A 68,956-nucleotide genomic window follows, 5' to 3' on the forward strand; every position below is an offset into this window, starting at 1 on the left:
CATCGCGCTTCAGGTGAAGTCTCCTCAGTGGCAGTGTGTTCCCAAGTGAAGGGAAGACTTGAGAAGAAGGGCGTACTAGAAGCTTGTTGGATACTCCGAGTAAAGGGCACGCAAAGACGCTGCGGCTTCCAAAACGTGAACGCGACCTTCAAGGGAGGATTCCCAAAGGGCAGTTTGCTCCCGGCTGTGGAAAGAAGTTGGAACCTGGGGCGCACCCTAGGCAAGTTGCACACTGCGAGTTAAGTGCAGGCCCAGACCCTTAGGCTTCCACAACGTAAACTCGACCTGAAGTGAAGTTTCCTATATGGCAGCGTGTTCCCTGCTGAGGAAAGAAGTTAGAACAAGGCCGCACTGGAGGCAAGTTGGACACTGTCAGGGCAGGGCACCCCAGGTCCCATTTTGCTTCCAAAACGTATCATCGCTCCTAAGGTGACGTCTCCTGGGGGGGGGGGCGTGAGATCCCAGGGGAGGAAAGACCTTAGAACAGGGGCGGACTAGAGGCCTGTTGGGTACACCGAGTTGAGTTCCAGGGAAGCCCCTTAGGCTCCCCAAACCTACAAACGCAGCGAAGACGAACACTAATAGAGGGCAGTGTTTTCCCAGTTGCGGAAAGGTGTTAGAACAAAGGCGGACTCTAAGGCAGGTTGGAGACTCTGAGTGAAGTGCTCGCCAATGCGCCTCTACGCCAAGTTGCAAGCTCTGAGTAAAGTGCAGGCTAAGGCCCTTCTGCTTCCAAAACGTAGAAACGCTCTGAAGGCCAAGAGGCCTATGCGGCCGTGTGTTCCCATTGCTGGAAAGAACTTAGAACCAAGGCCGACTAGAAGGCAGTTGGAGCTTCTGAGTTAAGTTGCCCGTCCAGTCCCTTGGGTTGCAAAGCGTGTCATCGCGCTTCAGGTGAAGTCTCCTCAGTGGCAGTGTGTTCCCAAGTGAAGGGAAGACTTGAGAAGAAGGGCATACTAGAAGCATGTTGGATACTCCGAGTAAAGGGCACGCAAAGACGCTGCGGCTTCCAAAACGTGAACGAGACCTTCAAGGGAGGATTCCCAAAGGGCAGTTTGCTCCCGGCTATGGAAAGAAGTTGGAACCTGGGGCGCACCCTAGGCAAGTTGCACACTGCGAGTTAAGTGCAGGCCCAGACCCTTAGGCTTCCACAACGTAAACTCGACCTGAAGTCAAGTTTCCTATGGGGCAGCGTGTTCCCTGCTGTGGAAAGAAGTTAGAACAAGGCCGCACTGGAGGCAAGTTGGACACTCTCAGGGCAGGGCACCCCAGGTCCCCTTTTGCTTCCAAAACGTATCATCGCTCCTAAGGTGACGTCTCCTGGGGGGGGGGCGTGAGATCCCAGGGGAGGAAAGACCTTAGAACAGGGGCGGACTAGAGGCCTGTTGGGTACACCGAGTTGAGTTCCAGGGAAGCCCCTTAGGCTCCCCAAACCTACAAACGCAGTGAAGACGAACACTACTAGAGGGCAGTGTTTTCCCAGTTGCGGAAAGGTGTTAGAACAAAGGCGGACTCTAAGGCAGGTTGGAGACTCTGAGTGAAGTGCTCGCCTATGCGCCTCTACGCCAAGTTGCAAGCTCTGAGTAAAGTGCAGGCTAAGGCCCTTCTGCTTCCAAAACGTAGAAACGCTCTGAAGGCCAAGAGGCCTATGCGGCCGTGTGTTCCCATTGCAGGAAATAACTTAGAACCAAGGCCGACTAGAAGGCAGTTGGAGCTTCTGAGTTAAGTTGCCCGTCCAGTCCCTTGGGCTGCAAAGCGTGTCATCGCGCTTCAGGTGAAGTCTCCTCAGTGGCAGTGTGTTCCCAAGCGAAGGGAAGACTTGAGAAGAAGGGCGTACTAGAAGCTTGTTGGATACTCCGAGTTAAGGGCACGCAAAGACGCTGCGGCTTCCAAAACGTGAACGCGACCTTCAAATTGAGGATTCCCAAGGGACAGTTTGCTCCCGGCTGTGGAAAGAAGTTGGAACCTGGGGCGCAGCCTAGGCAAGTTGCACACTGCGAGTTAAGTGCAGGACCAGACCCTTAGGCTTCCACAACATAAACTCGACCTGAAGTGAAGTTTCCTATGTGGCAGCGTGTTCCCTGCTGCGGAAAGAAGTTAGAGCAAGGCCGCACTGGAGACAAGTGGGACACTCTCAGGGCAGGGCACCCCAGGTCCCATTTTGCTTCCAAAACGTATCATCGCTCCTCAGGAGACGTCTCCTGGGGGGGGGGGCCCGTGAGATCCCAGGGGAGGAAAGACCTTAAGAACAGGGACGGGCTAGAAGCCTGTTGGCTACACCGAGTTGAGTTCCAGGGAAGGCCCTTAGGCTTCCCAAACCTACAAACGCAGCGAAGGCGAACACTACTAGAGGGCAGTGTTCTCCCAGTTGCGGAAAGGTGTTAGAACAAAGGCGGACGCCAAGGCAGGTTGGAGACTCTGAGGGAAGTGCTCGCCAATGCGCCTCTGTGTCCAAAACGCCGAGCGCCGCGTACGACGCAACCGCCTTCTGGCCGTGTTCTCGCAGTTGAGGAAAGAAGTGAGAACAAGGGCGGCCTGAAGCCGACTTGGACTCTCTGTGTGAAGTGCACGCCAAGTCCATTAGGCTTCCAAAAGGTAGCCTCGCTCTTCAGGTGAAGCCTCAAAAGCGGCAGCGTGTTCGCAGCTCAGGCAAGAACTTAGAACCAAGGCGGACTCTACGCCAAGTTGCAAGCTCTACGTAAAGTGCAGGCTAAGGCCCTGCTGCTTCCAACACGTAGAAACGCTCCGAAGGCCAAGAGGCCTATGCGGCCGTGTGTTCCCATTGCAGGAAAGAACTTAGAACCAAGGCCGACTAGAAGGCAGTTGGAGCTTCTGAGTTAAGTTGCCCGTCCAGTCCCTTGGGCTGCAAAGCGTGTCATCGCGCTTCAGGTGAAGTCTCCTCAGTGGCAGTGTGTTCCCAAGTGAAGGGAAGACTTGAGAAGAAGGGCGTACTAGAAGCTTGTTGGATACTCCGAGTAAAGGGCACGCAAAGACGCTGCGGCTTCCAAAACGTGAACGCGACCTTCAAGGGAGGAATCCCAAAGGGCAGTTTGCTCCCGGCTGTGGAAAGAAGTTGGAACCTGGGGCGCACCCTAGGCAAGTTGCACACTGCGAGTTAAGTGCAGGCCCAGACCCTTAGGCTTCCACAACGTAAACTCGACCTGAAGTCAAGTTTCCTATGGGGCAGCGTGCTCCCTGCTGCGGAAAGAAGTTAGAACAAGGCCGCACTGGAGGCAAGTTGGACACTCTCAGGGCAGGGCACCCCAGGTCCCCTTTTGCTTCCAAAACGTATCATCGCTCCTAAGGTTACGTCTCCTGGGGGGGGGGGCGTGAGATCCCAGGGGAGGAAAGACCTTAGAACAGGGGCGGACTAGAGGCCTGTTGGGTACACCGAGTTGAGTTCCAGGGAAGCCCCTTAGGCTCCCCAAACCTACAAACGCAGCGAAGACGAACACTAATAGAGGGCAGTGTTTTCCCAGTTGCGGAAAGGTGTTAGAACAAAGGCGGACTCTAAGGCAGGTTGGAGACTCTGAGTGAAGTGCTCGCCAATGCGCCTCTACGCCAAGTTGCAAGCTCTGAGTAAAGTGCAGGCTAAGGCCCTTCTGCTTCCAAAACGTAGAAACGCTCTGAAGGCCAAGAGGCCTATGCGGCCGTGTGTTCCCATTGCTGGAAAGAACTTAGAACCAAGGCCGACTAGAAGGCAGTTGGAGCTTCTGAGTTAAGTTGCCCGTCCAGTCCCTTGGGTTGCAAAGCGTGTCATCGCGCTTCAGGTGAAGTCTCCTCAGTGGCAGTGTGTTCCCAAGTGAAGGGAAGACTTGAGAAGAAGGGCATACTAGAAGCATGTTGGATACTCCGAGTAAAGGGCACGCAAAGACGCTGCGGCTTCCAAAACGTGAACGAGACCTTCAAGGGAGGATTCCCAAAGGGCAGTTTGCTCCCGGCTATGGAAAGAAGTTGGAACCTGGGGCGCACCCTAGGCAAGTTGCACACTGCGAGTTAAGTGCAGGCCCAGACCCTTAGGCTTCCACAACGTAAACTCGACCTGAAGTCAATTTTCCTATGGGGCAGCGTGTTCCCTGCTGCGGAAAGAAGTTAGAGCAAGGCCGCACTGGAGGCAAGTTGGACACTCTCAGGGAAGGGCACCCCAGGTCCCATTTTGCTTCCAAAACGTATCATCGCTCCTAAGGTGACGTCTCCTGGGGGGGGGGCGTGAGATCCCAGGGGAGGAAAGACCTTAGAACAGGGGCGGACTAGAGGCCTGTTGGCTACACCGAGTTGAGTTCCAGGGAAGGCCCTTAGGCTCCCCAAACCTACAAACGCAGCGAAGACGAACACTACAAGAGGGCAGTGTTTTCCCAGTTGCGGAAAGGTGTTAGAACAAAGGGGGACTCTAAGGCAGGTTGGAGACTCTGAGTGAAGTGCTCGCCAATGCGCCTCTACGCCAAGTTGCAAGCTCTGAGTAAAGTGCAGGCTAAGGCCCTTCTGCTTCCAAAACGTAGAAACGCTCTGAAGGCCAAGAGGCCTATGCGGCCGTGTGTTCCCATTGCAGGAAAGAACTTAGAACCAAGGCCGACTAGAAGGCAGTTGGAGCTTCTGAGTTAAGTTGCCCGTCCAGTCCCTTGGGCTGCAAAGCGTGTCATCGCGCTTCAGGTGAAGTCTCCTCAGTGGCAGTGTGTTCCCAAGTGAAGGGAAGACTTGAGAAGAAGGGCGTACTAGAAGCTTGTTGGATACTCCGAGTTAAGGGCGCGCAAAGACGCTGCGGCTTCCAAAACGTGAACGCGACCTTCAATGGATGATTCCCAAAGGGCAGTTTGCTCCCGGCTGTGGAAAGAAGTTGGAACCTGGGGCGCACCCTAGGCAAGTTGCACACTGCGAGTTAAGTGCAGGCCTAGACCCTTAGGCTTTCACAACGTAAACTCGACCTGAAGTCAAGTTTCCTATGGGGCAGCGTGTTCCCTGCTGTGGAAAGAAGTTAGAACAATGCCGCACTGAAGGCAAGTTGGACACTCTCAGGGAAGGGCACCCCAGGTCCACTTTTGCTTCCAAAACGTATCATCGCTCCTAAGGTGACGTCTCCTGGGGGGTGGGGCGAGAGATCCCAGGGGAGGAAAGACCTTAGAACAGGGGCGGACTAGAGGCCTGTTGGCTACACCGAGTTGAGTTCCAGGGAAGCCCCTTAGTCTCCCCAAACCTACAAACGCAGCGAAGACGAACACTACAAGAGGGCAGTGTTTACCCAGTTGCGGAAAGGTGTTAGAACAAAGGCGGACTCTAAGGCAGGTTGGAGACTCTGAGTGAAGTGCTCGCCAATGCGCCTCTTCGCCAAGTTGCAAGCTCTGAGTAAAGTGCAGGCTAAGGCCCTTCTGCTTCCAAAACGTAGAAACGCTCTGAAGGCCAAGAGGCCTATGCGGCCGTGTGTTCCCATTGCAGGAAAGAACTTAGAAACAAGGCCGACTAGAAGGCAGTTGGAGCTTCTGAGTTAAGTTGCCTGTCCAGTCCCTTGGGCTGCAAAGCGTGTCATCGCGCTTCAGGTGAAGTCTCCTCAGTGGCAGTGTGTTCCCAAGTGAAGGGAAGACTTGAGAAGAAGTGCGTACTAGAAGCTTGTTGGATACTCTGAGTAAAGGGCACGCAAAGACGCTGCGGCTTCCAAAACGTGAACGCGACCTTCAAGGGAGGATTCCCAAAGGGCAGTTTGCTCCCGGCTGTGGAAAGAAGTTGGAACCTGGGGCGCACCCTAGGCAAGTTGCACACTGCGAGATAAGTGCAGGCCCAGACCCTTAGGCTTCCACAACGTAAACTCGACCTGAAGTCAAGTTTCCTATGGGGCAGCGTGCTCCCTGCTGCGGAAAGAAGTTAGAACAAGGCCGCACTGGAGGCAAGTTGGACACTCTCAGGGCAGGGCACCCCAGGTCCCCTTTTGCTTCCAAAACGTATCATCGCTCCTAAGGTGACGTCTCCTGGGGGGGGGGGCGTGAGATCCCAGGGGAGGAAAGACCTTAGAACAGGGGCGGACTAGAGGCCTGTTGGCTACACCGAGTTGCGTTCCAGGGAAGCCCCTTAGGCTCCCGAAACCTACAAACGCAGCGAAGACGAACACTACTAGAGGGCAGTGTTTTCCCAGTTGCGGAAAGGTGTTAGAACAAAGGCGGACTCTAAGGCAGGTTGGAGACTCTGAGTGAAGTGCTCGCCAATGCGCCTCTACGCCAAGTTGCAAGCTCTGAGTAAAGTGCAGGCTAAGGCCCTTCTGCTTCCAAAACGTAGAAACGCTCTGAAGGCCAAGAGGCCTATGCGGCCGTGTGTTCCCATTGCAGGAAAGAACTTAGAACCAAGGCCGACTAGAAGGCAGTTGGAGCTTCTGAGTTAAGTTGCCCGTCCAGTCCCTTGGGCTGCAAAGCGTGTCATCGCGCTTCAGGTGAAGTCTCCTCAGTGGCAGTGTGTTCCCAAGTGAAGGGAAGACTTGAGAAGAAGGGCGTACTAGAAGCTTGCTGGATACTCCGAGTAAAGGGCACGCAAAGACGCTGCGGCTTCCAAAACGTGAACGCGACCTTCAAGGGAGGATTCCCAAAGGGCAGTTTGCTCCCGGCTGTGGAAAGAAGTTGGAACCTGGGGCGCACCCTAGGCAAGTTGCACACTGCGAGTTAAGTGCAGGCCCAGACCCTTAGGCTTCCACAACGTAAACTAGACCTGAAGTCAAGTATCCTATGGGGCAGCGTGTTGCCTGCTGCGGAAAGAAGTTAGAACAAGGCCGCACTGGAGGCAAGTTGGACACTCTCAGGGCAGGGCACCCCAGGACCCCTTTTGCTTCCAAAAGGTATCATCGCTCCTAAGGTGACGTCTCCTGGGGGGGGCGTGAGATTCCAGGGGAGGAAAGACCTTAGAACATGGGAGGACTAGAGGCCTGTTGGCTACACCGAGTTGAATTCCAGGGAAGCCCCTTAGGCTCCCCAAACCTACAAACGCAGCGAGGACGAACACTACAAGAGGGCAGTGTTTTCCCAGTTGCGGAAAGGTGTTAGAACAAAGGCGGACTCTAACGCAGGTTGGAGACTCTGAGTGAAGTGCTCGCCAATGCGCCTCTACGCCAAGTTGCAAGCTCTGAGTAAAGTGCAGGCTAAGGCCCTTCTGCTTCCAAAACGTAGAAACGCTCTGAAGGCCAAGAGGCCTATGCGGCCGTGTGTTCCCATTGCAGGAAAGAACTTAGAACCAAGGCCGACTAGAAGGCAGTTGGAGCTTCTGAGTTAGTTGCCAGTCCAGTCCCTTGGGCTGCAAAGCGTGTCATCGCGCTTCAGGTGAAGTCTCCTCAGTGGCAGTGTGTTCCCAAGTGAAGGGAAGACTTGAGAAGAAGGGCGTACTAGAAGCTTGTTGGATACTCCGAGTAAAGGGCACGCAAAGACGCTGCGGCTTCCAAAACGTGAACGCGACCTTCAAGGGAGGATTCCCAAAGGGCAGTTTGCTCCCGGCTGTGGAAAGAAGTTGGAACCTGGGGCGCAACCTAGGCAAGTTGCACACTGCGAGTTAAGTGCAGGCCCAGACCCTTAGGCTTCTACAACGTAAACTCGACCTGAAGTCAAGTTTCCTATGGGGCAGGGTGTTCCCTGCTGTGGAAAGAAGTTAGAACAAGGCCACACAGGAGGCAATTTGGACACTCTCAGGGCAGGGCACCCCAGGTCCCCTTTTGCTTCCAAAACGTATCATCGCTCCTAAGGTGACGTCTCCTGGGGGGGGGGCGTGAGATCCCAGGGGAGGAAAGACCTTAGAACAGGGGCGGACTAGAGGACTGTTGGGTACTCCGAGTTGAGTTCCAGGGAAGCCCCTTAGGCTCCCCAAACCTACAAACGCAGCGAGGACGAACACTACAAGAGGGCAGTGTTTTCCCAGTTGCGGAAAGGTGTTAGAACAAAGGCGGACTCTAAGGCAGGTTGGAGACTCTGAGTGAAGTGCTCGCCAATGCGCCTCTACGCCAAGTTGCAAGCTCTGAGTAAAGTGCAGGCTAAGGCCCTTCTGCTTCCAAAACGTAGAAACGCTCTGAAGGCCAAGAGGCCTATGCGGCCGTGTGTTCCCATTGCAGGAAGGAAAGAACTTAGAACCAAGGCCGACTAGAAGGCAGATGGAGCTTCTGAGTTAAGTTGCCCGTCCAGTCCCTTGGGCTGCAAAGCGTGTCATCGCGCTTCAGGTGAAGTCTCCTCAGGGGCAGTGTGTTCCCAAGCGAAGGGAAGACTTGAGAAGAAGGGCGTACTAGAAGCTTGTTGGATACTCCGAGTAAAGGGCACGCAAAGACGCTGCGGCTTCCAAAACGTGAACGCGACCTTCAAGGGAGGATTCCCAAAGGGCAGTTTGCTCCCGGCTGTGGAAAGAAGTTGGAACCTGGGGCGCAACCTAGGCAAGTTGCACACTGCGAGTTAAGTGCAGGCCCAGACCCTTAGGCTTCTACAACGTAAACTCGACCTGAAGTCAAGTTTCCTATGGGGCAGCGTGTTCCCTGCTGTGGAAAGAAGTTAGAACAAGGCCACACAGGAGGCAAGTTGGACACTCTCAGGGCAGGGCACCCCAGGTCCCCTTTTGCTTCCAAAACGTATTATCGCTCCTAAGGTGACGTCTCCTGGGGGGGGGGCGTGAGATCCCAGGGGAGGAAAGACCTTAGAACAGGGGCGGACTAGAGGCCTGTTGGGTACTCCGAGTTGAGTTCCAGGGAAGCCCCTTAGGCTCCCCAAACCTACAAACGCAGCGAGGACGGACACTACAAGAGGGCAGTGTTTTCCCAGTTGCGGAAAGGTGTTAGAACAAAGGCGGACTCTAAGGCAGGTTGGAGACTCTGAGTGAAGTGCTCGCCAATGCGCCTCTACGCCAAGTTGCAAGCTCTGAGTAAAGTGCAGGCTAAGGCCCTTCTGCTTCCAAAACGTAGAAACGCTCTGAAGGCCAAGAGGCCTATGCGGCCGTGTGTTCCCATTGCAGGAAGGAAAGAACTTAGAACCAAGGCCGACTAGAAGGCAGATGGAGCTTCTGAGTTAAGTTGCCCGTCCAGTCCCTTGGGCTGCAAAGCGTGTCATCGCGCTTCAGGTGAAGTCTCCTCAGGGGCAGTGTGTTCCCAAGCGAAGGGAAGACTTGAGAAGAAGGGCGTACTAGAAGCTTGTTGGATACTCCGAGTTAAGGGCACGCAAAGACGCTGCGGCTTCCAAAACGTGAACGCGAACTTCAAAGGGAGGATTCCCAAGGGGCAGTTTGCTCCCGGCTGTGGAAAGCAGTTGGAACCTGGGGCGCACCGTAGGCAAGTTGCACACTGCGAGTTAAGTGCAGGCCCAGACCCTTAGGCTTCCACAACGTAAACTCGACCTGAAGTCAAGTTTCCTATGGGGCAGCGTGTTCCCTGCTGTGGAAAGAAGTTAGAACAAGGCCGCACTGGAGGCAAGTTGGACACTCTCAGGGCAGGGCACCCCAGGTCCACTTTTGCTTCCAAAACGTATCATCGCTCCTCAGGTGACGTCTCCTGGGGGGGTGGCGTGAGATCCCAGGGGAGGAAAGACCTTAGAACAGGGGCGGACTAGAGGCCTGTTGGCTACACCGAGTTGAATTCCAGGGAAGCCCCTTAGGCTCCCCAAACCTACAAACGCAGCGAGGACGAACACTACAAGAGGGCAGTGTTTTCCCAGTTGCGGAAAGGTGTTAGAACAAAGGCGGACTCTAAGGCAGGTTGGAGACTCTGAGTGAAGTGCTCGCCAATGCGCCTCTACGCCAAGTTGCAAGCTCTGAGTAAAGTGCAGGCTAAGGCCCTTCTGCTTCCAAAACGTAGAAACGCTCTGAAGGCCAAGAGGCCTATGCGGCCGTGTGTTCCCATTGCAGGAAAGAACTTAGAACCAAGGCCGACTAGAAGGCAGTTGGAGCTTCTGAGTTAAGTTGCCCGTCCAGTCCCTTGGGCTGCAAAGCGTGTCATCGCGCTTCAGGTGAAGTCTCCTCAGTGGCAGTGTGTTCCCAAGTGAAGGGAAGACTTGAGAAGAAGGGCGTACTAGAACCTTGTTGGATACTCCGAGTTCAGGGCACGCAAAGACGCTGCGGCTTCCAAAACGTGAACGCGACCTTTAAGGGAGGATTCCCAAAGGGCAGTTTGCTCCCGGCTGTGGAACGAAGTTGGAACCTGGGGCGCACCCTAGGGAAGTTGCACACTGCGAGTTAAGTGCAGGCCCAGACCCTTAGGCTTCCACAACGTAAACTCGACCTGAAGTCAAGTTTCCTATGGGGCAGCATGTTCCCTGCTGTGGAAAGAAGTTAGAACAGGCCACACAGGAGGCAAGTTGGACACTCTCAGGGCAGGGCACCCCAGGTCCCCTTTTGCTTCCAAAAGGTATCATCGCTCCTAAGGTGACGTCTCCTGGGGGTGGCGTGAGATCCCAGGGGAGGAAAGACCTTAGAACAGGGGCGGACTAGAGGCCTGTTGGGTACTCCGAGTTGAGTTCCAGGGAAGCCCCTTAGGCTCCCCAAACCTACAAACGCAGCGAAGACGAACACTACTAGAGGGCAGTGTTTTCCCAGTTGCGGAAAGGTGTTAGAACAAAGGCGGACTCTAAGGCAGGTTGGAGACTCTGAGTGAAGTGCTCGCCAATGCGCCTCTACGCCAAGTTGCAAGCTCTGAGTAAAGTGCAGGCTAAGGCGTTTCTGCTTCCAAAACGTAGAAACGCTCTGAAGGCCAAGAGGCCTATGCGGCCGTGTGTTCCCATTGCAGGAAAGAACTTAGAACCAAGGCCGACTAGAAGGCAGTTGGAGCTTCTGAGTTAAGTTGCCCGTCCAGTCCCTTGGGCTGCAAAGCGTGTCATCGCGCTTCAGGTGAAGTCTCCTCAGTGGCAGTGTGTTCCCAAGCGAAGGGAAGACTTGAGAAGAAGGGCGTACTAGAAGCTTGTTGGATACTCCGAGTAAAGGGCACGCAAAGACGCTGCAGCTTCCAAAACGTGAACGCGACCTTCAAGGGAGGATTCCCAAAGGGCAGTTTGCTCCCGGCTGTGGAAAGAAGTTGGAACCTGGGGCGCAACCTAGGCAAGTTGCACACTGCGAGTTAAGTGCAGGCCCAGACCCTTAGGCTTCTACAACGTAAACTCGACCTGAAGTCAAGTTTCCTATGGGGCAGCGTGTTCCCTGCTGTGGAAAGAAGTTAGAACAAGGCCACACAGGAGGCAAGTTGGACACTCTCAGGGCAGGGCACCCCAGGTCCCCTTTTGCTTCCAAAACGTATCATCGCTCCTAAGGTGACGTCTCCTGGGGGGGGGCGTGAGATCCCAGGGGAGGAAAGACCTTAGAACAGGGGCGGACTAGAGGCCTGTTGGGTACTCCGAGTTGAGTTCCAGGGAAGCCCCTTAGGCTCCCCAAACCTACAAACGCAGCGAGGACGGACACTACAAGAGGGCAGTGTTTTCCCAGTTGCGGAAAGGTGTTAGAACAAAGGCGGACTCTAAGGCAGGTTGGAGACTCTGAGTGAAGTGCTCGCCAATGCGCTTCTACGCCAAGTTGCAAGCTCTGAGTAAAGTGCAGGCTAAGGCCCTTCTGCTTCCAAAACGTAGAAACGCTCTGAAGGCCAAGAGGCCTATGCGGCCGTGTGTTCCCATTGCAGGAAGGAAAGAACTTAGAACCAAGGCCGACTAGAAGGCAGATGGAGCTTCTGAGTTAAGTTGCCCGTCCAGTCCCTTGGGCTGCAAAGCGTGTCATCGCGCTTCAGGTGAAGTCTCCTCAGGGGCAGTGTGTTCCCAAGCGAAGGGAAGACTTGAGAAGAAGGGCGTACTAGAAGCTTGTTGGATACTCCGAGTTAAGGGCACGCAAAGACGCTGCGGCTTCCAAAACGTGAACGCGAACTTCAAAGGGAGGATTCCCAAGGGGCAGTTTGCTCCCCGCTGTGGAAAGCAGTTGGAACCTGGGGCGCACCGTAGGCAAGTTGCACACTGCGAGTTAAGTGCAGGCCCAGACCCTTAGGCTTCCACAACGTAAACTCGACCTGAAGTCAAGTTTCCTATGGGGCAGCGTGTTCCCTGCTGTGGAAAGAAGTTAGAACAAGGCCGCACTGGAGGCAAGTTGGACACTCTCAGGGCAGGGCACCCCAGGTCCCCTTTTGCTTCCAAAACGTATCATCGCTCCTAAGGTGACGTCTCCTGGGGGGGGGGCGTGAGATCCCAGGGGAGGAAAGACCTTAGAACAGGGGCGGACTAGAGGCCTGTTGGGTACACCGAGTTGAGTTCCAGGGAAGCCCCTTAGGCTCCCCAAACCTACAAACGCAGTGAAGACGAACACTACTAGAGGGCAGTGTTTTCCCAGTTGCGGAAAGGTGTTAGAACAAAGGCGGACTCTAAGGCAGGTTGGAGACTCTGAGTGAAGTGCTCGCCAATGCGCCTCTACGCCAAGTTGCAAGCTCTGAGTAAAGTGCAGGCTAAGGCCCTTCTGCTTCCAAAACGTAGAAACGCTCTGAAGGCCAAGAGGCCTATGCGGCCGTGTGTTCCCATTGCAGGAAAGAACTTAGAACCAAGGCCGACTAGAAGGCAGTTGGAGCTTCTGAGTTAGTTGCCAGTCCAGTCCCTTGGGCTGCAAAGCGTGTCATCGCGCTTCAGGTGAAGTCTCCTCAGTGGCAGTGTGTTCCCAAGTGAAGGGAAGACTTGAGAAGAAGGGCGTACTAGAACCTTGTTGGATACTCCGAGTAAAGGGCACGCAAAGACGCTGCGGCTTCCAAAACGTGAAGGCGACCTTCAAGGGAGGATTCCCAAAGGGCAGTTTGCTCCCGGCTGTGGAAAGAAGTTGGAACCTGGGGCGCAACCTAGGCAAGTTGCACACTGCGAGTTAAGTGCAGGCCCAGACCCTTAGGCTTCCACAACGTAAACTAGACCTGAAGTCAAGTATCCTATGGGGCAGCGTGTTGCCTGCTGCGGAAAGAAGTTAGAACAAGGCCGCACTGGAGGCAAGTTGGACACTCTCAGGGCAGGGCACCCCAGGACCCCTTTTGCTTCCAAAAGGTATCATCGCTCCTAAGGTGACGTCTCCTGGGGGGGGCGTGAGATCCCAGGGGAGGAAAGACCTTAGAACAGGGGAGGACTAGAGGCCTGTTGGGTAAACCGAGTTGAATTCCAGGGAAGCCCCTTAGGCTCCCCAAACCTACAAACGCAGCGAGGACGAACACTACAAGAGGGCAGTGTTTTCCCAGTTGCGGAAAGGTGTTAGAACAAAGGCGGACTCTAAAGCAGGTTGGAGACTCTGAGTGAAGTGCTCGCCAATGCGCCTCTACGCCAAGTTGCAAGCTCTGAGTAAAGTGCAGGCTAAGGCCCTTCTGCTTCCAAAACGTAGAAACGCTCTGAAGGCCAAGAGGCCTATGCGGCCGTGTGTTCCCATTGCAGGAAAGAACTTAGAACCAAGGCCGACTAGAAGGCAGTTGGAGCTTCTGAGTTAGTTGCCAGTCCAGTCCCTTGGGCTGCAAAGCGTGCCTTCGCGCTTCAGGTGAAGTCTCCTCAGGGGCAGTGTGTTCCCAAGCGAAGGGAAGACTTGAGAAGAAGGGCGTACTAGAAGCTTGTTGGATACTCCGAGTTAAGGGCACGCAAAGACGCTGCGGCTTCCAAAACGTGAACGCGACCTTCAAAGGGAGGATTCCCAAGGGGCAGTTTGCTCCCGGCTGTGGAAAGCAGTTGGAACCTGGGGCGCACCCTAGGCAAGTTGCACACTGCGAGTTAAGTGCAGGCCCAGACCCTTAGGCTTCCACAACGTAAACTCGACCTGAAGTCAAGTTTCCTATGGGGCAGCGTGTTCCCTGCTGTGGAAAGAAGTTAGAACAAGGCCGCACTGGAGGCAAGTTGGACACTCTCAGGGCAGGGCACCCCGGGTCCACTTTTGCTTCCAAAACGTATCATCGCTCCTCAGGTGACGTCTCCTGGGGGGGTGGCGTGAGATCCCAGGGGAGGAAAGACCTTAAAACAGGGGCGGACTAGAGGCCTGTTGGCTACACCGAGTTGAATTCCAGGGAAGCCCCTTAGGCTCCCCAAACCTACAAACGCAGCGAGGACGGACACTACAAGAGGGCAGTGTTTTCCCAGTTGCGGAAAGGTGTTAGAACAAAGGCGGACTCTAAGGCAGGTTGGAGACTCTGAGTGAAGTGCTCGCCAATGCGCCTCTACACCAAGTTGCAAGCTCTGAGTAAAGTGCAGGCTAAGGCCCTTCTGCTTCCAAAACGTAGAAACGCTCTGAAGGCCAAGAGGCCTATGCGGCCGTGTGTTCCCATTGCAGGAAAGAACTTAGAACCAAGGCCGACTAGAAGGCAGTTGGAGCTTCTGAGTTAAGTTGCCCGTCCAGTCCCTTGGGCTGCAAAGCGTGTCATCGCGCTTCAGGTGAAGTCTCCTCAGTGGCAGTGTGTTCCCAAGTGAAGGGAAGACTTGAGAAGAAGGGCGGACTAGAAGCTCGTTGGATACTCCGAGTTCAGGGCACGCAAAGACGCTGCGGCTTCCAAAACGTGAACGCGACCTTCAAGGGAGGATTCCCAAAGGGCAGTTTGCTCCCGGCTGTGGAACGAAGTTGGAACCTGGGGCGCACCCTAGGCAAGTTGCACACTGCGAGTTAAGTGCAGGCCCAGACCCTTAGGCTTCCACAACGTAAACTCGACCTGAAGTCAAGTTTCCTATGGGGCAGCGTGTTCCCTGCTGTGGAAAGAAGTTAGAACAAGGCCGCACTGGAGGCAAGTTGGACACTCTCAGGGCAGGGCACCCCAGGTCCACTTTTGCTTCCAAAACGTATCATCGCTCCTCAGGTGACGTCTCCTGGGGGGGTGGCGTGAGATCCCAGGGGAGGAAAGACCTTAGAACAGGGGCGGACTAGAGGCCTGTTGGCTACTCTGAGATGAATTCCAGGGAAGCCCCTTAGGCTCCCCAAACCTACAAACGCAGCGAGGACGAACACTACAAGAGGGCAGTGTTTTCCCAGTTGCGGAAAGGTGTTAGAACAAAGGGGGACTCTAAGGCAGGTTGGAGACTCTGAGTGAAGTGCTCGCCAATGCGCCTCTACGCCAAGTTGCAAGCTCTGAGTAAAGTGCAGGCTAAGGCCCTTCTGCTTCCAAAACGTAGAAACGCTCTGAAGGCCAAGAGGCCTATGCGGCCGTGTGTTCCCATTGTTGGAAAGAACTTAGAACCAAGGCCGACTAGAACGCAGTTGGAGCTTCTGAGTTAAGTTGCCCGTCCAGTCCCTTGGGCTGCAAAGCGTGTCATCGCGCTTCAGGTGAAGTCTCCTCAGTGGCAGTGTGTTCCCAAGTGAAGGGAAGACTTGAGAAGAAGGGCGTACTAGAAGCTTGCTGGATACTCCGAGTAAAGGGCACGCAAAGACGCTGCGGCTTCCAAAACGTGAACGCGACCTTCAAGGGAGGATTCCCAAAGGGCAGTTTGCTCCCGGCTGTGGAAAGAAGTTGGAACCTGGGGCGCACCCTAGGCAAGTTGCACACTGCGAGTTAAGTGCAGGCCCAGACCCTTAGGCTTCCACAACGTAAACTCGACCTGAAGTCAAGTATCCTATGGGGCAGCGTGTTGCCTGCTGCGGAAAGAAGTTAGAACAAGGCCGCACTGGAGGCAAGTTGGACACTCTCAGGGCAGGGCACCCCAGGACCCCTTTTGCTTCCAAAAGGTATCATCGCTCCTAAGGTGACGTCTCCTGGGGGGGGCGTGAGATCCCAGGGGAGGAAAGACCTTAGAACAGGGGAGGACTAGAGGCCTGTTGGCTACACCGAGTTGAATTCCAGGGAAGCCCCTTAGGCTCCCCAAACCTACAAACGCAGCGAGGACGAACACTACAAGAGGGCAGTGTTTTCCCAGTTGCGGAAAGGTGTTAGAACAAAGGCGGACTCTAACGCCGGTTGGAGACTCTGAGTGAAGTGCTCGCCAATGCGCCTCTACGCCAAGTTGCAAGCTCTGAGTAAAGTGCAGGCTAAGGCCCTTCTGCTTCCAAAATGTAGAAACGCTCTGAAGGCCAAGAGGCCTATGCGGCCGTGTGTTCCCATTGCAGGAAAGAACTTAGAACCAAGGCCGACTAGAAGGCAGTTGGAGCTTCTGAGTTAGTTGCCAGTCCAGTCCCTTGGGCTGCAAAGCGTGTCATCGCGCTTCAGGTGAAGTCTCCTCAGTGGCAGTGTGTTCCCAAGTGAAGGGAAGACTTGAGAAGAAGGGCGTACTAGAAGCTTGTTGGATACTCCGAGTAAAGGGCACGCAAAGACGCTGCGGCTTCCAAAACGTGAACGCGACCTTCAAGGGAGGATTCCCAAAGGGCAGTTTGCTCCCGGCTGTGGAAAGAAGTTGGAACCTGGGGCGCAACCTAGGCAAGTTGCACACTGCGAGTTAAGTGCAGGCCCAGACCCTTAGGCTTCTACAACGTAAACTCGACCTGAAGTCAAGTTTCCTATGGGGCAGGGTGTTCCCTGCTGTGGAAAGAAGTTAGAACAAGGCCACACAGGAGGCAATTTGGACACTCTCAGGGCAGGGCACCCCAGGTCCCCTTTTGCTTCCAAAACGTATCATCGCTCCTAAGGTGACGTCTCCTGGGGGGGGGCGTGAGATCCCAGGGGAGGAAAGACCTTAGAACAGGGGCGGACTAGAGGCCTGTTGGGTACTCCGAGTTGAGTTCCAGGGAAGCCCCTTAGGCTCCCCAAACCTACAAACGCAGCGAGGACGAACACTACAAGAGGGCAGTGTTTTCCCAGTTGCGGAAAGGTGTTAGAACAAAGGCGGACTCTAAGGCAGGTTGGAGACTCTGAGTGAAGTGCTCGCCAATGCGCCTCTACGCCAAGTTGCAAGCTCTGAGTAAAGTGCAGGCTAAGGCCCTTCTGCTTCCAAAACGTAGAAACGCTCTGAAGGCCAAGAGGCCTATGCGGCCGTGTGTTCCCATTGCAGGAAGGAAAGAACTTAGAACCAAGGCCGACTAGAAGGCAGATGGAGCTTCTGAGTTAAGTTGCCCGTCCAGTCCCTTGGGCTGCAAAGCGTGTCATCGCGCTTCAGGTGAAGTCTCCTCAGGGGCAGTGTGTTCCCAAGCGAAGGGAAGACTTGAGAAGAAGGGCGTACTAGAAGCTTGTTGGATACTCCGAGTTAAGGGCACGCAAAGACGCTGCGGCTTCCAAAACGTGAACGCGACCTTCAAAGGGAGGATTCCCAAAGGGCAGTTTGCTCCCGGCTGTGGAAAGCAGTTGGAACCTGGGGCGCACCGTAGGCAAGTTGCACACTGCGAGTTAAGTGCAGGCCCAGACCCTTAGGCTTCCACAACGTAAACTCGACCTGAAGTCAAGTTTCCTATGGGGCAGCGTGTTCCCTGCTGTGGAAAGAAGTTAGAACAAGGCCGCACTGGAGGCAAGTTGGACACTCTCAGGGCAGGGCACCCCAGGTCCACTTTTGCTTCCAAAACGTATCATCGCTCCTCAGGTGACGTCTCCTGGGGGGGTGGCGTGAGATCCCAGGGGAGGAAAGACCTTAGAAAAGGGGCGGACTAGAGGCCTGTTGGCTACACCGAGTTGAATTCCAGGGAAGCCCCTTAGGCTCCCCAAACCTACAAACGCAGCGAGGACGAACACTACAAGAGGGCAGTGTTTTCCCAGTTGCGGAAAGGTGTTAGAACAAAGGCGGACTCTAAGGCAGGTTGGAGACTCTGAGTGAAGTGCTCGCCAATGCGCCTCTACGCCAAGTTGCAAGCTCTGAGTAAAGTGCAGGCTAAGGCCCTTCTGCTTCCAAAACGTAGAAACGCTCTGAAGGCCAAGAGGCCTATGCGGCCGTGTGTTCCCATTGCAGGAAAGAACTTAGAACCAAGGCCGACTAGAAGGCAGTTGGAGCTTCTGAGTTAAGTTGCCCGTCCAGTCCCTTGGGCTGCAAAGCGTGTCATCGCGCTTCAGGTGAAGTCTCCTCAGTGGCAGTGTGTTCCCAAGTGAAGGGAAGACTTGAGAAGAAGGGCGTACTAGAACCTTGTTGGATACTCCGAGTTCAGGGCACGCAAAGACGCTGCGGCTTCCAAAACGTGAACGCGACCTTCAAGGGAGGATTCCCAAAGGGCAGTTTGCTCCCGGCTGTGGAACGAAGTTGGAACCTGGGGCGCACCCTAGGGAAGTTGCACACTGCGAGTTAAGTGCAGGCCCAGACCCTTAGGCTTCCACAACGTAAACTCGACCTGAAGACAAGATTCCTATGGGGCAGCATGTTCCCTGCTGTGGAAAGAAGTTAGAACAAGGCCACACAGGAGGCAAGTTGGACACTCTCAGGGCAGGGCACCCCAGGTCCCCTTTTGCTTCCAAAAGGTATCATCGCTCCTAAGGTGACGTCTCCTGGGGGTGGCGTGAGATCCCAGGGGAGGAAAGACCTTAGAACAGGGGCGGACTAGAGGCCTGTTGGGTACACCGAGTTGAGTTCCAGGGAAGCCCCTTAGGCTCCCCAAACCTACAAACGCAGCGAAGACGAACACTACTAGAGGGCAGTGTTTTCCCAGTTGCGGAAAGGTGTTAGAACAAAGGCGGACTCTAAGGCAGGTTGGAGACTCTGAGTGAAGTGCTCGCCAATGCGCCTCTACGCCAAGTTGCAAGCTCTGAGTAAAGTGCAGGCTAAGGCGTTTCTGCTTCCAAAACGTAGAAACGCTCTGAAGGCCAAGAGGCCTATGCGGCCGTGTGTTCCCATTGCAGGAAAGAACTTAGAACCAAGGCCGACTAGAAGGCAGTTGGAGCTTCTGAGTTAAGTTGCCCGTCCAGTCCCTTGGGCTGCAAAGCGTGTCATCGCGCTTCAGGTGAAGTCTCCTCAGTGGCAGTGTGTTCCCAAGCGAAGGGAAGACTTGAGAAGAAGGGCGTACTAGAAGCTTGTTGGATACTCCGAGTAAAGGGCACGCAAAGACGCTGCAGCTTCCAAAACGTGAACGCGACCTTCAAGGGAGGATTCCCAAAGGGCAGTTTGCTCCCGGCTGTGGAAAGAAGTTGGAACATGGGGCGCACCCTAGGCAAGTTGCACACTGCGAGTTAAGTGCAGGCCCAGACCCTTAGGCTTCCACAACGTAAACTCGACCTGAAGTCAAGTTTCCTATGGGGCAGCGTGTTCCCTGCTGTGGAAAGAAGTTAGAACAAGGCCGCACTGGAGGCAAGTTGGACACTCTCAGGGCAGGGCACCCCAGGTCCCCTTTTGCTTCCAAAACGTATCATCGCTCCTAAGGTGACGTCTCCTGGGGGGGGGCGTGAGATCCCAGGGGAGGAAAGACCTTAGAACAGGGGCGGACTAGAGGCCTGTTGGGTACACCGAGTTGAGTTCCAGGGAAGCCCCTTAGGCTCCCCAAACCTACAAACGCAGTGAAGACGAACACTACTAGAGGGCAGTGTTTTCCCAGTTGCGGAAAGGTGTTAGAACAAAGGCGGACTCTAAGGCAGGTTGGAGACTCTGAGTGAAGTGCTCGCCAATGCGCCTCTACGCCAAGTTGCAAGCTCTGAGTAAAGTGCAGGCTAAGGCCCTTCTGCTTCCAAAACGTAGAAACGCTCTGAAGGCCAAGAGGCCTATGCGGCCGTGTGTTCCCATTGCAGGAAAGAACTTAGAACCAAGGCCGACTAGAAGGCAGTTGGAGCTTCTGAGTTAGTTGCCAGTCCAGTCCCTTGGGCTGCAAAGCGTGTCATCGCGCTTCAGGTGAAGTCTCCTCAGTGGCAGTGTGTTCCCAAGTGAAGGGAAGACTTGAGAAGAAGGGCGTACTAGAACCTTGTTGGATACTCCGAGTAAAGGGCACGCAAAGACGCTGCGGCTTCCAAAACGTGAACGCGACCTTCAAGGGAGGATTCCCAAAGGGCAGTTTGCTCCCGGCTGTGGAAAGAAGTTGGAACCTGGGGCGCAACCTAGGCAAGTTGCACACTGCGAGTTAAGTGCAGGCCCAGACCCTTAGGCTTCCACAACGTAAACTAGACCTGAAGTCAAGTATCCTATGGGGCAGCGTGTTGCCTGCTGCGGAAAGAAGTTAGAACAAGGCCGCACTGGAGGCAAGTTGGACACTCTCAGGGCAGGGCACCCCAGGACCCCTTTTGCTTCCAAAAGGTATCATCGCTCCTAAGGTGACGTCTCCTGGGGGGGGCGTGAGATCCCAGGGGAGGAAAGACCTTAGAACAGGGGAGGACTAGAGGCCTGTTGGCTACACCGAGTTGAATTCCAGGGAAGCCCCTTAGGCTCCCCAAACCTACAAACGCAGCGAGGACGAACACTACAAGAGGGCAGTGTTTTCCCAGTTGCGGAAAGGTGTTAGAACAAAGGCGGACTCTAAAGCAGGTTGGAGACTCTGAGTGAAGTGCTCGCCAATGCGCCTCTACGCCAAGTTGCAAGCTCTGAGTAAAGTGCAGGCTAAGGCCCTTCTGCTTCCAAAACGTAGAAACGCTCTGAAGGCCAAGAGGCCTATGCGGCCGTGTGTTCCCATTGCAGGAAAGAACTTAGAACCAAGGCCGACTAGAAGGCAGTTGGAGCTTCTGAGTTAGTTGCCAGTCCAGTCCCTTGGGCTGCAAAGCGTGTCATCGCGCTTCAGGTGAAGTCTCCTCAGTGGCAGTGTGTTCCCAAGTGAAGGGAAGACTTGAGAAGAAGGGCGTACTAGAAGCTTGCTGGATACTCCGAGTAAAGGGCACGCAAAGACGCTGCGGCTTCCAAAACGTGAACGCGACCTTCAAGGGAGGATTCCCAAAGGGCAGTTTGCTCCCGGCTGTGGAAAGAAGTTGGAACCTGGGGCGCACCCTAGGCAAGTTGCACACTGCGAGTTAAGTGCAGGCCCAGACCCTTAGGCTTCCACAACGTAAACTCGACCTGAAGTCAAGTATCCTATGGGGCAGCGTGTTGCCTGCTGCGGAAAGAAGTTAGAACAAGGCCGCACTGGAGGCAAGTTGGACACTCTCAGGGCAGGGCACCCCAGGACCCCTTTTGCTTCCAAAAGGTATCATCGCTCCTAAGGTGACGTCTCCTGGGGGGGGCGTGAGATCCCAGGGGAGGAAAGACCTTAGAACAGGGGAGGACTAGAGGCCTGTTGGCTACACCGAGTTGAATTCCAGGGAAGCCCCTTAGGCTCCCCAAACCTACAAACGCAGCGAGGACGAACACTACAAGAGGGCAGTGTTTTCCCAGTTGCGGAAAGGTGTTAGAACAAAGGCGGACTCTAACGCAGGTTGGAGACTCTGAGTGAAGTGCTCGCCAATGCGCCTCTACGCCAAGTTGCAAGCTCTGAGTAAAGTGCAGGCTAAGGCCCTTCTGCTTCCAAAACGTAGAAACGCTCTGAAGGCCAAGAGGCCTATGCGGCCGTGTGTTCCCATTGCAGGAAAGAACTTAGAACCAAGGCCGACTAGAAGGCAGTTGGAGCTTCTGAGTTAGTTGCCAGTCCAGTCCCTTGGGCTGCAAAGCGTGTCATCGCGCTTCAGGTGAAGTCTCCTCAGTGGCAGTGTGTTCCCAAGTGAAGGGAAGACTTGAGAAGAAGGGCGTACTAGAAGCTTGTTGGATACTCCGAGTAAAGGGCACGCAAAGACGCTGCGGCTTCCAAAACGTGAACGCGACCTTCAAGGGAGGATTCCCAAAGGGCAGTTTGCTCCCGGCTGTGGAAAGAAGTTGGAACCTGGGGCGCAACCTAGGCAAGTTGCACACTGCGAGTTAAGTGCAGGCCCAGACCCTTAGGCTTCTACAACGTAAACTCGACCTGAAGTCAAGTTTCCTATGGGGCAGGGTGTTCCCTGCTGTGGAAAGAAGTTAGAACAAGGCCACACAGGAGGCAATTTGGACACTCTCAGGGCAGGGCACCCCAGGTCCCCTTTTGCTTCCAAAACGTATCATCGCTCCTAAGGTGACGTCTCCTGGGGGGGGGGCGTGAGATCCCAGGGGAGGAAAGACCTTAGAACAGGGGCGGACTAGAGGCCTGTTGGGTACTCCGAGTTGAGTTCCAGGGAAGCCCCTTAGGCTCCCCAAACCTACAAACGCAGCGAGGACGAACACTACAAGAGGGCAGTGTTTTCCCAGTTGCGGGAAGGTGTTAGAACAAAGGCGGACTCTAAGGCAGGTTGGAGACTCTGAGTGAAGTGCTCGCCAATGCGCCTCTACGCCAAGTTGCAAGCTCTGAGTAAAGTGCAGGCTAAGGCCCTTCTGCTTCCAAAACGTAGAAACGCTCTGAAGGCCAAGAGGCCTATGCGGCCGTGTGTTCCCATTGCAGGAAGGAAAGAACTTAGAACCAAGGCCGACTAGAAGGCAGATGGAGCTTCTGAGATAAGTTGCCCGTCCAGTCCCTTGGGCTGCAAAGCGTGTCATCGCGCTTCAGGTGAAGTCTCCTCAGGGGCAGTGTGTTCCCAAGCGAAGGGAAGACTTGAGAAGAAGGGCGTACTAGAAGCTTGTTGGATACTCCGAGTTAAGGGCACGCAAAGACGCTGCGGCTTCCAAAACGTGAACGCGACCTTCAAAGGGAGGATTCCCAAGGGGCAGTTTGCTCCCGGCTGTGGAAAGCAGTTGGAACCTGGGGCGCACCCTAGGCAAGTTGCACACTGCGAGTTAAGTGCAGGCCCAGACCCTTAGGCTTCCACAAGGTAAACTCGACCTGAAGTCAAGTTTCCTATGGGGCAGCGTGTTCCCTGCTGTGGAAAGAAGTTAGAACAAGGCCGCACTGGAGGCAAGTTGGACACTCTCAGGGCAGGGCACCCCAGGTCCACTTTTGCTTCCAAAACGTATCATCGCTCCTCAGGTGACGTCTCCTGGGGGGGTGGCGTGAGATCCCAGGGGAGGAAAGACCTTAGAACAGGGGCGGACTAGAGGCCTGTTGGCTACACCGAGTTGAATTCCAGGGAAGCCCCTTAGGCTCCCCAAACCTACAAACGCAGCGAGGACGAACACTACAAGAGGGCAGTGTTTTCCCAGTTGCGGAAAGGTGTTAGAACAAAGGCAGACTCTAAGGCAGGTTGGAGACTCTGAGTGAAGTGCTCGCCAATGCGCCTCTACGCCAAGTTGCAAGCTCTGAGTAAAGTGCAGGCTAAGGCCCTTCTGCTTCCAAAACGTAGAAACGCTCTGAAGGCCAAGAGGCCTATGCGGCCGTGTGTTCCCATTGCAGGAAAGAACTTAGAACCAAGGCCGACTAGAAGGCAGTTGGAGCTTCTGAGTTAAGTTGCCCGTCCAGTCCCTTGGGCTGCAAAGCGTGTCATCGCGCTTCAGGTGAAGTCTCCTCAGTGGCAGTGTGTTCCCAAGCGAAGGGAAGACTTGAGAAGAAGGGCGTACTAGAAGCTTGTTGGATACTCCGAGTAAAGGGCACGCAAAGACGCTGCAGCTTCCAAAACGTGAACGCGACCTTCAAGGGAGGATTCCCAAAGGGCAGTTTGCTCCCGGCTGTGGAAAGAAGTTGGAACATGGGGCGCACCCTAGGCAAGTTGCACACTGCGAGTTAAGTGCAGGCCCAGACCCTTAGGCTTCCACAACGTAAACTCGACCTGAAGTCAAGTTTCCTATGGGGCAGCGTGTTCCCTGCTGCGGAAAGAAGTTAGAACAAGGCCGCACTGGAGGCAAGTTGGACACTCTCAGGGCAGGGCACCCCAGGTCCCCTTTTGCTTCCAAAACGTATCATCGCTCCTAAGGTGACGTCTCCTGGGGGGGGGGGCGTGAGATCCCAGGGGAGGAAAGACCTTAGAACAGGGGCGGACTAGAGGCCTGTTGGGTACACCGAGTTGAGTTCCAGGGAAGCCCCTTAGGCTCCCCAAACCTACAAACGCAGTGAAGATGAACACTACTAGAGGGCAGTGTTTTCCCAGTTGCGGAAAGGTGTTAGAACAAAGGCGGACTCTAAGGCAGGTTGGAGACTCTGAGTGAAGTGCTCGCCAATGCGCCTCTACGCCAAGTTGCAAGCTCTGAGTAAAGTGCAGGCTAAGGCCCTTCTGCTTCCAAAACGTAGAAACGCTCTGAAGGCCAAGAGGCCTATGCGGCCGTGTGTTCCCATTGCAGGAAAGAACTTAGAACCAAGGCCGACTAGAAGGCAGTTGGAGCTTCTGAGTTAAGTTGCCCGTCCAGTCCCTTGGGCTGCAAAGCGTGTCATCGCGCTTCAGGTGAAGTCTCCTCAGTGGCAGTGTGTTCCCAAGCGAAGGGAAGACTTGAGAAGAAGGGCGTACTAGAAGCTTGTTGGATACTCCGAGTAAAGGGCACGCAAAGACGCTGCAGCTTCCAAAACGTGAACGCGACCTTCAAGGGAGGATTCCCAAAGGGCAGTTTGCTCCCGGCTGTGGAAAGAAGTTGGAACATGGGGCGCACCCTAGGCAAGTTGCACACTGCGAGTAAAGTGCAGGCCCAGACCCTTAGGCTTCCACAACGTAAACTCGACCTGAAGTCAAGTTTCCTATGGGGCAGCGTGTTCCCTGCTGTGGAAAGAAGTTAGAACAAGGCCGCACTGGAGGCAAGTTGGACACTCTCAGGGCAGGGCACCCCAGGTCCCCTTTTGCTTCCAAAACGTATCATCGCTCCTAAGGTGACGTCTCCTGGGGGGGGGCGTGAGATCCCAGGGGAGGAAAGACCTTAGAACAGGGGCGGACTAGAGGCCTGTTGGGTACACCGAGTTGAGTTCCAGGGAAGCCCCTTAGGCTCCCCAAACCTACAAACGCAGTGAAGACGAACACTACTAGAGGGCAGTGTTTTCCCAGTTGCGGAAAGGTGTTAGAACAAAGGCGGACTCTAAGGCAGGTTGGAGACTCTGAGTGAAGTGCTCGCCAATGCGCCTCTACGCCAAGTTGCAAGCTCTGAGTAAAGTGCAGGCTAAGGCCCTTCTGCTTCCAAAACGTAGAAACGCTCTGAAGGCCAAGAGGCCTATGCGGCCGTGTGTTCCCATTGCAGGAAAGAACTTAGAACCAAGGCCGACTAGAAGGCAGTTGGAGCTTCTGAGTTAGTTGCCAGTCCAGTCCCTTGGGCTGCAAAGCGTGTCATCGCGCTTCAGGTGAAGTCTCCTCAGTGGCAGTGTGTTCCCAAGTGAAGGGAAGACTTGAGAAGAAGGGCGTACTAGAACCTTGTTGGATACTCCGAGTAAAGGGCACGCAAAGACGCTGCGGCTTCCAAAACGTGAACGCGACCTTCAAGGGAGGATTCCCAAAGGGCAGTTTGCTCCCGGCTGTGGAAAGAAGTTGGAACCTGGGGCGCAACCTAGGCAAGTTGCACACTGCGAGTTAAGTGCAGGCCCAGACCCTTAGGCTTCTACAACGTAAACTCGACCTGAAGTCAAGTTTCCTATGGGGCAGCGTGTTCCCTGCTGTGGAAAGAAGTTAGAACAAGGCCACACAGGAGGCAAGTTGGACACTCTCAGGGCAGGGCACCCCAGGTCCCCTTTTGCTTCCAAAACGTATCATCGCTCCTAAGGTGACGTCTCCTGGGGGGGGGCGTGAGATCCCAGGGGAGGAAAGACCTTAGAACAGGGGCGGACTAGAGGCCTGTTGGGTACTCCGAGTTGAGTTCCAGGGAAGCCCCTTAGGCTCCCCAAACCTACAAACGCAGCGAGGACGGACACTACAAGAGGGCAGTGTTTTCCCAGTTGCGGAAAGGTGTTAGAACAAAGGCGGACTCTAAGGCAGGTTGGAGACTCTGAGTGAAGTGCTCGCCAATGCGCCTCTACGCCAAGTTGCAAGCTCTGAGTAAAGTGCAGGCTAAGGCCCTTCTGCTTCCAAAACGTAGAAACGCACTGAAGGCCAAGAGGCCTATGCGGCCGTGTGTTCCCATTGCAGGAAGGAAAGAACTTAGAACCAAGGCCGACTAGAAGGCAGATGGAGCTTCTGAGTTAAGTTGCCCGTCCAGTCCCTTGGGCTGCAAAGCGTGTCATCGCGCTTCAGGTGAAGTCTCCTCAGGGGCAGTGTGTTCCCAAGCGAAGGGAAGACTTGAGAAGAAGGGCGTACTAGAAGCTTGTTGGATACTCCGAGTTAAGGGCACGCAAAGACGCTGCGGCTTCCAAAACGTGAACGCGACCTTCAAAGGGAGGATTCCCAAGGGGCAGTTTGCTCCCGGCTGTGGAAAGCAGTTGGAACCTGGGGCGCACCCTAGGCAAGTTGCACACTGCGAGTTAAGTGCAGGCCCAGACCCTTAGGCTTCCACAACGTAAACTCGACCTGAAGTCAAGTTTCCTATGGGGCAGCGTGTTCCCTGCTGTGGAAAGAAGTTAGAACAAGGCCGCACTGGAGGCAAGTTGGACACTCTCAGGGCAGGGCACCCCAGGTCCACTTTTGCTTCCAAAACGTATCTTCGCTCCTCAGGTGACGTCTCCTGGGGGGGTGGCGTGAGATCCCAGGGGAGGAAAGACCTTAGAACAGGGGCGGACTAGAGGCCTGTTGGCTACACCGAGTTGAATTCCAGGGAAGCCCCTTAGGCTCCCCAAACCTACAAACGCAGCGAGGACGAACACTACAAGAGGGCAGTGTTTTCCCAGTTGCGGAAAGGTGTTAGAACAAAGGCGGACTCTAAGGCAGGTTGGAGACTCTGAGTGAAGTGCTCGCCAATGCGCCTCTACACCAAGTTGCAAGCTCTGAGTAAAGTGCAGGCTAAGGCCCTTCTGCTTCCAAAACGTAGAAACGCTCTGAAGGCCAAGAGGCCTATGCGGCCGTGTGTTCCCATTGCAGGAAAGAACTTAGAACCAAGGCCGACTAGAAGGCAGTTGGAGCTTCTGAGTTAAGTTGCCCGTCCAGTCCCTTGGGCTGCAAAGCGTGTCATCGCGCTTCAGGTGAAGTCTCCTCAGTGGCAGTGTGTTCCCAAGTGAAGGGAAGACTTGAGAAGAAGGGCGTACTAGAACCTTGTTGGATACTCCGAGTAAAGGGCACGCAAAGACGCTGCGGCTTCCAAAACGTGAACGCGACCTTCAAGGGAGGATTCCCAAAGGGCAGTTTGCTCCCGGCTGTGGAAAGAAGTTGGAACCTGGGGCGCAACCTAGGCAAGTTGCACACTGCGAGTTAAGTGCAGGCCCAGACCCTTAGGCTTCCACAACGTAAACTAGACCTGAAGTCAAGTATCCTATGGGGCAGCGTGTTGCCTGCTGCGGAAAGAAGTTAGAACAAGGCCGCACTGGAGGCAAGTTGGACACTCTCAGGGCAGGGCACCCCAGGACCCCTTTTGCTTCCAAAAGGTATCATCGCTCCTAAGGTGACGTCTCCTGGGGGGGGGCGTGAGATCCCAGGGGAGGAAAGACCTTAGAACAGGGGAGGACTAGAGGCCTGTTGGCTACACCGAGTTGAATTCCAGGGAAGCCCCTTAGGCTCCCCAAACCTACAAACGCAGCGAGGACGAACACTACAAGAGGGCAGTGTTTTCCCAGTTGCGGAAAGGTGTTAGAACAAAGGCGGACTCTAAAGCAGGTTGGAGACTCTGAGTGAAGTGCTCGCCAATGCGCCTCTACGCCAAGTTGCAAGCTCTGAGTAAAGTGCAGGCTAAGGCCCTTCTGCTTCCAAAACGTAGAAACGCTCTGAAGGCCAAGAGGCCTATGCGGCCGTGTGTTCCCATTGCAGGAAAGAACTTAGAACCAAGGCCGACTAGAAGGCAGTTGGAGCTTCTGAGTTAGTTGCCAGTCCAGTCCCTTGGGCTGCAAAGCGTGTCATCGCGCTTCAGGTGAAGTCTCCTCAGTGGCAGTGTGTTCCCAAGTGAAGGGAAGACTTGAGAAGAAGGGCGTACTAGAAGCTTGCTGGATACTCCGAGTAAAGGGCACGCAAAGACGCTGCGGCTTCCAAAACGTGAACGCGACCTTCAAGGGAGGATTCCCAAAGGGCAGTTTGCTCCCGGCTGTGGAAAGAAGTTGGAACCTGGGGCGCACCCTAGGCAAGTTGCACACTGCGAGTTAAGTGCAGGCCCAGACCCTTAGGCTTCCACAACGTAAACTCGACCTGAAGTCAAGTATCCTATGGGGCAGCGTGTTGCCTGCTGCGGAAAGAAGTTAGAACAAGGCCGCACTGGAGGCAAGTTGGACACTCTCAGGGCAGGGCACCCCAGGACCCCTTTTGCTTCCAAAAGGTATCATCGCTCCTAAGGTGACGTCTCCTGGGGGGGGCGTGAGATCCCAGGGGAGGAAAGACCTTAGAACAGGGGAGGACTAGAGGCCTGTTGGCTACACCGAGTTGAATTCCAGGGAAGCCCCTTAGGCTCCCCAAACCTACAAACGCAGCGAGGACGAACACTACAAGAGGGCAGTGTTTTCCCAGTTGCGGAAAGGTGTTAGAACAAAGGCGGACTCTAACGCAGGTTGGAGACTCTGAGTGAAGTGCTCGCCAATGCGCCTCTACGCCAAGTTGCAAGCTCTGAGTAAAGTGCAGGCTAAGGCCCTTCTGCTTCCAAAACGTAGAAACGCTCTGAAGGCCAAGAGGCCTATGCGGCCGTGTGTTCCCATTGCAGGAAAGAACTTAGAACCAAGGCCGACTAGAAGGCAGTTGGAGCTTCTGAGTTAGTTGCCAGTCCAGTCCCTTGGGCTGCAAAGCGTGTCATCGCGCTTCAGGTGAAGTCTCCTCAGTGGCAGTGTGTTCCCAAGTGAAGGGAAGACTTGAGAAGAAGGGCGTACTAGAAGCTTGTTGGATACTCCGAGTAAAGGGCACGCAAAGACGCTGCGGCTTCCAAAACGTGAACGCGACCTTCAAGGGAGGATTCCCAAAGGGCAGTTTGCTCCCGGCTGTGGAAAGAAGTTGGAACCTGGGGCGCAACCTAGGCAAGTTGCACACTGCGAGTTAAGTGCAGGCCCAGACCCTTAGGCTTCTACAACGTAAACTCGACCTGAAGTCAAGTTTCCTATGGGGCAGGGTGTTCCCTGCTGTGGAAAGAAGTTAGAACAAGGCCACACAGGAGGCAATTTGGACACTCTCAGGGCAGGGCACCCCAGGTCCCCTTTTGCTTCCAAAACGTATCATCGCTCCTAAGGTGACGTCTCCTGGGGGGGGGGCGTGAGATCCCAGGGGAGGAAAGACCTTAGAACAGGGGCGGACTAGAGGCCTGTTGGGTACTCCGAGTTGAGTTCCAGGGAAGCCCCTTAGGCTCCCCAAACCTACAAACGCAGCGAGGACGAACACTACAAGAGGGCAGTGTTTTCCCAGTTGCGGAAAGGTGTTAGAACAAAGGCGGACTCTAAGGCAGGTTGGAGACTCTGAGTGAAGTGCTCGCCAATGCGCCTCTACGCCAAGTTGCAAGCTCTGAGTAAAGTGCAGGCTAAAGCCCTTCTGCTTCCAAAACGTAGAAACGCTCTGAAGGCCAAGAGGCCTATGCGGCCGTGTGTTCCCATTGCAGGAAGGAAAGAACTTAGAACCAAGGCCGACTAGAAGGCAGATGGAGCTTCTGAGTTAAGTTGCCCGTCCAGTCCCTTGGGCTGCAAAGCGTGTCATCGCGCTTCAGGTGAAGTCTCCTCAGGGGCAGTGTGTTCCCAAGAGAAGGGAAGACTTGAGAAGAAGGGCGTACTAGAAGCTTGTTGGATACTCCGAGTTAAGGGCACGCAAAGACGCTGCGGCTTCCAAAACGTGAACGCGACCTTCAAAGGGAGGATTCCCAAGGGGCAGTTTGCTCCCGGCTGTGGAAAGCAGTTGGAACCTGGGGCGCACCCTAGGCAAGTTGCACACTGCGAGTTAAGTGCAGGCCCAGACCCTTAGGCTTCCACAACGTAAACTCGACCTGAAGTCAAGTTTCCTATGGGGCAGCGTGTTCCCTGCTGTGGAAAGAAGTTAGAACAAGGCCGCACTGGAGGCAAGTTGGACACTCTCAGGGCAGGGCACCCCAGGTCCACTTTTGCTTCCAAAACGTATCATCGCTCCTCAGGTGACGTCTCCTGGGGGGGTGGCGTGAGATCCCAGGGGAGGAAAGACCTTAGAACAGGGGCGGACTAGAGGCCTGTTGGCTACACCGAGTTGAATTCCAGGGAAGCCCCTTAGGCTCCCCAAACCTACAAACGCAGCGAGGACGAACACTACAAGAGGGCAGTGTTTTCCCAGTTGCGGAAAGGTGTTAGAACAAAGGCGGACTCTAAGGCAGGTTGGAGACTCTGAGTGAAGTGCTCGCCAATGCGCCTCTACGCCAAGTTGCAAGCTCTGAGTAAAGTGCAGGCTAAGGCCCTTCTGCTTCCAAAACGTAGAAACGCTCTGAAGGCCAAGAGGCCTATGCGGCCGTGTGTTCCCATTGCAGGAAAGAACTTAGAACCAAGGCCGACTAGAAGGCAGTTGGAGCTTCTGAGTTAAGTTGCCCGTCCAGTCCCTTGGGCTGCAAAGCGTGTCATCGCGCTTCAGGTGAAGTCTCCTCAGTGGCAGTGTGTTCCCAAGCGAAGGGAAGACTTGAGAAGAAGGGCGTACTAGAAGCTTGTTGGATACTCCGAGTAAAGGGCACGCAAAGACGCTGCGGCTTCCAAAACGTGAACGCGACCTTCAAGGGAGGATTCCCAAAGGGCAGTTTGCTCCCGGCTGTGGAAAGAAGTTGGAACATGGGGCGCACCCTAGGCAAGTTGCACACTGCGAGTTAAGTGCAGGCCCAGACCCTTAGGCTTCCACAACGTAAACTCGACCTGAAGTCAAGTTTCCTATGGGGCAGCGTGTTCCCTGCTGCGGAAAGAAGTTAGAACAAGGCCGCACTGGAGGCAAGTTGGACACTCTCAGGGCAGGGCACCCCAGGTCCCCTTTTGCTTCCAAAACGTATCATCGCTCCTAAGGTGACGTCTCCTGGGGGGGGGGCGTGAGATCCCAGGGGAGGAAAGACCTTAGAACAGGGGCGGACTAGAGGCCTGTTGGGTACACCGAGTTGAGTTCCAGGGAAGCCCCTTAGGCTCCCCAAACCTACAAACGCAGTGAAGATGAACACTACTAGAGGGCAGTGTTTTCCCAGTTGCGGAAAGGTGTTAGAACAAAGGCGGACTCTAAGGCAGGTTGGAGACTCTGAGTGAAGTGCTCGCCAATGCGCCTCTACGCCAAGTTGCAAGCTCTGAGTAAAGTGCAGGCTAAGGCCCTTCTGCTTCCAAAACGTAGAAACGCTCTGAAGGCCAAGAGGCCTATGCGGCCGTGTGTTCCCATTGCAGGAAAGAACTTAGAACCAAGGCCGACTAGAAGGCAGTTGGAGCTTCTGAGTTAAGTTGCCCGTCCAGTCCCTTGGGCTGCAAAGCGTGTCATCGCGCTTCAGGTGAAGTCTCCTCAGTGGCAGTGTGTTCCCAAGCGAAGGGAAGACTTGAGAAGAAGGGCGTACTAGAAGCTTGTTGGATACTCCGAGTAAAGGGCACGCAAAGACGCTGCAGCTTCCAAAACGTGAACGCGACCTTCAAGGGAGGATTCCCAAAGGGCAGTTTGCTCCCGGCTGTGGAAAGAAGTTGGAACATGGGGCGCACCCTAGGCAAGTTGCACACTGCGAGTAAAGTGCAGGCCCAGACCCTTAGGCTTCCACAACGTAAACTCGACCTGAAGTCAAGTTTCCTATGGGGCAGCGTGTTCCCTGCTGTGGAAAGAAGTTAGAACAAGGCCGCACTGGAGGCAAGTTGGACACTCTCAGGGCAGGGCACCCCAGGTCCCCTTTTGCTTCCAAAACGTATCATCGCTCCTAAGGTGACGTCTCCTGGGGGGGGGGCGTGAGATCCCAGGGGAGGAAAGACCTTAGAACAGGGGCGGACTAGAGGCCTGTTGGGTACACCGAGTTGAGTTCCAGGGAAGCCCCTTAGGCTCCCCAAACCTACAAACGCAGTGAAGACGAACACTACTAGAGGGCAGTGTTTTCCCAGTTGCGGAAAGGTGTTAGAACAAAGGCGGACTCTAAGGCAGGTTGGAGACTCTGAGTGAAGTGCTCGCCAATGCGCCTCTACGCCAAGTTGCAAGCTCTGAGTAAAGTGCAGGCTAAGGCCCTTCTGCTTCCAAAACGTAGAAACGCTCTGAAGGCCAAGAGGCCTATGCGGCCGTGTGTTCCCATTGCAGGAAAGAACTTAGAACCAAGGCCGACTAGAAGGCAGTTGGAGCTTCTGAGTTAGTTGCCAGTCCAGTCCCTTGGGCTGCAAAGCGTGTCATCGCGCTTCAGGTGAAGTCTCCTCAGTGGCAGTGTGTTCCCAAGTGAAGGGAAGACTTGAGAAGAAGGGCGTACTAGAACCTTGTTGGATACTCCGAGTAAAGGGCACGCAAAGACGCTGCGGCTTCCAAAACGTGAACGCGACCTTCAAGGGAGGATTCCCAAAGGGCAGTTTGCTCCCGGCTGTGGAAAGATGTTGGAACCTGGGGCGCAACCTAGGCAAGTTGCACACTGCGAGTTAAGTGCAGGCCCAGACCATTAGGCTTCTACAACGTAAACTCGACCTGAAGTCAAGTTTCCTATGGGGCAGCGTGTTCCCTGCTGTGGAAAGAAGTTAGAACAAGGCCATACAGGAGGCAAGTTGGACACTCTCAGGGCAGGGCACCCCAGGTCCCCTTTTGCTTCCAAAACGTATCATCGCTCCTAAGGTGACGTCTCCTGGGGGGGGGCGTGAGATCCCAGGGGAGGAAAGACCTTAGAACAGGGGCGGACTAGAGGCCTGTTGGGTACTCCGAGTTGAGTTCCAGGGAAGCCCCTTAGGCTCCCCAAACCTACAAACGCAGCGAGGACGGACACTACAAGAGGGCAGTGTTTTCCCAGTTGCGGAAAGGTGTTAGAACAAAGGCGGACTCTAAGGCAGGTTGGAGACTCTGAGTGAAGTGCTCGCCAATGCGCCTCTACGCCAAGTTGCAAGCTCTGAGTAAAGTGCAGGCTAAGGCCCTTCTGCTTCCAAAACGTAGAAACGCTCTGAAGGCCAAGAGGCCTATGCGGCCGTGTGTTCCCATTGCAGGAAGGAAAGAACTTAGAACCAAGGCCGACTAGAAGGCAGATGGAGCTTCTGAGTTAAGTTGCCCGTCCAGTCCCTTGGGCTGCAAAGCGTGTCATCGCGCTTCAGGTGAAGTCTCCTCAGGGGCAGTGTGTTCCCAAGCGAAGGGAAGACTTGAGAAGAAGGGCGTACTAGAAGCTTGTTGGATACTCCGAGTTAAGGGCACGCAAAGACGCTGCGGCTTCCAAAACGTGAACGCGACCTTCAAAGGGAGGATTCCCAAGGGGCAGTTTGCTCCCGGCTGTGGAAAGAAGTTGGAACCTGGGGCGCACCCTAGGCAAGTTGCACACTGCGAGTTAAGTGCAGGCCCAGACCCTTAGGCTTCCACAACGTAAACTCGACCTGAAGTCAAGTTTCCTATGGGGCAGCGTGTTCCCTGCTGTGGAAAGAAGTTAGAACAAGGCCGCACTGGAGGCAAGTTGGACACTCTCAGGGCAGGGCACCCCAGGTCCACTTTTGCTTCCAAAACGTATCATCGCTCCTCAGGTGACGTCTCCTGGGGGGGTGGCGTGAGATCCCAGGGGAGGAAAGACCTTAGAACAGGGGCGGACTAGAGGCCTGTTGGCTACACCGAGTTGAATTCCAGGGAAGCCCCTTAGGCTCCCCAAACCTACAAACGCAGTGAAGATGAACACTACTAGAGGGCAGTGTTTTCCCAGTTGCGGAAAGGTGTTAGAACAAAGGCGGACTCTAAGGCAGGTTGGAGACTCTGAGTGAAGTGCTCGCCAATGCGCCTCTACACCAAGTTGCAAGCTCTGAGTAAAGTGCAGGCTAAGGCCCTTCTGCTTCCAAAACGTAGAAACGCTCTGAAGGCCAAGAGGCCTATGCGGCCGTGTGTTCCCATTGCAGGAAAGAACTTAGAACCAAGGCCGACTAGAAGGCAGTTGGAGCTTCTGAGTTAAGTTGCCCGTCCAGTCCCTTGGGCTGCAAAGCGTGTCATCGCGCTTCAGGTGAAGTCTCCTCAGTGGCAGTGTGTTCCCAAGTGAAGGGAAGACTTGAGAAGAAGGGCGTACTAGAACCTTGTTGGATACTCCGAGTTCAGGGCACGCAAAGACGCTGCGGCTTCCAAAACGTGAACGCGACCTTCAAGGGAGGATTCCCAAAGGGCAGTTTGCTCCCGGCTGTGGAACGAAGTTGGAACCTGGGGCGCACCCTAGGCAAGTTGCACACTGCGAGTTAAGTGCAGGCCCAGACCCTTAGGCTTCCACAACGTAAACTCGACCTGAAGTCAAGTTTCCTATGGGGCAGCGTGTTCCCTGCTGTGGAAAGGAGTTAGAACAAGGCCGCACTGGAGGCAAGTTGGACACTCTCAGGGCAGGGCACCCCAGGTCCACTTTTGCTTCCAAAACGTATCATCGCTCCTCAGGTGACGTCTCCTTGGGGGGTGGCGTGAGATCCCAGGGGAGGAAAGACCTTAGAACAGGGGCGGACTAGAGGCCTGTTGGCTACTCTGAGATGAATTCCAGGGAAGCCCCTTAGGCTCCCCAAACCTACAAACGCAGCGAGGACGAACACTACAAGAGGGCAGTGTTTTCCCAGTTGCGGAAAGGTGTTAGAACAAAGGGGGACTCTAAGGCAGGTTGGAGACTCTGAGTGAAGTGCTCGCCAATGCGCCTCTACGCCAAGTTGCAAGCTCTGAGTAAAGTGCAGGCTAAGGCCCTTCTGCTTCCAAAACGTAGAAATGCTCTGAAGTCCAAGAGGCCTATGCGGCCGTGTGTTTTCATTGCAGGAAAGAACTTAGAAGCAAGGCCGACTAGAAGGCAGTTGGAGCTTCTGAGTTAAGTTGCCCGTCCAGTCCCTTGGGCTGCAAAGCGTGTCATCGCGCTTCAGGTGAAGTCTCCTCAGTGGCAGTGTGTTCCCAAGTGAAGGGAAGACTTGAGAAGAAGGGCGTACTAGAAGCTTGTTGAATACTCCGAGTTCAGGGCACGCAAAGACGCTGCAGCTTCCATAACGTGATCGAGACCTTCAAGGGAGGATTCCCAAAGGGCAGTTTGCTCCCGGCTGTGGAAAGAAGTTGGAACCTGGGGCGCACCCTAGGCAAGTTGCACACTGCGAGTTAAGTGCAGGCCCAGACCCTTAGGCTTCCACAACGTAAACTCGACCTGAAGTCAAGTTTCCTATGGGGCAGCGTGTTACCTGCTGTGGAAAGAAGTTAGAACAAGGCCGCACTGGAGGCAAGTTGGACACTCTCAGGGCAGGGCACCCCAGGTCCACTTTTGCTTCCAAAACGTATCATCGCTCCTCAGGTGACGTCTCCTGGGGGGGTGGCGTGAGATCCCAGGGGAGGAAAGACCTTAGAACAGGGGCGGACTAGAGGCCTGTTGGCTACTCTGAGATGAATTCCAGGGAAGCCCCTTAGGCTCCCCAAACCTACAAACGCAGCGAGGACGAACACTACAAGAGGGCAGTGTTTTCCCAGTTGCGGAAAGGTGTTAGAACAAAGGGGGACTCTAAGGCAGGTTGGAGACTCTGAGTGAAGTGCTCGCCAATGCGCCTCTACGCCAAGTTGCAAGCTCTGAGTAAAGTGCAGGCTAAGGCCCTTCTGCTTCCAAAACGTAGAAACGCTCTGAAGGCCAAGAGGCCTATGCGGCCGTGTGTTCCCATTGTTGGAAAGAACTTAGAACCAAGGCCGACTAGAACGCAGTTGGAGCTTCTGAGTTAAGTTGCCCGTCCAGTCCCTTGGGCTGCAAAGCGTGTCATCGCGCTTCAGGTAAAGTCTCCTCAGTGGCAGTGTGTTCCCAAGTGAAGGGAAGACTTGAGAAGAAGGGCGTACTAGAAGCTTGCTGGATACTCCGAGTAAAGGGCACGCAAAGACGCTGCGGCTTCCAAAACGTGAACGCGACCTTCAAGGGAGGATTCCCAAAGGGCAGTTTGCTCCCGGCTGTGGAAAGAAGTTGGAACCTGGGGCGCACCGTAGGCAAGTTGCACACTGCGAGTTAAGTGCAGGCCCAGACCCTTAGGCTTCCACAACGTAAACTCGACCTGAAGTCAAGTTTCCTATGGGGCAGCGTGTTCCCTGCTGTGGAAAGAAGTTAGAACAAGGCCGCACTGGAGGCAAGTTGGACACTCTCAGGGCAGGGCACCCCAGGTCCACTTTTGCTTCCAAAACGTATCATCGCTCCTCAGGTGACGTCTCCTGGGGTGGTGGCGTGAGATCCCAGGGGAGGAAAGACCTTAGAACAGGGGCGGACTAGAGGCCTGTTGGCTACACCGAGTTGAATTCCAGGGAAGCCCCTTAGGCTCCCCAAACCTACAAACGCAGCGAGGACGAACACTACAAGAGGGCAGTGTTTTCCCAGTTGCGGAAAGGTGTTAGAACAAAGGCGGACTCTAAGGCAGGTTGGAGACTCTGAGTGAAGTGCTCGCCAATGCGCCTCTACGCCAAGTTGCAAGCTCTGAGTAAAGTGCAGGCTAAGGCCCTTCTGCTTCCAAAACGTAGAAACGCTCTGAAGGCCAAGAGGCCTATGCGGCCGTGTGTTCCCATTGCAGGAAAGAACTTAGAACCAAGGCCGACTAGAAGGCAGTTGGAGCTTCTGAGTTAAGTTGCCCGTCCAGTCCCTTGGGCTGCAAAGCGTGTCATCGCGCTTCAGGTGAAGTCTCCTCAGTGGCAGTGTGTTCCCAAGTGAAGGGAAGACTTGAGAAGAAGGGCGTACTAGAACCTTGTTGGATACTCCGAGTTCAGGGCACGCAAAGACGCTGCGGCTTCCAAAACGTGAACGCGACCTTCAAGGGAGGATTCCCAAAGGGCAGTTTGCTCCCGGCTGTGGGACGAAGTTGGAACCTGGGGCGCACCCTAGGGAAGTTGCACACTGCGAGTTAAGTGCAGGCCCAGACCCTTAGGCTTCCACAACGTAAACTCGACCTGAAGTCAAGTTTCCTATGGGGCAGCATGTTCCCTGCTGTGGAAAGAAGTTAGAACAAGGCCACACAGGAGGCAAGTTGGACACTCTCAGGGCAGGGCACCCCAGGTCCCCTTTTGCTTCCAAAAGGTATCATCGCTCCTAAGGTGACGTCTCCTGGGGGTGGCGTGAGATCCCAGGGGAGGAAAGACCTTAGAACAGGGGCGGACTAGAGGCCTGTTGGGTACACCGAGTTGAGTTCCAGGGAAGCCCCTTAGGCTCCCCAAACCTACAAACGCAGCGAAGACGAACACTACTAGAGGGCAGTGTTTTCCCAGTTGCGGAAAGGTGTTAGAACAAAGGCGGACTCTAAGGCAGGTTGGAGACTCTGAGTGAAGTGCTCGCCAATGCGCCTCTACGCCAAGTTGCAAGCTCTGAGTAAAGTGCAGGCTAAGGCGTTTCTGCTTCCAAAACGTAGAAACGCTCTGAAGGCCAAGAGGCCTATGCGGCCGTGTGTTCCCATTGCAGGAAAGAACTTAGAACCAAGGCCGACTAGAAGGCAGTTGGAGCTTCTGAGTTAAGTTGCCCGTCCAGTCCCTTGGGCTGCAAAGCGTGTCATCGCGCTTCAGGTGAAGTCTCCTCAGTGGCAGTGTGTTCCCAAGCGAAGGGAAGACTTGAGAAGAAGGGCGTACTAGAAGCTTGTTGGATACTCCGAGTAAAGGGCACGCAAAGACGCTGCAGCTTCCAAAACGTGAACGCGACCTTCAAGGGAGGATTCCCAAAGGGCAGTTTGCTCCCGGCTGTGGAAAGAAGTTGGAACCTGGGGCGCACCCTAGGCAAGTTGCACACTGCGAGTTAAGTGCAGGCCCAGACCCTTAGGCTTCCACAACGTAAACTCGACCTGAAGTCAAGTTTCCTATGGGGCAGCGTGTTCCCTGCTGTGGAAAGAAGTTAGAACAAGGCCGCACTGGAGGCAAGTTGGACACTCTCAGGGCAGGGCACCCCAGGTCCCCTTTTGCTTCCAAAACGTATCATCGCTCCTAAGGTGACGTCTCCTGGGGGGGGGGCGTGAGATCCCAGGGGAGGAAAGACCTTAGAACAGGGGCGGACTAGAGGCCTGTTGGGTACACCGAGTTGAGTTCCAGGGAAGCCCCTTAGGCTCCCCAAACCTACAAACGCAGTGAAGACGAACACTACTAGAGGGCAGTGTTTTCCCAGTTGCGGAAAGGTGTTAGAACAAAGGCGGACTCTAAGGCAGGTTGGAGACTCTGAGTGAAGTGCTCGCCAATGCGCCTCTACGCCAAGTTGCAAGCTCTGAGTAAAGTGCAGGCTAAGGCCCTTCTGCTTCCAAAACGTAGAAACGCTCTGAAGGCCAAGAGGCCTATGCGGCCGTGTGTTCCCATTGCAGGAAAGAACTTAGAACCAAGGCCGACTAGAAGGCAGTTGGAGCTTCTGAGTTAGTTGCCAGTCCAGTCCCTTGGGCTGCAAAGCGTGTCATCGCGCTTCAGGTGAAGTCTCCTCAGTGGCAGTGTGTTCCCAAGTGAAGGGAAGACTTGAGAAGAAGGGCGTACTAGAACCTTGTTGGATACTCCGAGTAAAGGGCACGCAAAGACGCTGCGTCTTCCAAAACGTGAACGCGACCTTCAAGGGAGGATTCCCAAAGGGCAGTTTGCTCCCGGCTGTGGAAAGAAGTTGGAACCTGGGGCGCAACCTAGGCAAGTTGCACACTGCGAGTTAAGTGCAGGCCCAGACCCTTAGGCTTCCACAACGTAAACTAGACCTGAAGTCAAGTATCCTATGGGGCAGCGTGTTGCCTGCTGCGGAAAGAAGTTAGAACAAGGCCGCACTGGAGGCAAGTTGGACACTCTCAGGGCAGGGCACCCCAGGACCCCTTTTGCTTCCAAAAGGTATCATCGCTCCTAAGGTGACGTCTCCTGGGGGGGGCGTGAGATCCCAGGGGAGGAAAGACCTTAGAACAGGGGAGGACTAGAGGCCTGTTGGCTACACCGAGTTGAATTCCAGGGAAGCCCCTTAGGCTCCCCAAACCTACAAACGCAGCGAAGACGAACACTACTAGAGGGCAGTGTTTTCCCAGTTGCGGAAAGGTGTTAGAACAAAGGCGGACTCTAAAGCAGGTTGGAGACTCTGAGTGAAGTGCTCGCCAATGCGCCTCTACGCCAAGTTGCAAGCTCTGAGTAAAGTGCAGGCTAAGGCCCTTCTGCTTCCAAAACGTAGAAACGCTCTGAAGGCCAAGAGGCCTATGCGGCCGTGTGTTCCCATTGCAGGAAAGAACTTAGAACCAAGGCCGACTAGAAGGCAGTTGGAGCTTCTGAGTTAGTTGCCAGTCCAGTCCCTTGGGCTGCAAAGCGTGTCATCGCGCTTCAGGTGAAGTCTCCTCAGTGGCAGTGTGTTCCCAAGTGAAGGGAAGACTTGAGAAGAAGGGCGTACTAGAAGCTTGCTGGATACTCCGAGTAAAGGGCACGCAAAGACGCTGCGGCTTCCAAAACGTGAACGCGACCTTCAAGGGAGGATTCCCAAAGGGCAGTTTGCTCCCGGCTGTGGAAAGAAGTTGGAACCTGGGGCGCACCCTAGGCAAGTTGCACACTGCGAGTTAAGTGCAGGCCCAGACCCTTAGGCTTCCACAACGTAAACTCGACCTGAAGTCAAGTATCCTATGGGGCAGCGTGTTGCCTGCTGCGGAAAGAAGTTAGAACAAGGCCGCACTGGAGGCAAGTTGGACACTCTCAGGGCAGGGCACCCCAGGACCCCTTTTGCTTCCAAAAGGTATCATCGCTCCTAAGGTGACGTCTCCTGGGGGGGGCGTGAGATCCCAGGGGAGGAAAGACCTTAGAACAGGGGAGGACTAGAGGCCTGTTGGCTACACCGAGTTGAATTCCAGGGAAGCCCCTTAGGCTCCCCAAACCTACAAACGCAGCGAGGACGAACACTAAAAGAGGGCAGTGTTTTCCCAGTTGCGGAAAGGTGTTAGAACAAAGGCGGACTCTAACGCAGGTTGGTGACTCTGAGTGAAGTGCTCGCCAATGCGCCTCTACGCCAAGTTGCAAGCTCTGAGTAAAGTGCAGGCTAAGGCCCTTCTGCTTCCAAAACGTAGAAACGCTCTGAAGGCCAAGAGGCCTATGCGGCCGTGTGTTCCCATTGCAGGAAAGAACTTAGAACCAAGGCCGACTAGAAGGCAGTTGGAGCTTCTGAGTTAGTTGCCAGTCCAGTCCCTTGGGCTGCAAAGCGTGTCATCACGCTTCAGGTGAAGTCTCCTCAGTGGCAGTGTGTTCCCAAGTGAAGGGAAGACTTGAGAAGAAGGGCGTACTAGAAGCTTGTTGGATACTCCGAGTAAAGGGCACGCAAAGACGCTGCGGCTTCCAAAACGTGAACGCGACCTTCAAGGGAGGATTCCCAAAGGGCAGTTTGCTCCCGGCTGTGGAAAGAAGTTGGAACCTGGGGCGCAACCTAGGCAAGTTGCACACTGCGAGTTAAGTGCAGGCCCAGACCCTTAGGCTTCTACAACGTAAACTCGACCTGAAGTCAAGTTTCCTATGGGGCAGGGTGTTCCCTGCTGTGGAAAGAAGTTAGAACAAGGCCACACAGGAGGCAATTTGGACACTCTCAGGGCAGGGCACCCCAGGTCCCCTTTTGCTTCCAAAACGTATCATCGCTCCTAAGGTGACGTCTCCTGGGGGGGGGGCGTGAGATCCAAGGGGAGGAAAGACCTTAGAACAGGGGCGGACTAGAGGCCTGTTGGGTACTCCGAGTTGAGTTCCAGGGAAGCCCCTTAGGCTCCCCAAACCTACAAACGCAGCGAGGACGAACACTACAAGAGGGCAGTGTTTTCCCAGTTGCGGAAAGGTGTTAGAACAAAGGCGGACTCTAAGGCAGGTTGGAGACTCTGAGTGAAGTGCTCGCCAATGCGCCTCTACGCCAAGTTGCAAGCTCTGAGTAAAGTGCAGGCTAAGGCCCTTCTGCTTCCAAAACGTAGAAACGCTCTGAAGGCCAAGAGGCCTATGCGGCCGTGTGTTCCCATTGCAGGAAGGAAAGAACTTAGAACCAAGGCCGACTAGAAGGCAGATGGAGCTTCTGAGTTAAGTTGCCCGTCCAGTCCCTTGGGCTGCAAAGCGTGTCATCGCGCTTCAGGTGAAGTCTCCTCAGGGGCAGTGTGTTCCCAAGCGAAGGGAAGACTTGAGAAGAAGGGCGTACTAGAAGCTTGTTGGATACTCCGAGTTAAGGGCACGCAAAGACGCTGCGGCTTCCAAAACGTGAACGCGACCTTCAAAGGGAGGATTCCCAAGGGGCAGTTTGCTCCCGGCTGTGGAAAGCAGTTGGAACCTGGGGCGCACCCTAGGCAAGTTGCACACTGCGAGTTAAGTGCAGGCCCAGACCCTTAGGCTTCCACAACGTAAACTCGACCTGAAGTCAAGTTTCCTATGGGGCAGCGTGTTCCCTGCTGTGGAAAGAAGTTAGAACAAGGCCGCACTGGAGGCAAGTTGGACACTCTCAGGGCAGGGCACCCCAGGTCCACTTTTGCTTCCAAAACGTATCATCGCTCCTCAGGTGACGTCTCCTGGGGGGGTGGCGTGAGATCCCAGGGGAGGAAAGACCTTAGAACAGGGGCGGACTAGAGGCCTGTTGGCTACACCGAGTTGAATTCCAGGGAAGCCCCTTAGGCTCCCCAAACCTACAAACGCAGCGAGGACGAACACTACAAGAGGGCAGTGTTTTCCCAGTGGCGGAAAGGTGTTAGAACAAAGGCGGACTCTAAGGCAGGTTGGAGACTCTGAGTGAAGTGCTCGCCAATGCGCCTCTACGCCAAGTTGCAAGCTCTGAGTAAAGTGCAGGCTAAGGCCCTTCTGCTTCCAAAACGTAGAAACGCTCTGAAGGCCAAAAGGCCTATGCGGCCGTGTGTTCCCATTGCAGGAAAGAACTTAGAACCAAGGCCGACTAGAAGGCAGTTGGAGCTTCTGAGTTAAGTTGCCCGTCCAGTCCCTTGGGCTGCAAAGCGTGTCATCGCGCTTCAGGTGAAGTCTCCTCAGTGGCAGTGTGTTCCCAAGCGAAGGGAAGACTTGAGAAGAAGGGCGTACTAGAAGCTTGTTGGATACTCCGAGTAAAGGGCACGCAAAGACGCTGCAGCTTCCAAAACGTGAACGCGACCTTCAAGGGAGGATTCCCAAAGGGCAGTTTGCTCCCGGCTGTGGAAAGAAGTTGGAACATGGGGCGCACCCTAGGCAAGTTGCACACTGCGAGTTAAGTGCAGGCCCAGACCCTTAGGCTTCCACAACGTAAACTCGACCTGAAGTCAAGTTTCCTATGGGGCAGCGTGTTCCCTGCTGTGGAAAGAAGTTAGAACAAGGCCGCACTGGAGGCAAGTTGGACACTCTCAGGGCAGGGCACCCCAGGTCCCCTTTTGCTTCCAAAACGTATCATCGCTCCTAAGGTGACGTCTCCTGGGGGGGGGGCGTGAGATCCCAGGGGAGGAAAGACCTTAGAACAGGGGAAGACTAGAGGCCTGTTGGGTACACCGAGTTGAGTTCCAGGGAAGCCCCTTAGGCTCCCCAAACCTACAAACGCAGTGAAGACGAACACTACTAGAGGGCAGTGTTTTCCCAGTTGCGGAAAGGTGTTAGAACAAAGGCGGACTCTAAGGCAGGTTGGAGACTCTGAGTGAAGTGCTCGCCAATGCGCCTCTACGCCAAGTTGCAAGCTCTGAGTAAAGTGCAGGCTAAGGCCCTTCTGCTTCCAAAACGTAGAAACGCTCTGAAGGCCAAGAGGCCTATGCGGCCGTGTGTTCCCATTGCAGGAAAGAACTTAGAACCAAGGCCGACTAGAAGGCAGTTGGAGCTTCTGAGTTAAGTTGCCCGTCCAGTCCCTTGGGCTGCAAAGCGTGTCATCGCGCTTCAGGTGAAGTCTCCTCAGTGGCAGTGTGTTCCCAAGCGAAGGGAAGACTTGAGAAGAAGGGCGTACTAGAAGCTTGTTGGATACTCCGAGTAAAGGGCACGCAAAGACGCTGCAGCTTCCAAAACGTGAACGCGACCTTCAAGGGAGGATTCCCAAAGGGCAGTTTGCTCCCGGCTGTGGAAAGAAGTTGGAACATGGGGCGCACCCTAGGCAAGTTGCACACTGCGAGTAAAGTGCAGGCCCAGACCCTTAGGCTTCCACAACGTAAACTCGACCTGAAGTCAAGTTTCCTATGGGGCAGCGTGTTCCCTGCTGTGGAAAGAAGTTAGAACAAGGCCGCACTGGAGGCAAGTTGGACACTCTCAGGGCAGGGCACCCCAGGTCCCCTTTTGCTTCCAAAACGTATCATCGCTCCTAAGGTGACGTCTCCTGGGGGGGGGGGCGTGAGATCCCAGGGGAGGAAAGACCTTAGAACAGGGGCGGACTAGAGGCCTGTTGGGTACACCGAGTTGAGTTCCAGGGTAGCCCCTTAGGCTCCCCAAACCTACAAACGCAGTGAAGACGAACACTACTAGAGGGCAGTGTTTTCCCAGTTGCGGAAAGGTGTTAGAACAAAGGCGGACTCTAAGGCAGGTTGGAGACTCTGAGTGAAGTGCTCGCCAATGCGCCTCTACGCCAAGTTGCAAGCTCTGAGTAAAGTGCAGGCTAAGGCCCTTCTGCTTCCAAAACGTAGAAACGCTCTGAAGGCCAAGAGGCCTATGCGGCCGTGTGTTCCCATTGCAGGAAAGAACTTAGAACCAAGGCCGACTAGAAGGCAGTTGGAGCTTCTGAGTTAGTTGCCAGTCCAGTCCCTTGGGCTGCAAAGCGTGTCATCGCGCTTCAGGTGAAGTCTCCTCAGTGGCAGTGTGTTCCCAAGTGAAGGGAAGACTTGAGAAGAAGGGCGTACTAGAACCTTGTTGGATACTCCGAGTAAAGGGCACGCAAAGACGCTGCGGCTTCCAAAACGTGAACGCGACCTTCAAGGGAGGATTCCCAAAGGGCAGTTTGCTCCCGGCTGTGGAAAGAAGTTGGAACCTGGGGCGCAACCTAGGCAAGTTGCACACTGCGAGTTAAGTGCAGGCCCAGACCCTTAGGCTTCTACAACGTAAACTCGACCTGAAGTCAAGTTTCCTATGGGGCAGCGTGTTCCCTGCTGTGGAAAGAAGTTAGAACAACGCCACACAGGAGGCAAGTTGGACACTCTCAGGGCAGGGCACCCCAGGTCCCCTTTTGCTTCCAAAACGTATCATCGCTCCTAAGGTGACGTCTCCTGGGGGGGGGCGTGAGATCCCAGGGGAGGAAAGACCTTAGAACAGGGGCGGACTAGAGGCCTGTTGGGTACTCCGAGTTGAGTTCCAGGAAAGCCCCTTAGGCTCCCCAAACCTACAAACGCAGCGAGGACGGACACTACAAGAGGGCAGTGTTTTCCCAGTTGCGGAAAGGTGTTAGAACAAAGGCGGACTCTAAGGCAGGTTGGAGACTCTGAGTGAAGTGCTCGCCAATGCGCCTCTACGCCAAGTTGCAAGCTCTGAGTAAAGTGCAGGCTAAGGCCCTTCTGCTTCCAAAACGTAGAAACGCTCTGAAGGCCAAGAGGCCTATGCGGCCGTGTGTTCCCATTGCAGGAAGGAAAGAACTTAGAACCAAGGCCGACTAGAAGGCAGATGGAGCTTCTGAGTTAAGTTGCCCGTCCAGTCCCTTGGGCTGCAAAGCGTGTCATCGCGCTTCAGGTGAAGTCTCCTCAGGGGCAGTGTGTTCCCAAGCGAAGGGAAGACTTGAGAAGAAGGGCGTACTAGAAGCTTGTTGGATACTCCGAGTTAAGGGCACGCAAAGACGCTGCGGCTTCCAAAACGTGAACGCGACCTTCAAAGGGAGGATTCCCAAGGGGCAGTTTGCTCCCGGCTGTGGAAAGCAGTTGGAACCTGGGGCGCACCCTAGGCAAGTTGCACACTGCGAGTTAAGTGCAGGCCCAGACCCTTAGGCTTCCACAACGTAAACTCGACCTGAAGTCAAGTTTCCTATGGGGCAGCGTGTTCCCTGCTGTGGAAAGAAGTTAGAACAAGGCCGCACTGGAGGCAAGTTGGACACTCTCAGGGCAGGGCACCCCAGGTCCCCTTTTGCTTCCAAAACGTATCATCGCTCCTAAGGTGACGTCTCCTGGGGGGGGGGCGTGAGATCCCAGGGGAGGAAAGACCTTAGAACAGGGGAAGACTAGAGGCCTGTTGGGTACACCGAGTTGAGTTCCAGGGAAGCCCCTTAGGCTCCCCAAACCTACAAACGCAGTGAAGATGAACACTACTAGAGGGCAGTGTTTTCCCAGTTGCGGAAAGGTGTTAGAACAAAGGCGGACTCTAAGGCAGGTTGGAGACTCTGAGTGAAGTGCTCGCCAATGCGCCTCTACGCCAAGTTGCAAGCTCTGAGTAAAGTGCAGGCTAAGGCCCTTCTGCTTCCAAAACGTAGAAACGCTCTGAAGGCCAAGAGGCCTATGCGGCCGTGTGTTCCCATTGCAGGAAAGAACTTAGAACCAAGGCCGACTAGAAGGCAGTTGGAGCTTCTGAGTTAAGTTGCCCGTCCAGTCCCTTGGGCTGCAAAGCGTGTCATCGCGCTTCAGGTGAAGTCTCCTCAGTGGCAGTGTGTTCCCAAGCGAAGGGAAGACTTGAGAAGAAGGGCGTACGAGAAGCTTGTTGGATACTCCGAGTAAAGGGCACGCAAAGACGCTGCAGCTTCCAAAACGTGAACGCGACCTTCAAGGGAGGATTCCCAAAGGGCAGTTTGCTCCCGGCTGTGGAAAGAAGTTGGAACATGGGGCGCACCCTAGGCAAGTTGCACACTGCGAGTAAAGTGCAGGCCCAGACCCTTAGGCTTCCACAACGTAAACTCGACCTGAAGTCAAGTTTCCTATGGGGCAGCGTGTTCCCTGCTGTGGAAAGAAGTTAGAACAAGGCCGCACTGGAGGCAAGTTGGACACTCTCAGGGCAGGGCACCCCAGGTCCCCTTTTGCTTCCAAAACGTATCATCGCTCCTAAGGTGACGTCTCCTGGGGGGGGGGCGTGAGATCCCAGGGGAGGAAAGACCTTAGAACAGGGGCGGACTAGAGGCCTGTTGGGTACACCGAGTTGAGTTCCAGGGAAGCCCCTTAGGCTCCCCAAACCTACAAACGCAGTGAAGACGAACACTACTAGAGGGCAGTGTTCTCCCAGTTGCGGAAAGGTGTTAGAACAAAGGCGGACTCTAAGGCAGGTTGGAGACTCTGAGTGAAGTGCTCGCCAATGCGCCTCTACGCCAAGTTGCAAGCTCTGAGTAAAGTGCAGGCTAAGGCCCTTCTGCTTCCAAAACGTAGAAACGCTCTGAAGGCCAAGAGGCCTATGCGGCCGTGTGTTCCCATTGCAGGAAAGAACTTAGAACCAAGGCCGACTAGAAGGCAGTTGGAGCTTCTGAGTTAGTTGCCAGTCCAGTCCCTTGGGCTGCAAAGCGTGTCATCGCGCTTCAGGTGAAGTCTCCTCAGTGGCAGTGTGTTCCCAAGTGAAGGGAAGACTTGAGAAGAAGGGCGTACTAGAACCTTGTTGGATACTCCGAGTAAAGGGCACGCAAAGACGCTGCGGCTTCCAAAACGTGAACGCGACCTTCAAGGGAGGATTCCCAAAGGGCAGTTTGCTCCCGGCTGTGGAAAGAAGTTGGAACCTGGGGCGCAACCTAGACAAGTTGCACACTGCGAGTTAAGTGCAGGCCCAGACCCTTAGGCTTCTACAACGTAAACTCGACCTGAAGTCAAGTTTCCTATGGGGCAGCGTGTTCCCTGCTGTGGAAAGAAGTTAGAACAAGGCCACACAGGAGGCAAGTTGGACACTCTCAGGGCAGGGCACCCCAGGTCCCCTTTTGCTTCCAAAACGTATCATCGCTCCTAAGGTGACGTCTCCTGGGGGGGGGCGTGAGATCCCAGGGGAGGAAAGACCTTAGAACAGGGGCGGACTAGAGGCCTGTTGGGTACTCCGAGTTGAGTTCCAGGGAAGCCCCTTAGGCTCCCCAAACCTACAAACGCAGCGAGGACGGACACTACAAGAGGGCAGTGTTTTCCCAGTTGCGGAAAGGTGTTAGAACAAAGGCGGACTCTAAGGCAGGTTGGAGACTCTGAGTGAAGTGCTCGCCAATGCGCCTCTACGCCAAGTTGCAAGCTCTGAGTAAAGTGCAGGCTAAGGCCCTTCTGCTTCCAAAACGTAGAAACGCTCTGAAGGCCAAGAGGCCTATGCGGCCGTGTGTTCCCATTGCAGGAAGGAAAGAACTTAGAACCAAGGCCGACTAGAAGGCAGATGGAGCTTCTGAGTTAAGTTGCCCGTCCAGTCCCTTGGGCTGCAAAGCGTGTCATCGCGCTTCAGGTGAAGTCTCCTCAGGGGCAGTGTGTTCCCAAGCGAAGGGAAGACTTGAGAAGAAGGGCGTACTAGAAGCTTGTTGGATACTCCGAGTTAAGGGCACGCAAAGACGCTGCGGCTTCCAAAACGTGAACGCGACCTTCAAAGGGAGGATTCCCAAGGGGCAGTTTGCTCCCGGCTGTGGAAAGCAGTTGGAACCTGGGGCGCACCCTAGGCAAGTTGCACACTGCGAGTTAAGTGCAGGCCCAGACCCTTAGGCTTCCACAACGGAAACTCGACCTGAAGTCAAGTTTCCTATGGGGCAGCGTGTTCCCTGCTGTGGAAAGAAGTTAGAACAAGGCCGCACTGGAGGCAAGTTGGACACTCTCAGGGCAGGGCACCCCAGGTCCACTTTTGCTTCCAAAACGTATCATCGCTCCTCAGGTGACGTCTCCTGGGGGGGTGGCGTGAGATCCCAGGGGAGGAAAGACCTTAGAACAGGGGCGGACTAGAGGCCTGTTGGCTACTCTGAGATGAATTCCAGGGAAGCCCCTTAGGCTCCCCAAACCTACAAACGCAGCGAGGACGAACACTACAAGAGGGCAGTGTTTTCCCAGTTGCGGAAAGGTGTTAGAACAAAGGGGGACTCTAAGGCAGGTTGGAGACTCTGAGTGAAGTGCTCGCCAATGCGCCTCTACGCCAAGTTGCAAGCTCTGAGTAAAGTGCAGGCTAAGGCCCTTCTGCTTCCAAAACGTAGAAATGCTCTGAAGTCCAAGAGGCCTATGCGGCCGTCTGTTTTCATTGCAGGAAAGAACTTAGAAGCAAGGCCGACTAGAAGGCAGTTGGAGCTTCTGAGTTAAGTTGCCCGTCCAGTCCCTTGGGCTGCAAAGCGTGTCATCGCGCTTCAGGTGAAGTCTCCTCAGTGGCAGTGTGTTCCCAAGTGAAGGGAAGACTTGAGAAGAAGGGCGTACTAGAAGCTTGTTGAATACTCCGAGTTCAGGGCACGCAAAGACGCTGCAGCTTCCATAACGTGAACGCGACCTTCAAGGGAGGATTCCCAAAGGGCAGTTTGCTCCCGGCTGTGGAAAGAAGTTGGAACCTGGGGCGCACCCTAGGCAAGTTGCACACTGCGAGTTAAGTGCAGGCCCAGACCCTTAGGCTTCCACAACGTAAACTCGACCTGAAGTCAAGTTTCCTATGGGGCAGCGTGTTCCCTGCTGTGGAAAGAAGTTAGAACAAGGCCGCACTGGAGGCAAGTTGGACACTCTCAGGGCAGGGCACCCCAGGTCCACTTTTGCTTCCAAAACGTATCATCGCTCCTCAGGTGACGTCTCCTGGGGGGTGGCGTGAGATCCCAGGGGAGGAAAGACCTTAGAACAGGGGCGGACTAGAGGCCTGTTGGCTACTCTGAGATGAATTCCAGGGAAGCCCCTTAGGCTCCCCAAACCTACAAACGCAGCGAGGACGAACACTACAAGAGGGCAGTGTTTTCCCAGTTGCGGAAAGGTGTTAGAACAAAGGGGGACTCTAAGGCAGGTTGGAGACTCTGAGTGAAGTGCTCGCCAATGCGCCTCTACGCCAAGTTGCAAGCTCTGAGTAAAGTGCAGGCTAAGGCCCTTCTGCTTCCAAAATGTAGAAACGCTCTGAAGGCCAAGAGGCCTATGCGGCCGTGTGTTCCCATTGCAGGAAAGAACTTAGAAACAAGGCCGACTAGAAGGCATTTGGAGCTTCTGAGTTAAGTTGCCCGTACAGTCCCTTGGGCTGCAAAGCATGTCATCGCGCTTCAGGTGAAGTCTCCTCAGTGGCAGTGTGTTCCCAAGTGAAGGGAAGACTTGAGAAGAAGGGCGTACTAGAAGCTTGTTGGATACTCCGAGTTAAGGGCGCGCAAAGACGCTGCGGCTTCCAAAACGTGAACGCGACCTTCAAGGGAGGATTCCCAAAGGGCAGTTTGCTCCCGGCTTTGGAAAGAAGTTGGAACCTGGGGCGCACCCTAGGCAAGTTGCACACTGCGAGTTAAGTGCAGGCCCAGACCCTTAGGCTTCCACAACGTAAACTCGACCTGAAGTCAAGTTTCCTATGGGGCAGCGTGTTCCCTGCTGTGGAAAGAAGTTAGAACAAGGCCGCACAGGAGGCAAGTTGGACACTCTCAGGGCAGGGCACCCCAGGTCCCCTTTTGCTTCCAAAACGTATCATCGCTCCTAAGGTAACGTCTCCTGGGGGGGGGCGTGAGATCCCAGGGGAGGAAAGACCTTAGAACAGGGGCGGACTAGAGGCCTGTTGGCTACAACGAGTTGAGTTCCAGGGAAGCCACTTAGGCTCCCCAAACCTACAAACGCAGGGAGGACGAACACTAAAAGAGGGCAGTGTTTTCCCAGTTGCGGAAAGGTGTTAGAACAAAGGCGGACTCTAAGGCAGGTTGGAGACTCTGAGTGAAGTGCTCGCCAATGCGCCTCTACGCCAAGTTGCAAGCTCTGAGTAAAGTGCAGGCTAAGGCCCTTCTGCTTCCAAAACGCAGAAACGCTCTGAAGGCCAAGAGGCCTATGCGGCCGTGTGTTCCCATTGCAGGAAAGAACTGAGAAACAAGGCCGACTAGAAGGCAGTTGGAGCTTCTGAGTTAAGTTGCCCGTCCAGTCCCTTGGGCTGCAAAGCGTGTCATCGCGCTTCAGGTGAAGTCTCCTCAGTGGCAGTGTGTTCCCAAGTGAAGGGAAGACTTGAGAAGAAGGGCGTACTAGAAGCTTGTTGGATACTCCGAGTTAAGGGCACGCAAAGACGCTGCGGCTTCCAAAACGTGAACGCGACCTTCAAGGGAGGATTCCCAAAGGGCAGTTTGCTCCCGGCTGTGGAAAGAAGTTGGAACCTGGGGCGCACCCTAGGCAAGTTGCACACTGCGAGTTAAGTGCAGGCCCAGACCCTTAGGCTTCCACAACGTAAACTCGACCTGAAGTCAAGTTTCCTATGGGGCAGCGTGTTCCCTGCTGTGGAAAGAAGTTAGAACAAGGCCGCACTGGAGGCAAGTTGGACACTCTCAGGGCAGGGCACCCCAGGTCCCCTTTTGCTTCCAAAACGTATCATCGCTCCTAAGGTGACGTCTCCTGGGGGGGGGGCGTGAGATCCCAGGGGAGGAAAGACCTTAGAACAGGGGCGGACTAGAGGCCTGTTGGCTACACCGAGTTGAATTCCAGCGAAGCCCCTTAGGCTCCCCAAACCTACAAACGCAGGGAGGACGAACACTAAAAGAGGGCAGTGTTTTCCCAGTTGCGGAAAGGTGTTAGAACAAAGGCGGTCTCTAAGGCAGGTTGGAGACTCTGAGTGAAGTGCTCGCCAATGCGCCTCTACGCCAAGTTGCAAGCTGTGAGTAAAGTGCAGGCTAAGGCCCTTCTGCTTCCAAAACGCAGAAACGCTCTGAAGGCCAAGAGGCCTATGCGGCCGTGTGTTCCCATTGCAGGAAAGAACTTAGAACCAAGGCCGACTAGAAGGCAGTTGGAGCTTCTGAGTTAAGTTGTCCGTCCAGTCCCTTGGGCTGCAAAGCGTGTCATCGCGCTTCAGGTGAAGTCTCCTCAGTGGCAGTGTGTTCCCAAGTGAAGGGAAGACTTGAGAAGAAGGGCGTACTAGAAGCTTGTTGGATACTCCGAGTTAAGGGCACGCAAAGACGCTGCGGCTTCCAAAACGTGAACGCGACCTTCAAAGGGAGGATTCCCAAAGGGCAGTTTGCTCCCAGCTGTGGAAAGAAGTTGGAACCTGGGGCGCACCCTAGGCAAGTTGCACACTGCGAGTTAAGTGCAGGCCCAGACCCTTAGGCTTCCACAACGTAAACTCGACCTGAAGTCAAGTTTCCTATGGGGCAGCGTGTTCCCTGCTGTGGAAAGAAGTTAGAACAAGGCCGCACTGGAGGCAAGTTGGACACTCTCAGGGCAGGGCACCCCAGGTCCCCTTTTGCTTCCAAAACGTATCACCGCTCCTAAGTTGACGTCTCCTGGGGGGGGGCGTGAGATCCCAGGGGAGGAAAGACCTTAGAACAGGGGCGGACTAGAGGCCTGTTGGCTACACCGAGTTGAATTCCAGCGAAGCCCCTTAGGCTCCCCAAACCTACAAACGCAGCGAGGACGAACACTACAAGAGGGCAGTGTTTTCCCAGTTGCGGAAAGGTATTAGAACAAAGGCGTACTCTAAGGCAGTTGGAGACTCTGAGTGAAGTGCTCGCCAATGCGCCTCTACGCCAAGTTGCAAGCTCTGAGTAAAGTGCAGGCTAAGGCCCTTCTGCTTCCAAAACGCAGAAACGCTCTGAAGGCCAAGAGGCCTATGCGGCCGTGTGTTCCCATTGCAGGAAAGAACTTAGAACCAAGGCCGACTAGAAGGCAGTTGGAGCTTCTGAGTTAAGTTGCCCGTCCAGTCCCTTGGGCTGCAAAGCGTGTCATCGCGCTTCAGGTGAAGTCTCCTCAGTGGCAGTGTGTTCCCAAGCGAAGGGAAGACTTGAGAAGAAGGGCGTACTAGAAGCTTGTTGGATACTCCGAGTAAAGGGCACGCAAAGACGCTGCAGCTTCCAAAACGTGAACGCGACCTTCAAGGGAGGATTCCCAAAGGGCAGTTTGCTCCCGGCTGTGGAAAGAAGTTGGAACATGGGGCGCACCCTAGGCAAGTTGCACACTGCGAGTAAAGTGCAGGCCCAGACCCTTAGGCTTCCACAACGTAAACTCGACCTGAAGTCAAGTTTCCTATGGGGCAGCGTGTTCCCTGCTGTGGAAAGAAGTTAGAACAAGGCCGCACTGGAGGCAAGTTGGACACTCTCAGGGCAGGGCACCCCAGGTCCCCTTTTGCTTCCAAAACGTATCATCGCTCCTAAGGTGACGTCTCCTGGGGGGGGGGCGTGAGATCCCAGGGGAGGAAAGACCTTAGAACAGGGGCGGACTAGAGGCCTGTTGGGTACTCCGAGTTGAGTTCCAGGGAAGCCCCTTAGGCTCCCCAAACCTACAAACGCAGCGAGGACGGACACTACAAGAGGGCAGTGTTTTCCCAGTTGCGGAAAGGTGTTAGAACAAAGGCGGACTCTAAGGCAGGTTGGAGACTCTGAGTGAAGTGCTCGCCAATGCGCCTCTACGCCAAGTTGCAAGCTCTGAGTAAAGTGCAGGCTAAGGCCCTTCTGCTTCCAAAACGTAGAAACGCTCTGAAGGCCAAGAGGCCTATGCGGCCGTGTGTTCCCATTGCAGGAAGGAAAGAACTTAGAACCAAGGCCGACTAGAAGGCAGATGGAGCTTCTGAGTTAAGTTGCCCGTCCAGTCCCTTGGGCTGCAAAGCGTGTCATCGCGCTTCAGGTGAAGTCTCCTCAGGGGCAGTGTGTTCCCAAGCGAAGGGAAGACTTGAGACGAAGGGCGTACTAGAAGCTTGTTGGATACTCCGAGTTAAGGGCACGCAAAGACGCTGCGGCTTCCAAAACGTGAACGCGACCTTCAAAGGGAGGATTCCCAAGGGGCAGTTTGCTCCCGGCTGTGGAAAGCAGTTGGAACCTGGGGCGCACCCTAGGCAAGTTGCACACTGCGAGTTAAGTGCAGGCCCAGACCCTTAGGCTTCCACAACGTAAACTCGACCTGAAGTCAAGTTTCCTATGGGGCAGCGTGTTCCCTGCTGTGGAAAGAAGTTAGAACAAGGCCGCACTGGAGGCAAGTTGGACACTCTCAGGGCAGGGCACCCCAGGTCCACTTTTGCTTCCAAAACGTATCATCGCTCCTCAGGTGACGTCTCCTGGGGGGGTGGCGTGAGATCCCAGGGGAGGAAAGACCTTAGAACAGGGGCGGACTAGAGGCCTGTTGGCTACACCGAGTTGAATTCCAGGGAAGCCCCTTAGGCTCCCCAAACCTACAAACGCAGCGAGGACGAACACTACAAGAGGGCAGTGTTTTCCCAGTTGCGGAAAGGTGTTAGAACAAAGGCGGACTCTAAGGCAGGTTGGAGACTCTGAGTGAAGTGCTCGCCAATGCGCCTCTACGCCAAGTTGCAAGCTCTGAGTAAAGTGCAGGCTAAGGCCCTTCTGCTTCCAAAACGTAGAAACGCTCTGAAGGCCAAGAGGCCTATGCGGCCGTGTGTTCCCATTGCAGGAAAGAACTTAGAACCAAGGCCGACTAGAAGGCAGTTGGAGCTTCTGAGTTAAGTTGCCCGTCCAGTCCCTTGGGCTGCAAAGCGTGTCATCGCGCTTCAGGTGAAGTCTCCTCAGTGGCAGTGTGTTCCCAAGCGAAGGGAAGACTTGAGACGAAGGGCGTACTAGAAGCTTGTTGGATACTCCGAGTAAAGGGCACGCAAAGACGCTGCAGCTTCCAAAACGTGAACGCGACCTTCAAGGGAGGATTCCCAAAGGGCAGTTTGCTCCCGGCTGTGGAAAGAAGTTGGAACCTGGGGCGCACCCTAGGCAAGTTGCACACTGCGAGTTAAGTGCAGGCCCAGACCCTTAGGCTTCCACAACGTAAACTCGACCTGAAGTCAAGTTTCCTATGGGGCAGCGTGTTCCCTGCTGTGGAAAGAAGTTAGAACAAGGCCGCACTGGAGGCAAGTTGGACACTCTCAGGGCAGGGCACCCCAGGTCCCCTTTTGCTTCCAAAACGTATCATCGCTCCTAAGGTGACGTCTCCTGGGGGGGGGGCGTGAGATCCCAGGGGAGGAAAGACCTTAGAACAGGGGAAGACTAGAGGCCTGTTGGGTACACCGAGTTGAGTTCCAGGGAAGCCCCTTAGGCTCCCCAAACCTACAAACGCAGTGAAGATGAACACTACTAGAGGGCAGTGTTTTCCCAGTTGCGGAAAGGTGTTAGAACAAAGGCGGACTCTAAGGCAGGTTGGAGACTCTGAGTGAAGTGCTCGCCAATGCGCCTCTACGCCAAGTTGCAAGCTCTGAGTAAAGTGCAGGCTAAGGCCCTTCTGCTTCCAAAACGTAGAAACGCTCTGAAGGCCAAGAGGCCTATGCGGCCGTGTGTTCCCATTGCAGGAAAGAACTTAGAACCAAGGCCGACTAGAAGGCAGTTGGAGCTTCTGAGTTAAGTTGCCCGTCCAGTCCCTTGGGCTGCAAAGCGTGTCATCGCGCTTCAGGTGAAGTCTCCTCAGTGGCAGTGTGTTCCCAAGCGAAGGGAAGACTTGAGAAGAAGGGCGTACTAGAAGCTTGTTGGATACTCCGAGTAAAGGGCACGCAAAGACGCTGCAGCTTCCAAAACGTGAACGCGACCTTCAAGGGAGGATTCCCAAAGGGCAGTTTGCTCCCGGCTGTGGAAAGAAGTTGGAACATGGGGCGCACCCTAGGCAAGTTGCACACTGCGAGTAAAGTGCAGGCCCAGACCCTTAGGCTTCCACAACGTAAACTCGACCTGAAGTCAAGTTTCCTATGGGGCAGCGTGTTCCCTGCTGTGGAAAGAAGTTAGAACAAGGCCGCACTGGAGGCAAGTTGGACACTCTCAGGGCAGGGCACCCCAGGTCCCCTTTTGCTTCCAAAACGTATCATCGCTCCTAAGGTGACGTCTCCTGGGGGGGGGGGCGTGAGATCCCAGGGGAGGAAAGACCTTAGAACAGGGGCGGACTAGAGGCCTGTTGGGTACACCGAGTTGAGTTCCAGGGAAGCCCCTTAGGCTCCCCAAACCTACAAACGCAGTGAAGACGAACACTACTAGAGGGCAGTGTTTTCCCAGTTGCGGAAAGGTGTTAGAACAAAGGCGGACTCTAAGGCAGGTTGGAGACTCTGAGTGAAGTGCTCGCCAATGCGCCTCTACGCCAAGTTGCAAGCTCTGAGTAAAGTGCAGGCTAAGGCCCTTCTGCTTCCAAAACGTAGAAACGCTCTGAAGGCCAAGAGGCCTATGCGGCCGTGTGTTCCCATTGCAGGAAAGAACTTAGAACCAAGGCCGACTAGAAGGCAGTTGGAGCTTCTGAGTTAGTTGCCAGTCCAGTCCCTTGGGCTGCAAAGCGTGTCATCGCGCTTCAGGTGAAGTCTCCTCAGTGGCAGTGTGTTCCCAAGTGAAGGGAAGACTTGAGAAGAAGGGCGTACTAGAACCTTGTTGGATACTCCGAGTAAAGGGCACGCAAAGACGCTGCGGCTTCCAAAACGTGAACGCGACCTTCAAGGGAGGATTCCCAAAGGGCAGTTTGCTCCCGGCTGTGGAAAGAAGTTGGAACCTGGGGCGCAACCTAGGCAAGTTGCACACTGCGAGTTAAGTGCAGGCCCAGACCCTTAGGCTTCTACAACGTAAACTCGACCTGAAGTCAAGTTTCCTATGGGGCAGCGTGTTCCCTGCTGTGGAAAGAAGTTAGAACAAGGCCACACAGGAGGCAAGTTGGACACTCTCAGGGCAGGGCACCCCAGGTCCCCTTTTGCTTCCAAAACGTATCATCGCTCCTAAGGTGACGTCTCCTGGGGGGGGGCGTGAGATCCCAGGGGAGGAAAGACCTTAGAACAGGGGCGGACTAGAGGCCTGTTGGGTACTCCGAGTTGAGTTCCAGGGAAGCCCCTTAGGCTCCCCAAACCTACAAACGCAGCGAGGACGGACACTACAAGAGGGCAGTGTTTTCCCAGTTGCGGAAAGGTGTTAGAACAAAGGCGGACTCTAAGGCAGGTTGGAGACTCTGAGTGAAGTGCTCGCCAATGCGCCTCTACGCCAAGTTGCAAGCTCTGAGTAAAGTGCAGGCTAAGGCCCTTCTGCTTCCAAAACGTAGAAACGCTCTGAAGGCCAAGAGGCCTATGCGGCCGTGTGTTCCCATTGCAGGAAGGAAAGAACTTAGAACCAAGGCCGACTAGAAGGCAGATGGAGCTTCTGAGTTAAGTTGCCCGTCCAGTCCCTTGGGCTGCAAAGCGTGTCATCGCGCTTCAGGTGAAGTCTCCTCAGGGGCAGTGTGTTCCCAAGCGAAGGGAAGACTTGAGAAGAAGGGCGTACTAGAAGCTTGTTGGATACTCCGAGTTAAGGGCACGCAAAGACGCTGCGGCTTCCAAAACGTGAACGCGACCTTCAAAGGGAGGATTCCCAAGGGGCAGTTTGCTCCCGGCTGTGGAAAGCAGTTGGAACCTGGGGCGCACCCTAGGCAAGTTGCACACTGCGAGTTACGTGCAGGCCCAGACCCTTAGGCTTCCACAACGTAAACTCGACCTGAAGTCAAGTTTCCTATGGGGCAGCGTGTTCCCTGCTGTGGAAAGAAGTTAGAACAAGGCCGCACTGGAGGCAAGTTGGACACTCTCAGGGCAGGGCACCCCAGGTCCACTTTTGCTTCCAAAACGTATCATCGCTCCTCAGGTGACGTCTCCTGGGGGGGTGGCGTGTGATCCCAGGGGAGGAAAGACCTTAAAACAGGGGCGGACTAGAGGCCTGTTGGCTACACCGAGTTGAATTCCAGGGAAGCCCCTTAGGCTCCCCAAACCTACAAACGCAGCGAGGACGAACACTACAAGAGGGCAGTGTTTTCCCAGTTGCGGAAAGGTGTTAGAACAAAGGCGGACTCTAAGGCAGGTTGGAGACTCTGAGTGAAGTGCTCGCCAATGCGCCTCTACACCAAGTTGCAAGCTCTGAGTAAAGTGCAGGCTAAGGCCCTTCTGCTTCCAAAACGTAGAAACGCTCTGAAGGCCAAGAGGCCTATGCGGCCGTGTGTTCCCATTGCAGGAAAGAACTTAGAACCAAGGCCGACTAGAAGGCAGTTGGAGCTTCTGAGTTAAGTTGCCCGTCCAGTCCCTTGGGCTGCAAAGCGTGTCATCGCGCTTCAGGTGAAGTCTCCTCAGTGGCAGTGTGTTCCCAAGTGAAGGGAAGACTTGAGAAGAAGGGCGTACTAGAACCTTGTTGGATACTCCGAGTTCAGGGCACGCAAAGACGCTGCGGCTTCCAAAACGTGAACGCGACCTTCAAGGGAGGATTCCCAAAGGGCAGTTTGCTCCCGGCTGTGGAAAGCAGTTGGAACCTGGGGCGCACCCTAGGCAAGTTGCACACTGCGAGTTAAGTGCAGGCCCAGACCCTTAGGCTTCCACAACGTAAACTCGACCTGAAGTCAAGTTTCCTATGGGGCAGCGTGTTCCCTGCTGTGGAAAGAAGTTAGAACAAGGCCGCACTGGAGGCAAGTTGGACACTCTCAGGGCAGGGCACCCCAGGTCCACTTTTGCTTCCAAAACGTATCATCGCTCCTCAGGTGACGTCTCCTGGGGGGGTGGCGTGAGATCCCAGGGGAGGAAAGACCTTAGAACAGGGGCGGACTAGAGGCCTGTTGGCTACTCTGAGATGAATTCCAGGGAAGCCCCTTAGGCTCCCCAAACATACAAACGCAGCGAGGACGAACACTACAAGAGGGCAGTGTTTTCCCAGTTGCGGAAATGTGTTAGAACAAAGGGGGACTCTAAGGCAGGTTGGAGACTCTGAGTGAAGTGCTCGCCAATGCGCCTCTACGCCAAGTTGCAAGCTCTGAGTAAAGTGCAGGCTAAGGCCCTTCTGCTTCCAAAACGTAGAAATGCTCTGAAGTCCAAGAGGCCTATGCGGCCGTGTGTTTTCATTGCAGGAAAGAACTTAGAAGCAAGGCCGACTAGAAGGCAGTTGGAGCTTCTGAGTTAAGTTGCCCGTCCAGTCCCTTGGGCTGCAAAGCGTGTCATCGCGCTTCAGGTGAAGTCTCCTCAGTGGCAGTGTGTTCCCAAGTGAAGGGAAGACTTGAGAAGAAGGGCGTACTAGAAGCTTGTTGAATACTCCGAGTTCAGGGCACGCAAAGACGCTGCAGCTTCCATAACGTGAACGAGACCTTCAAGGGAGGATTCCCAAAGGGCAGTTTGCTCCCGGCTGTGGAAAGAAGTTGGAACCTGGGGCGCACCCTAGGCAAGTTGCACACTGCGAGTTAAGTGCAGGCCCAGACCCTTAGGCTTCCACAACGTAAACTCGACCTGAAGTCAAGTTTCCTATGGGGCAGCGTGTTCCCTGCTGTGGAAAGAAGTTAGAACAAGGCCGCACTGGAGGCAAGTTGGACACTCTCAGGGCAGGGCACCCCAGGTCCACTTTTGCTTCCAAAACGTATCATCGCTCCTCAGGTGACGTCTCCTGGGGGGGTGGCGTGAGATCCCAGGGGAGGAAAGACCTTAGAACAGGGGCGGACTAGAGGCCTGTTGGCTACTCTGAGATGAATTCCAGGGAAGCCCCTTAGGCTCCCCAAACCTACAAACGCAGCGAGGACGAACACTACAAGAGGGCAGTGTTTTCCCAGTTGCGGAAAGGTGTTAGAACAAAGGGGGACTCTAAGGCAGGTTGGAGACTCTGAGTGATGTGCTCGCCAATGCGCCTCTACGCCAAGTTGCAAGCTCTGAGTAAAGTGCAGGCTAAGGCCCTTCTGCTTCCAAAACGTAGAAACGCTCTGAAGGCCAAGAGGCCTATGCGGCCGTGTGTTCCCATTGTTGGAAAGAACTTAGAACCAAGGCCGACTAGAACGCAGTTGGAGCTTCTGAGTTAAGTTGCCCGTCCAGTCCCTTGGGCTGCAAAGCGTGTCATCGCGCTTCAGGTGAAGTCTCCTCAGTGGCAGTGTGTTCCCAAGTGAAGGGAAGACTTGAGAAGAAGGGCGTACTAGAAGCTTGCTGGATACTCCGAGTAAAGGGCACGCAAAGACGCTGCGGCTTCCAAAACGTGAACGCGACCTTCAAGGGAGGATTCCCAAAGGGCAGTTTGCTCCCGGCTGTGGAAAGAAGTTGGAACCTGGGGCGCACCCTAGGCAAGTTGCACACTGCGAGTTAAGTGCAGGCCCAGACCCTTAGGCTTCCACAACGTAAACTCGACCTGAAGTCAAGTATCCTATGGGGCAGCGTGTTGCCTGCTGCGGAAAGAAGTTAGAACAAGGCCGCACTGGAGGCAAGTTGGACACTCTCAGGGCAGGGCACCCCAGGACCCCTTTTGCTTCCAAAAGGTATCATCGCTCCTAAGGTGACGTCTCCTGGGGGGGGCGTGAGATCCCAGGGGAGGAAAGACCTTAGAACAGGGGAGGACTAGAGGCCTGTTGGCTACACCGAGTTGAATTCCAGGGAAGCCCCTTAGGCTCCCCAAACCTACAAACGCAGCGAGGACGAACACTACAAGAGGGCAGTGTTTTCCCAGTTGCGGAAAGGTGTTAGAACAAAGGCGGACTCTAACGCCGGTTGGAGACTCTGAGTGAAGTGCTCGCCAATGCGCCTCTACGCCAAGTTGCAAGCTCTGAGTAAAGTGCAGGCTAAGGCCCTTCTGCTTCCAAAACGTAGAAACGCTCTGAAGGCCAAGAGGCCTATGCGGCCGTGTGTTCCCATTGCAGGAAAGAACTTAGAACCAAGGCCGACTAGAAGGCAGTTGGAGCTTCTGAGTTAGTTGCCAGTCCAGTCCCTTGGGCTGCAAAGCGTGTCATCGCGCTTCAGGTGAAGTCTCCTCAGTGGCAGTGTGTTCCCAAGTGAAGGGAAGACTTGAGAAGAAGGGCGTACTAGAAGCTTGTTGGATACTCCGAGTAAAGGGCACGCAAAGACGCTGCGGCTTCCAAAACGTGAACGCGACCTTCAAGGGAGGATTCCCAAAGGGCAGTTTGCTCCCGGCTGTGGAAAGAAGTTGGAACCTGGGGCGCAACCTAGGCAAGTTGCACACTGCGAGTTAAGTGCAGGCCCAGACCCTTAGGCTTCTACAACGTAAACTCGACCTGAAGTCAAGTTTCCTATGGGGCAGGGTGTTCCCTGCTGTGGAAAGAAGTTAGAACAAGGCCACACAGGAGGCAATTTGGACACTCTCAGGGCAGGGCACCCCAGGTCCCCTTTTGCTTCCAAAACGTATCATCGCTCCTAAGGTGACGTCTCCTGGGGGGGGGGGCGTGAGATCCCAGGGGAGGAAAGACCTTAGAACAGGGGAAGACTAGAGGCCTGTTGGGTACACCGAGTTGAGTTCCAGGGAAGCCCCTTAGGCTCCCCAAACCTACAAACGCAGTGAAGATGAACACTACTAGAGGGCAGTGTTTTCCCAGTTGCGGAAAGGTGTTAGAACAAAGGCGGACTCTAAGGCAGGTTGGAGACTCTGAGTGAAGTGCTCGCCAATGCGCCTCTACGCCAAGTTGCAAGCTCTGAGTAAAGTGCAGGCTAAGGCCCTTCTGCTTCCAAAACGTAGAAACGCTCTGAAGGCCAAGAGGCCTATGCGGCCGTGTGTTCCCATTGCAGGAAAGAACTTAGAACCAAGGCCGACTAGAAGGCAGTTGGAGCTTCTGAGTTAAGTTGCCCGTCCAGTCCCTTGGGCTGCAAAGCGTGTCATCGCGCTTCAGGTGAAGTCTCCTCAGTGGCAGTGTGTTCCCAAGCGAAGGGAAGACTTGAGAAGAAGGGCGTACTAGAAGCTTGTTGGATACTCCGAGTAAAGGGCACGCAAAGACGCTGCAGCTTCCAAAACGTGAACGCGACCTTCAAGGGAGGATTCCCAAAGGGCAGTTTGCTCCCGGCTGTGGAAAGAAGTTGGAACATGGGGCGCACCCTAGGCAAGTTGCACACTGCGAGTAAAGTGCAGGCCCAGACCCTTAGGCTTCCACAACGTAAACTCGACCTGAAGTCAAGTTTCCTATGGGGCAGCGTGTTCCCTGCTGTGGAAAGAAGTTAGAACAAGGCCGCACTGGAGGCAAGTTGGACACTCTCAGGGCAGGGCACCCCAGGTCCCCTTTTGCTTCCAAAACCTATCATCGCTCCTAAGGTGACGTCTCCTGGGGGGGGGGCGTGAGATCCCAGGGGAGGAAAGACCTTAGAACAGGGGCGGACTAGAGGCCTGTTGGGTACACCGAGTTGAGTTCCAGGGAAGCCCCTTAGGCTCCCCAAACCTACAAACGCAGTGAAGACGAACACTACTAGAGGGCAGTGTTTTCCCAGTTGCGGAAAGGTGTTAGAACAAAGGCGGACTCTAAGGCAGGTTGGAGACTCTGAGTGAAGTGCTCGCCAATGCGCCTCTACGCCAAGTTGCAAGCTCTGAGTAAAGTGCAGGCTAAGGCCCTTCTGCTTCCAAAACGTAGAAACGCTCTGAAGGCCAAGAGGCCTATGCGGCCGTGTGTTCCCATTGCAGGAAAGAACTTAGAACCAAGGCCGACTAGAAGGCAGTTGGAGCTTCTGAGTTAGTTGCCAGTCCAGTCCCTTGGGCTGCAAAGCGTGTCATCGCGCTTCAGGTGAAGTCTCCTCAGTGGCAGTGTGTTCCCAAGTGAAGGGAAGACTTGAGAAGAAGGGCGTACTAGAACCTTGTTGGATACTCCGAGTAAAGGGCACGCAAAGACGCTGCGGCTTCCAAAACGTGAACGCGACCTTCAAGGGAGGATTCCCAAAGGGCAGTTTGCTCCCGGCTGTGGAAAGAAGTTGGAACCTGGGGCGCAACCTAGGCAAGTTGCACACTGCGAGTTAAGTGCAGGCCCAGACCCTTAGGCTTCTACAACGTAAACTCGACCTGAAGTCAAGTTTCCTATGGGGCAGCGTGTTCCCTGCTGTGGAAAGAAGTTAGAACAAGGCCACACAGGAGGCAAGTTGGACACTCTCAGGGCAGGGCACCCCAGGTCCCCTTTTGCTTCCAAAACGTATCATCGCTCCTAAGGTGACGTCTCCTGGGGGGGGGCGTGAGATCCCAGGGGAGGAAAGACCTTAGAACAGGGGCGGACTAGAGGCCTGTTGGGTACTCCGAGTTGAGTTCCAGGGAAGCCCCTTAGGCTCCCCAAACCTACAAACGCAGCGAGGACGGACACTACAAGAGGGCAGTGTTTTCCCAGTTGCGGAAAGGTGTTAGAACAAAGGCGGACTCTAAGGCAGGTTGGAGACTCTGAGTGAAGTGCTCGCCAATGCGCCTCTACGCCAAGTTGCAAGCTCTGAGTAAAGTGCAGGCTAAGGCCCTTCTGCTTCCAAAACGTAGAAACGCTCTGAAGGCCAAGAGGCCTATGCGGCCGTGTGTTCCCATTGCAGGAAGGAAAGAACTTAGAACCAAGGCCGACTAGAAGGCAGATGGAGCTTCTGAGTTAAGTTGCCCGTCCAGTCCCTTGGGCTGCAAAGCGTGTCATCGCGCTTCAGGTGAAGTCTCCTCAGGGGCAGTGTGTTCCCAAGCGAAGGGAAGACTTGAGAAGAAGGGCGTACTAGAAGCTTGTTGGATACTCCGAGTTAAGGGCACGCAAAGACGCTGCGGCTTCCAAAACGTGAACGCGACCTTCAAAGGGAGGATTCCCAAGGGGCAGTTTGCTCCCGGCTGTGGAAAGCAGTTGGAACCTGGGGCGCACCCTAGGCAAGTTGCACACTGCGAGTTACGTGCAGGCCCAGACCCTTAGGCTTCCACAACGTAAACTCGACCTGAAGTCAAGTTTCCTATGGGGCAGCGTGTTCCCTGCTGTGGAAAGAAGTTAGAACAAGGCCGCACTGGAGGCAAGTTGGACACTCTCAGGGCAGGGCACCCCAGGTCCACTTTTGCTTCCAAAACGTATCATCGCTCCTCAGGTGACGTCTCCTGGGGGGGTGGCGTGTGATCCCAGGGGAGGAAAGACCTTAAAACAGGGGCGGACTAGAGGCCTGTTGGCTACACCGAGTTGAATTCCAGGGAAGCCCCTTAGGCTCCCCAAACCTACAAACGCAGCGAGGACGAACACTACAAGAGGGCAGTGTTTTCCCAGTTGCGGAAAGGTGTTAGAACAAAGGCGGACTCTAAAGCAGGTTGGAGACTCTGAGTGAAGTGCTCGCCAATGCGCCTCTACACCAAGTTGCAAGCTCTGAGTAAAGTGCAGGCTAAGGCCCTTCTGCTTCCAAAACGTAGAAACGCTCTGAAGGCCAAGAGGCCTATGCGGCCGTGTGTTCCCATTGCAGGAAAGAACTTAGAACCAAGGCCGACTAGAAGGCAGTTGGAGCTTCTGAGTTAAGTTGCCCGTCCAGTCCCTTGGGCTGCAAAGCGTGTCATCGCGCTTCAGGTGAAGTCTCCTCAGTGGCAGTGTGTTCCCAAGTGAAGGGAAGACTTGAGAAGAAGGGCGTACTAGAACCTTGTTGGATACTCCGAGTTCAGGGCACGCAAAGACGCTGCGGCTTCCAAAACGTGAACGCGACCTTCAAGGGAGGATTCCCAAAGGGCAGTTTGCTCCCGGCTGTGGAAAGAAGTTGGAACCTGGGGCGCACCCTAGGCAAGTTGCACACTGCGAGTTAAGTGCAGGCCCAGACCCTTAGGCTTCCACAACGTAAACTCGACCTGAAGTCAAGTTTCCTATGGGGCAGCGTGTTCCCTGCTGTGGAAAGAAGTTAGAACAAGGCCGCACTGGAGGCAAGTTGGACACTCTCAGGGCAGGGCACCCCAGGTCCACTTTTGCTTCCAAAACGTATCATCGCTCCTCAGGTGACGTCTCCTGGGGGGGTGGCGTGAGATCCCAGGGGAGGAAAGACCTTAGAACAGGGGCGGACTAGAGGCCTGTTGGCTACTCTGAGATGAATTCCAGGGAAGCCCCTTAGGCTCCCCAAACATACAAACGCAGCGAGGACGAACACTACAAGAGGGCAGTGTTTTCCCAATTGCGGAAATGTGTTAGAACAAAGGGGGACTCTAAGGCAGGTTGGAGACTCTGAGTGAAGTGCTCGCCAATGCGCCTCTACGCCAAGTTGCAAGCTCTGAGTAAAGTGCAGGCTAAGGCCCTTCTGCTTCCAAAACGTAGAAATGCTCTGAAGTCCAAGAGGCCTATGCGGCCGTGTGTTTTCATTGCAGGAAAGAACTTAGAAGCAAGGCCGACTAGAAGGCAGTTGGAGCTTCTGAGTTAAGTTGCCCGTCCAGTCCCTTGGGCTGCAAAGCGTGTCATCGCGCTTCAGGTGAAGTCTCCTCAGTGGCAGTGTGTTCCCAAGTGAAGGGAAGACTTGAGAAGAAGGGCGTACTAGAAGCTTGTTGAATACTCCGAGTTCAGGGCACGCAAAGACGCTGCAGCTTCCATAACGTGAACGAGACCTTCAAGGGAGGATTCCCAAAGGGCAGTTTGCTCCCGGCTGTGGAAAGAAGTTGGAACCTGGGGCGCACCCTAGGCAAGTTGCACACTGCGAGTTAAGTGCAGGCCCAGACCCTTAGGCTTCCACAACGTAAACTCGACCTGAAGTCAAGTTTCCTATGGGGCAGCGTGTTCCCTGCTGTGGAAAGAAGTTAGAACAAGGCCGCACTGGAGGCAAGTTGGACACTCTCAGGGCAGGGCACCCCAGGTCCACTTTTGCTTCCAAAACGTATCATCGCTCCTCAGGTGACGTCTCCTGGGGGGGTGGCGTGAGATCCCAGGGGAGGAAAGACCTTAGAACAGGGGCGGACTAGAGGCCTGTTGGCTACTCTGAGATGAATTCCAGGGAAGCCCCTTAGGCTCCCCAAACCTACAAACGCAGCGAGGACGAACACTACAAGAGGGCAGTGTTTTCCCAGTTGCGGAAAGGTGTTAGAACAAAGGGGGACTCTAAGGCAGGTTGGAGACTCTGAGTGATGTGCTCGCCAATGCGCCTCTACGCCAAGTTGCAAGCTCTGAGTAAAGTGCAGGCTAAGGCCCTTCTGCTTCCAAAACGTAGAAACGCTCTGAAGGCCAAGAGGCCTATGCGGCCGTGTGTTCCCATTGTTGGAAAGAACTTAGAACCAAGGCCGACTAGAACGCAGTTGGAGCTTCTGAGTTAAGTTGCCCGTCCAGTCCCTTGGGCTGCAAAGCGTGTCATCGCACTTCAGGTGAAGTCTCCTCAGTGGCAGTGTGTTCCCAAGTGAAGGGAAGACTTGAGAAGAAGGGCGTACTAGAAGCTTGCTGGATACTCCGAGTAAAGGGCACGCAAAGACGCTGCGGCTTCCAAAACGTGAACGCGACCTTCAAGGGAGGATTCCCAAAGGGCAGTTTGCTCCCGGCTGTGGAAAGAAGTTGGAACCTGGGGCGCACCCTAGGCAAGTTGCACACTGCGAGTTAAGTGCAGGCCCAGACCCTTAGGCTTCCACAACGTAAACTCGACCTGAAGTCAAGTATCCTATGGGGCAGCGTGTTGCCTGCTGCGGAAAGAAGTTAGAACAAGGCCGCACTGGAGGCAATTTGGACACTCTCAGGGCAGGGCACCCCAGGACCCCTTTTGCTTCCAAAAGGTATCATCGCTCCTAAGGTGACGTCTCCTGGGGGGGGCGTGAGATCCCAGGGGAGGAAAGACCTTAGAACAGGGGAGGACTAGAGGCCTGTTGGCTACACCGAGTTGAATTCCAGGGAAGCCCCTTAGGCTCCCCAAACCTACAAACGCAGCGAGGACGAACACTACAAGAGGGCAGTGTTTTCCCAGTTGCGGAAAGGTGTTAGAACAAAGGCGGACTCTAACGCCGGTTGGAGACTCTGAGTGAAGTGCTCGCCAATGCGCCTCTACGCCAAGTTGCAAGCTCTGAGTAAAGTGCAGGCTAAGGCCCTTCTGCTTCCAAAACGTAGAAACGCTCTGAAGGCCAAGAGGCCTATGCGGCCGTGTGTTCCCATTGCAGGAAAGAACTTAGAACCAAGGCCGACTAGAAGGCAGTTGGAGCTTCTGAGTTAGTTGCCAGTCCAGTCCCTTGGGCTGCAAAGCGTGTCATCGCGCTTCAGGTGAAGTCTCCTCAGTGGCAGTGTGTTCCCAAGTGAAGGGAAGACTTGAGAAGAAGGGCGTACTAGAAGCTTGTTGGATACTCCGAGTAAAGGGCACGCAAAGACGCTGCGGCTTCCAAAACGTGAACGCGACCTTCAAGGGAGGATTCCCAAAGGGCAGTTTGCTCCCGGCTGTGGAAAGAAGTTGGAACCTGGGGCGCAACCTAGGCAAGTTGCACACTGCGAGTTAAGTGCAGGCCCAGACCCTTAGGCTTCTACAACGTAAACTCGACCTGAAGTCAAGTTTCCTATGGGGCAGGGTGTTCCATGCTGTGGAAAGAAGTTAGAACAAGGCCACACAGGAGGCAATTTGGACACTCTCAGGGCAGGGCACCCCAGGTCCCCTTTTGCTTCCAAAACGTATCATCGCTCCTAAGGTGACGTCTCCTGGGGGGGGGGCGTGAGATCCCAGGGGAGGAAAGACCTTAGAACAGGGGCGGACTAGAGGCCTGTTGGGTACTCCGAGTTGAGTTCCAGGGAAGCCCCTTAGGCTCCCCAAACCTACAAACGCAGCGAGGACGAACACTACAAGAGGGCAGTGTTTTCCCAGTTGCGGAAAGGTGTTAGAACAAAGGCGGACTCTAAGGCAGGTTGGAGACTCTGAGTGAAGTGCTCGCCAATGCGCCTCTACGCCAAGTTGCAAGCTCTGAGTAAAGTGCAGGCTAAGGCCCTTCTGCTTCCAAAACGTAGAAACGCTCTGAAGGCCAAGAGGCCTATGCGGCCGTGTGTTCCCATTGCAGGAAGGAAAGAACTTAGAACCAAGGCCGACTAGAAGGCAGATGGAGCTTCTGAGTTAAGTTGCCCGTCCAGTCCCTTGGGCTGCAAAGCGTGTCATCGCGCTTCAGGTGAAGTCTCCTCAGGGGCAGTGTGTTCCCAAGCGAAGGGAAGACTTGAGAAGAAGGGCGTACTAGAAGCTTGTTGGATACTCCGAGTTAAGGGCACGCAAAGACGCTGCGGCTTCCAAAACGTGAACGCGACCTTCAAAGGGAGGATTCCCAAGGGGCAGTTTGCTCCCGGCTGTGGAAAGCAGTTGGAACCTGGGGCGCACCCTAGGCAAGTTGCACACTGCGAGTTACGTGCAGGCCCAGACCCTTAGGCTTCCACAACGTAAACTCGACCTGAAGTCAAGTTTCCTATGGGGCAGCGTGTTCCCTGCTGTGGAAAGAAGTTAGAACAAGGCCGCACTGGAGGCAAGTTGGACACTCTCAGGGCAGGGCACCCCAGGTCCACTTTTGCTTCCAAAACGTATCATCGCTCCTCAGGTGACGTCTCCTGGGGGGGTGGCGTGAGATCCCAGGGGAGGAAAGACCTTAGAACAGGGGCGGACTAGAGGCCTGTTGGCTACACCGAGTTGAATTCCAGGGAAGCCCCTTAGGCTCCCCAAACCTACAAACGCAGCGAGGACGAACACTACAAGAGGGCAGTGTTTTCCCAGTTGCGGAAAGGTGTTAGAACAAAGGCGGACTCTAAGGCAGGTTGGAGACTCTGAGTGAAGTGCTCGCCAATGCGCCTCTACACCAAGTTGCAAGCTCTGAGTAAAGTGCAGGCTAAGGCCCTTCTGCTTCCAAAACGTAGAAACGCTCTGAAGGCCAAGAGGCCTATGCGGCCGTGTGTTCCCATTGCAGGAAAGAACTTAGAACCAAGGCCGACTAGAAGGCAGTTGGAGCTTCTGAGTTAAGTTGCCCGTCCAGTCCCTTGGGCTGCAAAGCGTGTCATCGCGCTTCAGGTGAAGTCTCCTCAGTGGCAGTGTGTTCCCAAGTGAAGGGAAGACTTGAGAAGAAGGGCGTACTAGAACCTTGTTGGATACTCCGAGTTCAGGGCACGCAAAGACGCTGCGGCTTCCAAAACGTGAACGCGACCTTCAAAGGGAGGATTCCCAAGGGGCAGTTTGCTCCCGGCTGTGGAAAGCAGTTGGAACCTGGGGCGCACCCTAGGCAAGTTGCACACTGCGAGTTACGTGCAGGCCCAGACCCTTAGGCTTCCACAACGTAAACTCGACCTGAAGTCAAGTTTCCTATGGGGCAGCGTGTTCCCTGCTGTGGAAAGAAGTTAGAACAAGGCCGCACTGGAGGCAAGTTGGACACTCTCAGGGCAGGGCACCCCAGGTCCACTTTTGCTTCCAAAACGTATCATCGCTCCTCAGGTGACGTCTCCTGGGGGGGTGGCGTGAGATCCCAGGGGAGGAAAGACCTTAGAACAGGGGCGGACTAGAGGCCTGTTGGCTACACCGAGTTGAATTCCAGGGAAGCCCCTTAGGCTCCCCAAACCTACAAACGCAGCGAGGACGAACACTACAAGAGGGCAGTGTTTTCCCAGTTGCGGAAAGGTGTTAGAACAAAGGCGGACTCTAAGGCAGGTTGGAGACTCTGAGTGAAGTGCTCGCCAATGCGCCTCTACACCAAGTTGCAAGCTCTGAGTAAAGTGCAGGCTAAGGCCCTTCTGCTTCCAAAACGTAGAAACGCTCTGAAGGCCAAGAGGCCTATGCGGCCGTGTGTTCCCATTGCAGGAAAGAACTTAGAACCAAGGCCGACTAGAAGGCAGTTGGAGCTTCTGAGTTAAGTTGCCCGTCCAGTCCCTTGGGCTGCAAAGCGTGTCATCGCGCTTCAGGTGAAGTCTCCTCAGTGGCAGTGTGTTCCCAAGTGAAGGGAAGACTTGAGAAGAAGGGCGTACTAGAACCTTGTTGGATACTCCGAGTTCAGGGCACGCAAAGACGCTGCGGCTTCCAAAACGTGAACGCGACCTTCAAGGGAGGATTCCCAAAGGGCAGTTTGCTCCCGGCTGTGGAACGAAGTTGGAACCTGGGGCGCACCCTAGGCAAGTTGCACACTGCGAGTTAAGTGCAGGCCCAGACCCTTAGGCTTCCACAACGTAAACTCGACCTGAAGTCAAGTTTCCTATGGGGCAGCGTGTTCCCTGCTGTGGAAAGAAGTTAGAACAAGGCCGCACTGGAGGCAAGTTGGACACTCTCAGGGCAGGGCACCCCAGGTCCACTTTTGCTTCCAAAACGTATCATCGCTCCTCAGGTGACGTCTCCTGGGGGGGTGGCGTGAGATCCCAGGGGAGGAAAGACCTTAGAACAGGGGCGGACTAGAGGCCTGTTGGCTACTCTGAGATGAATTCCAGGGAAGCCCCTTAGGCTCCCCAAACCTACAAACGCAGCGAGGACGAACACTACAAGAGGGCAGTGTTTTCCCAGTTGCGGAAAGGTGTTAGAACAAAGGGGGACTCTAAGGCAGGTTGGAGACTCTGAGTGAAGTGCTCGCCAATGCGCCTCTACGCCAAGTTGCAAGCTCTGAGTAAAGTGCAGGCTAAGGCCCTTCTGCTTCCAAAACGTAGAAATGCTCTGAAGTCCAAGAGGCCTATGCGGCCGTGTGTTTTCATTGCAGGAAAGAACTTAGAAGCAAGGCCGACTAGAAGGCAGTTGGAGCTTCTGAGTTAAGTTGCCCGTCCAGTCCCTTGGGCTGCAAAGCGTGTCATCGCGCTTCAGGTGAAGTCTCCTCAGTGGCATTGTGTTCCCAAGTGAAGGGAAGAC

The sequence above is a fragment of the Meles meles genome, chromosome 9 (assembly GCF_922984935.1).
Source record: "Meles meles chromosome 9, mMelMel3.1 paternal haplotype, whole genome shotgun sequence".
Classification (NCBI taxonomy): Eukaryota; Metazoa; Chordata; class Mammalia; order Carnivora; family Mustelidae; genus Meles; species Meles meles.